This window comes from Lepus europaeus, chromosome 4 (genome assembly GCF_033115175.1).
Source record: "Lepus europaeus isolate LE1 chromosome 4, mLepTim1.pri, whole genome shotgun sequence".
NCBI lineage: Eukaryota > Metazoa > Chordata > Mammalia > Lagomorpha > Leporidae > Lepus > Lepus europaeus.
Genome location: NC_084830.1, coordinates 80220892 through 80292980, shown reverse-complemented (window position 1 = coordinate 80292980; position 72089 = coordinate 80220892). Strand labels below are relative to the sequence as shown.

General features: G+C 40.7%; 2 protein-coding genes and 1 pseudogene across 3 annotated transcripts in view; all 3 read right to left on the bottom strand.

Annotated features, from left to right (window-relative positions):
- Window positions 1-720, bottom strand: part of GGH (gamma-glutamyl hydrolase) — a 26065-nt gene extending 25345 nt beyond the window's left edge. Inside the window, exon 1 of the mRNA XM_062188442.1 lies at window positions 540-720. Within this exon, the coding sequence (XP_062044426.1) occupies window positions 540-648 (109 nt within the window). The 5' untranslated portion in view covers window positions 649-720. The remainder of the gene's footprint in view (window positions 1-539) is intronic.
- Window positions 721-17291: 16571 nt separating this feature from the next.
- On the bottom strand, window positions 17292-18850 carry LOC133757719 (serine protease inhibitor Kazal-type 2-like; annotated as a pseudogene).
- On the bottom strand, window positions 18844-52183 carry TTPA (alpha tocopherol transfer protein). Of its 2 annotated transcripts, XM_062188440.1 has the most exons (6): window positions 51953-52183; window positions 38280-38433; window positions 24092-24285; window positions 22030-22140; window positions 20184-20403; window positions 18844-18932 (listed from the first exon to the last, which is right to left on the bottom strand). In XM_062188440.1, the coding sequence occupies exons 1-5, from the start codon at window positions 52154-52156 to the stop codon at window positions 20230-20232; spliced, it is 837 nt and encodes a 278-aa protein (XP_062044424.1). In that variant the 5' UTR covers window positions 52157-52183; the 3' UTR covers window positions 18844-18932; window positions 20184-20229. The 2 variants fall into 2 exon arrangements, with proteins under 2 accessions (XP_062044424.1, XP_062044425.1); XM_062188441.1 differs by lacking the exons at window positions 18844-18932; window positions 22030-22140; window positions 24092-24285 and having other exon boundaries at window positions 20324-20403.
- Window positions 52184-72089: the final 19906 nt, after the last annotated feature.

Below are 72089 nucleotides of genomic sequence, written 5' to 3'. Positions count from 1 at the left end.
ATGCTCTCCTTTAACACCAAACAGAAGTGACACTAGGATCATCCTAGTTGCTGCTGGCTGTCCTCTGATACTGAAGATGACAAAGTCCAAGACAGAACCTTAATCTCCTGATTCAAGGACATTCAATTTTTTATATGCGTAATACATGGTAACTTAAAATTCGCCAGCAACCAAGGAAATTTAAATAAATAGAATGCATGTGCAGAATCCATAGGCGCCAGTTAGAAATTACAAGCTGCATGCAAAAAAGAAAATGTTTCTTTCAGTACAAATGCCCAGTTATGCACCAGAAAGCAAAATCCCGCAGGAGTTCTCACCGTGCACTCTCCCCCTTGGCAGTTTTTGACAGCCTCGGGAGTGCAAGGAAATCAATCAGGCTTCTGCTCCATTGCAGTGAGAGCCTAAAGGTGTCGGGCATGGCTTCTTACTAGTACAAGAAGCGCTCTCGCACAGTAACCCTCTACCTGGGGTTCTCCAAGGAGTCTAGTGCCTGGGGGCGCCAACCGCCACACGCAAGCCCCCAGCCCCATCCTTCTTACCAATGATGGGCTTCTTGTCGGCGGAGCCGTGAGGTCTGCACAGCCCAAGACTCGCCGCCCAGAAGAAGAGTAGACCCTGCACGCACAGCAGGCGACCCAGGCTCGCCATCCCGCCGGCCGCCTCCCGCCTCCCGCCGCCTTTCAAAGGCTCCGCCGGCGCGCCTGGACTGCGGCGGCAGCAGCAGCCTCCCGCCGGATCACACGCCAGGGGCGCGGGAGGCGCAGCGCCGCGCGGGCCTATGGGAAATGCAGTCCTGGCGCGCGTGCTCGGCGGCCGCGGGGCGGGGGCGAGCGGCTCAGGGAGCGCGGACGGCGCGCCCGCCCCATCGCTCGGCCCGCGCTCCCCGACCGCGGCCCCGGCTGTGGAGACCCCCGGGTTCGCCTGGGGCGGGCCCCGGGTGGTTTCCGCGTCCTCGGGACCGGAATCGTCCCTTTCAGCTGTTTTGTCGATGGGACCTTAGGTCACCGCGGCGAAGCCTGGGCGGCCAGCCCGGGTCTTCGAGGGGAAAGCGCTGGGTTCCGCCTGGCGGAGTGTGGTAACCAAGCAGCCGGCGAGGCTGAGGAGAAGTTCTAGAAGTCCACGGAGAACTTTGCGCCATCCGTAGCTCCGGTTTAAAAGGTCAGGGCCCCCCTGTAGGGATGCAGGCAGCAGCGTTTGACACTCCAGCGTTCCATGTAAGGACAGCCGGAGACTTGGGAGGTGATTTTCACACTTTGTGGGGGGTGGTCCAGGTGTCCCGGGGGTCCTGAGGTAGAGGAGCAGACACCGGACTTGAACCTACTCGCAGGCGCAGCGCCTCACCGCAGAACTGGGTCAAGGAGGGGCCTACTCGCCGCGCCTTCTGGCAAAGAGCAGGTGCAGGCCACACCCGCCAACGATGTCTCCTGATAAACGATGTTGTGCTAACTACTGACAACCATAAATTCTCCAATAACCAGACACAAGTGATGAGTGTAGGTCCAAAGCGTTTTGAGGGTTCCTAAATAAATGGAAATACTCGTACAGCTTGTAACAGGTGTATTCCTTTGTATAAAGGCCAAGTTAAATTAAGAATAAGGTTGAGTATTGGAAAACCTAGTTGAGTAGTATTGCTGACGACAAGATGAATTGGACAATGTTCTTTTCACAAGAGGTTTACAATTTGACAAGGGATAAATAATAGGAAGTTTGGAAATATGAAAAAGAAAATGAATCAGAGGAAAGTTTGGGTGCTTTTCAAGGAGAGTAAGTGCAGTAAGTCTGGTTTAACAAGAAAATAATATTACTGTAAAAGGGTGTGGTGAGAGATAAGCCCCAAAGGATGTGATTAGAGATGCTGCAAAAGTGGTTTTGCGCATAATTGAGTAGACAAAGGATCCTTTGTAATATGAATTTGAGGTGTAGGAGCAATTGACTATCCACAAAGGAAAAATTAAATTTTTACCTGGCATTACACACAAAAATGAACTCCAGATGTAGTAAAAAGGTCAATGTGAAAGGCAGAATATTATATACTCTCATAAGAAGGTATAGGAGTATGTGTGTTCACAACTTTTGTGGTCAGTAGAATTAATGAAAATATTAATGGGAAAAAATGAATTTGGTAATGCTAGCATTTTAAAACTTTATATACAGTTTGAAAAATTAAAGAGAACATAGATTTGGAAAACATCTATAAAATACAGAATTTTAAAAGTAGTTCTAGAGACCACTGCTGTGGCACAGCAGGTTCAGCTGCCGCCTGCCATGCCATATGGACCCATTTGAGTCCCTGCTGATCCACTTCCGATCCAGCTCTCTGCTAATGCTCCTGTGAAAACAGCAGAAGATGGCCCAAGTGTTTGGGCCCCGACACCTACAGGGAATACCTGGGTGGAGTTCCAGGCTCCTAACCCCAGCCTCAACTCTGCCTTTCAAATAAATAAATAATGTTTTTAAAAAAATATTATTAGAACATACAAAACAATAAAACTAGAGATAAATAGTAAAAGAATATGAAAAGTAAACCAAACTTTCAATGTTAATCAGAGAAATACAAATTAGGACAAGACAAAATTCAAATTTATTTGGTTGACAAAAAAGTAAGCCACTGACATTAACAAGTGCATAATGTAGTAAAATAAGAATTCTCAGCACTGCTAGTTACTATAACTACTTTTGAGAGCAGTTAGGCAATGTCTGGTAAAGGTGAAGATTCGTGTATTCTGTAGTTCCATACTTCTCAGATGTAAGTATATACCCTAGAGATACAAATGCGCATTTGAATAAAGAAATATATTCAAAAATTTTCCTTGCAGCATGTTTTAAATAGTAAATATTAAATGCAAACCAAATGACCATGGGTAGCAGAATGAGTAAATAAATTGTACAATTAATAGATTTTAATCAGGAAATAATTGAATTGGAGCTACTTATTAACAGATAAGTCTATTAATAAGAGATAACAGAGATAAGTTATACATGGTCTAGAGGATAATTTCAACTACCTGAACCAGAATCTTTCATACATATTCTCCAAGAAAACATGAGATATACAAGAAGCACAAATAAAACTACTCAGGATCCAGGCCTTCTCCAAAACTGGTGAAAAAGAATACCACAAACTTTAAATTAACAGAAAACTGGTAAGTACCAAATTCCAACTGAGCTTCCTTCACTGCTATAAGACTTAGGGTGCAGAGTGGGAGAGGCAATGCTTCATAAAATGGTTGAAAAAGAAAATGAAGATTATAGAATCCTGAAAGAAAATCTCAAACAGTAAGTACCAAAACACTAAACAAGACTGGGTCTTCATAGGTTACAGCACTGACTACAGGCAACAGACAAGAAAATGAGACCAAAGATTGCAGCTTCAAATAGGCATTAGGAGGGATCAGTTATATTAGCAGCAGATAATACCCCTTAAAGACACGGCAGTAAAGGGTAAGAAAGTAGTGAGGGGGAAAATTAAAGATTCTGTAGAAACGAAAGAGAAGTCATGCTTATACTGCACTGCCACCACTACCACATGTTATCTATTTAAAGAATTGCACTTCATTATACAGACAGAAGAAAATACCTTTCAACTAGGAATGAGTCCACAACAGTACTACTGGAAAAAAAAATAGAATACTTTTAAAAAGCAATACAGTGCAAATCTACTTTTGGAAGAAATAGAAAAGTTGAATTAGAACATTTCCTAATGAAAAGTCTTCCTCACACATACACCAATGAAAAACAAAAGGAAAAAAAAAACCCTAAGATCAAGCTCCAAACAGATTTAATATCTTCAAACAACTATTAGATTTTGTATGTATGTGTGAAATTTAGAATCAGAAATTACAGTTTAACACTTAAGAATAGAAATGGACAAAAAAGGAAGGATTTCACAAACCAGTGAAAATAGAAGGAAATGACTATATGTCTAGAAATGAAGACTAGATTATCACAGTCTGTCCAAGACAGAAAAACTTCAAAGTTGAATAATAAAGATCAGTAAACAGACAGGAGTAAACTAAGGCAGTTTAAATGACATAAAGAAGTAGAAGCAGATCGCAAGGAAACTGCTAAGGTGAAGAAGACCAACATATGTAACATGGGAATTCTGAAAGCAGCAGAAAATGAAGCAACAGAACAGGACTATTTTATAAATAGGATCCAAGAAAACAACAACAAAAAAATGACAATTGGTAAAACTGACCTGGAATAATCAACTCTGAAATTTATCTTACTAAAATTATAGCACATTAAGGAAAAAATTATCAAGGCCACCAGGCAAAATAATCAATTTATAATGTAAGAATATTAAGATTTTCTTGCACTTGTCAAGAGCAATATAAAAATCAAAGCAACAATGAAACACCACTGTAAAAATCATAAATTATTAGTTCTGTAATTCAACCAAGCTCTAACCGTGGGGGCTTTAGAGACACATATTTTAACATGTTATAACAGAGAATAGTTTAATCTTGAGTCATTAGTGGAAGCACTACTAGAAGATGAACTTTATCCAAAAAAAAAAAAAAGATAGAGAAAATTTTCCAAATTAACTGACAGCATTTAATATACTTAATGGCAGAGCTAATTCTAAAATAAGAATGGTGACATGAATCTAAGAATAGAATGTGACTATCATATTGTGCCAAGTAGAAAGAATACAACTATGTAAATGTAAGCAAAGGGAGAGGGGAAGAAAAGAAAAAGTAAAATGCTATAGTTTGGATGTGATTTGTCTCCCAAAGATTCATGTGTTGAAGTGTGGTTCCAATGTGGCAGTGTTCAGAGAATGGTAGGACCTAGAAAAGGTTGGCCATAGTAGAAAGTTGTTGCTGGCTCCTTGCCTCTGGCTGTCTTACTATGTGACACATCTCTCACGGTCAGGTGTGGTGGCACCGTGATAGCATACCATCTGCTATGAGATTCTAGCACCATGTCCTTGAATATCTAAAACTGTGAGCTATATAAACCTCTTTTCTTTGTAAAGTACCAGTCTCAAGAATTTTGTTATAGTAAGAGAAAACAGACTAATATGTAAATAAGATCATTGTGTATAGATAAGAGTTAGAAGTCAAAAAGTGCCGTTCAAAACTAACCATCTAAATGAAACACATTAGGAGGGATCAAAGACAATAAAAGTTATAAATATTTGTACCTATAGATACCTATAGATAGATGATTAATTGGATTGTAGATTAAATACAGAAATATATCCTAGGTCAAGAAGACATACTACTGGGAAAAAGACAAATCAGTGCATTTTTTTAGTTATATAGGAGTGGGAAAAAAGATAATAGAGAAAAGCATGAGTAAATTTTCCCATGGGTGTTGAGTTCTGGGATGGTAACAGGATAGAGCAGGAAAGACCAGCGAAACCTTTACTTGTAAGGCTTTGGAGGCAATGTACTAGTAGGAGGGGTGTGCAAGAAACACACAGGGCTATAAAACACTTACCAGATTTTAACTTGCAAAGGGTAAGAAGTAAGTTTAAAACCTGAAAAAGGAAGAAGATTAAAGGTTGAGAACAAAAAGGTTGAGGATGGCAAAAGCCCTAGAAATGTACTGAGCCTTATTAGATCTGCAACCGAGCTCAAAGCCTGATTAGATGACTTACCTCTTACCATATCTGACAAAAGACAAGAACTACCACTGGTAGAAAATATTACTGAGGAGGTGGGGTTTGGTGGGAGGGGGCATTGTGGCACAGCAGGTTCAGTCACATCTTGATGTTTGAGGCCCAGGAACTGTGCTTCTGAACCAGCCTCCTCCTAATGCATCTGATAAGCAGCAGAATATGGCCCAATTGCATGAGCCCCTGCCACCCATGTGGAAGACCAGGATGGAGTTCTGTTGCAGCTATTTGAGAAGTGGACCAGCAGATGGAAAACATCTCTCTCTTTCTATTCTTTCTCTCTCTCTCTCTCTCTCTCTCTCTCTCTCTCTCTCTCTCTCTTGCTCTCTCTCTCTGCCTTTGAAATAATTTTTTTTAATTTTTTTTAAAAAAGAAAATATTACCAGGAGCCTCAATAGTTAAACACAAAGTCCAATATATAGTAAAAGATTACTAAAAATATCAAGAGAAAAAATATTTAATAGTAACCTAAAAATAAAAATAAATGAAAGATCCATAAATGATCCTGATAATGAAGTTAGAGTTATTTTAAAATGTGATTAATTTTAAATAAAATAGAGAAAAAGATGGACAAAATGGACAAAGAGATTTTCAGAGAAATGGAATTTTTTTTTTTTTTTTTTTGACAGGCAGAGTGGACAGTGAGAGAGAGACAGAGAGAAAGGTCTTCCTTTTGCCGTTGGTTCACCCTCCAATGGCCGCCGCGGTAGGCGTGCTGCAGCCAGCGCACCGCGCTGATCCGATGGCAGGAGCCAGGTGCTTCTCCTGGTCTCCCATGTGGGTGCAGGGCCCAAGCACTTGGGCCATCCTCCACTGCACTCCCTGGCCACAGCAGAGAGCTGGCCTGGAAGAGGGGCAACCGGGACAGAATCCGGCGCCCCGACCGGGACTAGAACCCGGTGTGCCGGTGCCGCAAGGCGGAGGATTAGCCTAGTGAGCCGCGGCGCCGGCCCAGAGAAATGGAATTTATACAAAAAGAATTTTTAAAATTCTCTCTAATTTACCTTAAAATCAAGTCTCTAGGGCCTTGTCTCACAGGGGTTAAGCCATTGCTTTGCAATGGCAGCATCTCATTTTAGAGTTCTGGTTTCAGTCCCAGCTACTCTATTTCCAAGCCAGCAGCTTCTTGCTGATGCACCTGGAAAGGCAATGGAAGATGACCTAAGTACTTCTGTTCCTGCCACCCATGTGGGAGATCCAGATTGAGCTCCAGGATCCTGGCTTCAGCCTGGCCAAGACCTGGCCATTTGGGGAGTGAACCATAAATGGAAAATCTCTCTCTCTCTTTCTGCCTTTCAAATAAATAGGTAGATGATAGATAGATAGATAGATAGATAGATAGATAGATAGATAATAAATCTTTTTTTAGAATAATAATGTTTCCTTGTTATATCTAGTGATTTTAACTGGACGATATGACATAAGAGGATCCCATTTTACTGGCACTCTTGCTTCTATGACTGTGAGGACTATTAGTTAACAAAAACAGGTAAACAAAAACCTGAGCAAGTTTAACAAAGTGTCATGCTAAACAAAAACCAAAAGTGGGTACTGAAGTCTTTGTTTATGACCCTCACGTCCCATATCAGAGTGCCTGATTCAAGTCCTGACTCTCCCATTTCTAATCCAGCTTTCTGCTAATGTGTTTCCTGAGAGGCAGCAGATGATGGCTCAGGTACTTGTGTCCCTGGAAGACCTGATTGAGCTCTGGTCTACTTCAGCCTGGCCCAGCTCTGGCTGTTCCAGCAAAAACTTCTCACTAGGCCCCACCTCTTCTGCTATATTGGAACACTGCCATATTGGGACCACATTTCCAACAAATAAACCTTTGGGAACAAATCGCATGCAAACTACAACATTTTACTCTTACTTTTCTTCCCCTCTTACTTTGCTTTGCTTTCATTTCCTTAGTTACATTCTTTCTATTTGGCAGAATATGATGTGCACATTCTGTTCTAAGACTCATGTCCCCATTCTTATTTTTAGTATTAGCTGTACCATTAAATACATTAATGCTGTCAGTTACTTTGTTAAATTTTCGCAATCATCTTTTATTTGGATAAAAGTCATCTTTTGGCTGGCTTCCCATTGACAGCACAAGAGTACGTCATTTTTCTGTTACAAAATGTTAAAATCTATGTCTCTAAAGCCCTCACACTTAGAGCCTGGCAGACATGCACAGCAAATGTGTACAGAATTTCTCCTCTTTTACCTCCTATGAAAGTGTACTCTGACATTCGAAATCCAGTGATTCTTCACTGAAGTCAGGAAGGGACATGTCTTTGTAAATCCTTCACTCATTAGGACATCCTTTTATGGCATGAAAATTAGTGTGGCTTGTTTAAACTCCCGTAGGACTATATGTAAAGGCACAATAGTTTAAAAAGTGGTTGAAGAAGGAAAAACAATGAAAAACTGAATTTGAAATTATATAGATTTATTATGTACAAATAAAAGGAATAAAAATAAGTATTAAAATTGCCTAATCTGTCAGCAAAAGTATAGAATTAACACTCAAAAAGAAAAACAGGTGACACATAGTTACTACTAATCCACCCCATTCTATTTCCATACTTTGTAAAGAGTGCAAATCTTTTGTTTTGGGAAGGTAGTTATGGATGTAGAGCAACACCACAGGAAACCCCTGAGCAGGAGATAATGAGATAGAGAAGGGAGAAGAAGAAGGGAGAAGAGAGCAGAGATATTTGGATAAGTGAATCGGCAAATACAAAATCTCTTTTTCTCTCCCTCCCTCTCCTCCCTCCCTCCCTCTCTCTGCCTTTCAAATAAAAATAAACACTTTATTCTTCTTTAATTTTCATTTTAATTAGTTTTTAACAGATTCAATGTGATTTGACATACATTTCTAAGAACATAATGATGTCCCCTTCCTCCCTCTCCCCTCTCCCTCCCACATCCCTTCTCCATTTCTCTCTGTTTTTTGTTTAAGTTTTTGAGATAGCATATTTCAAATTTGAATTACAGTAAAAAGTCTCAATATTTCACCACTTAAAAAGTTTAACAAGTAAGAAGCAAAAAGATCCTAATTTAGTGGGAATACAGACAATGGCTATAAACAATAATTGGACCGGCGCCGTGGCTTAACAGCCTAATCCTCTGCCTTGCAAGTGCTGGCACACCGGGTTCTAGTCCCGGTTGGGGCACCGGATTCTATCCCGGTTGCCCCTCTTCCAGGCCAGCTCTCTGCTGTGGCCCGGGAAGGCAGTGGAGGATGGCCCAAGTGCTTGGGCCCTGCACCCGCATGGGAGATCAGGAGAAGCACCTGGCTCCTGGCTTCGGATCAGCGCGATGAGCTGGCCGCAGCGGCCATTGGAGGGTGAACCAACGGCAAAAGGAAGACCTTTATCTCTGTCTCTCTCTCTCACTATCCACTCTGCCTTTCAAAAAAAAAAATAATAATTGAATGGAAAAATGACCATTTCACCCATATACAGTAAATTTTAAAGTAATCACACATCATTAACATTATAGTAGTATAGCATCCTTAACCATTGGTTTGACCAAAGTATAAAACAAAGTTTTGTAAAACTTATAAAGCTATATTTGCAACAATATTGATATACAAACATTTCTTTGTTTTTTCCTTTTTGTTTTTTTAAATTTTAGCTCCCACATATAAGGGAAAACATCTGGTAGTTGTCTTTCTGGGTCAGGCTTATTTTACTCAATATGATGTCCTTCAGTTGTGTCCATTTTGCTGCAAAAGGTAGAATTTCATTCTTTGTCATAGCTGAATAATATTCCATTGTGTGTGTATACATATATATTATATATACATTTATATATTTTTTTCTATATATTTTCTTTATCAACTCATCTGATAATGAACACTTTGGTTGGTTCCAAATTTTGGCTATTGTGAACAATTCTGCTATAAACAGGGTAGTGCAGATATTTCTTTGATACATTGTGTTCAAGCCTTTTGGGTATATACCCAGTAGTGGGATTGCTGTATCATATGGTGAGTCTATTTCTAGTTTTTTAAGACATTGTCATACTATATTCCACAGTGGCTACACTAATGTACATTCCCACCAATAGTGTATAAGTATTCCCCTTTCCCCACATCCTCATAAGCATTTGCTATTCTCTGTTTTGGGTTTTAGCCATTCTGACAGGGGTAAGATAGTATCTCATTGTGGTTTTGATTTGCATTTCCCTGATGGCTTGTGATGCTGAGCATTTTTCATATATTTGTTGATGACTTGTATTCTTTCTTTCGAGAACTGTCGAAGTACTTTGCCCATTTATCAACTGGATTGTTTGGTTTTTGTTGAGTTTTTTACAGTGCTGATATATTTGGGCTATTAATCCTTTATTGGATAGGTGGTGTGCAAACATTTTCCCCATCCTGTTGGATGTCTCTTCTTGCTATTGATCGTTTCCTTTGCTGTGCAAAAGCTTCTGAGTTTTATATAGTCCAATTTGTTTGGTTTTGCTTTTGTTGCCTATACTTTGGGGGTCTTGTTCAAGAAGTCATCCCCTACACCAGTGTCCTGGAGTGTTTCCTCTGTGTTTTATTCCAACAGCTTCACAGTCTCAGGTCTTAAATTTAGGTCTTTGATCCACCTTGAGTTGATCTTTGGATATGGTGAGAGGTATAGATCTAATTTCATCCTTCTACATATATAAATCCAGTTTTGCCAGAACCATTTGTTGAAGAGACTATCCTCGCTCCACTGTATGGTCTGAGCACTTTTGTCAAAAATCAGTTGGCTGATGTATGTGGATTAATTTCTGGCTGTCTACTCTGTTCCGTTGACCTATGTATCAGCTTTTATGCCAGTATCATGCTGTTTTAATTACTGTAGGTTTGTATGTGCTTTGAAGTCAGGTATTGTGATGCCTCCAGCTTGATTTTTCTTGTTCAGAATCACTTGGGGATTCTGGGTCTTTTTTGATTCCATATGAATTTTAGGATTGCTTTTTCTAGTTCTTTAAAGATGTCATTAGTATTCTGATAAGGATTGCATTGAATCTGTAGATTGCTTTAGGTAGTATAGACATTTTAACGATATTGAGTCTTCCACTCCATTAACAAAGACTATCTTTACATTTTTTGGGTGTCCTTGATGATTTTTTATCAAAGTTTGATCATTTTCATCATAGAGATCTTTCACTTTTTTTTTTAAAGATTGATTTGTTTATTTGAAAGTTAGAGTTACACAGAGAGAAAGGAGAGGCAGAGAGAGAGAGGTATTCCATCCACTGGGTCACTCCCCAGATGGCCGCAATGGCTGATCTGAAGCCAGGAGCCAGAATCTTCCTATGGGTCTCTCATGTGGGTACAGTGGCCCAAGGACTTGGGCCATCTTCCATTGCTTTCCCAGGCCATAGCAGAGAGCTGGATCAGTAGTGGAGAGCAACCAAGACTTGAACTGGCATCCATATGGGATTCCGGCACTGCAGGCAGCAGCCTTACCCGCTATGCCACAGCACTAGCCCCAGTCTTTCACTTCTTTAGAGAACAAAAAAGATAAAAGTTTAAAAGAGATAGAATTTTTGTTGAAAGAGACAAAAGTTTTGCTAGATGAGCTGCAATTTACCCCTTTTCCATTTCTGCATGAAAGCTTTAGTAGAAGCCCATATTATTATTAATATTTTATAGTGGTGGGTATGTGTTTACTAGGTATGAAATGTCTAGACATCATGGCGAGTGAGGACAGAATTATTTAAAAGAGGCCCAGTTGCGTTTGGTGTCTGCATAAAAGTTGCATATAGCAGAGGCTGAATAAAAATGAGGTAAGATTATACTCCACAACCCTCCCTAGAATTCCTGCATTGATTCCAGACAGACTACCTGCCAAACTGCAAAGAATATCTGGGTGGCTTCTGTCAAAGACAAAAGCTGGATAAGTAAAGAAACTGTCTTTGTTCTGGCAATTGAAACATGAATATAAATATCAGAGTATCTTAGGATTGTTTTGCCTTAGATTTTCATGGAAAGAAGTAAACACATGGCAAATTGGAGATTTACACTAGGGGTGGTTTTATAAGCAGGAAATGTCTCAGTAAGATAATTCAACACAAAATGTTGGGGGTTCTTTTGTATGTTGTTAGCAAGTTTTTGGGGGGCAAACAGTTCATATTTCAGCAAATCAATCATAAAACAAAGCAGGAAGTTTGAGAAGACTGTGTCTGACCTTGTAAGTTGGTGCAGACAGGAGGAAGGTCTCTGATCTTATATTCAAGACAAACATCATTGTCTTAGAATAATCTCAGGAATTAGATCAGTTTCTGTGAGGTTTGGTCAAGTTTCAGTGAAATAATCGATAGAGTCATCATTTCTTGTTAGTGCTATTATGGTTATGGGAAAGACAGTTAAACCATCTATTGTGCTCTGATGGTGGTCTAGAACTGAGAACCCTTCTAGAATTAGCCATTAAATTAGAAGGATGCTTATAAGAATAAGAAGAAAAATAAGCCAAACCTTAGAGCTGAACAGCTACCAGTTTAGTGAATTCCAGGAAATTCCATGTGAAGATTCTTTGATGATGGAGTTCGGACTACAGTGGCAACAGGAGAAATTTCACTGGCAACTTGAATATGCTTGCTTATGAAATAGAAGTCAAAGAAGTTTGGGGAGCAAATCACAGCAGTTTCTTCCAAACAAAGCACGTATCTCTCCTCTGGATGCCAAGATAATACTGAATGCCAGTCCACTGTGGAGCACCGTATGTTGAGTCTTTGGAAGTTTGTAGGTGAAAAGAGCAAAGTTCTTTGTCCTGTTCTTTTCAGTGATGATTATCTCTTGTATTAGGGCATTGAAAATGTGAGCTTCTTCTTATTCATTTTTTTAAGATTTGTATTTTATTCATTTGAAAGACAGAGCTACAGAGAGAGGTAGAGACAAAGAGTGAAGACTTCCATCTGCTGGTTTCACTCTCCAGATGGCTGCAATGGCCGGAGCTGAGCCAATCTGAAGCCAGGAGCCAGGAGCCTCTGCCGGGTCTCCCACGTGGGTGCAGAGGCCCAGGGACTTCTGCCATCCTCCACTGCTTCCCCAGATGCATTAGCAGGGAGCTAATTGGAAGCAGTGCCCATATGGGATGCCAGCGCTGTAGCCCGGGGTTTTAACCCACCAAGCCACAGCTTGAGTATACCAAACTGCAGCTACTCTGGGAACCCAGATGTCTCAAATGTGATCAGAAGTAGCAATATCTTTGATAACTCCTTCCAATCTCAGCTTCCTTTTCAAGGGTGTGGTCAGATCTGGCAATGAAAGGAAGAATACACTGATATTTGGTGTTAGCCTCCTCATTTTCAGGAAACACTATTACTAGTGTACTTTCAAGACCAACCATTGGCAATAAAAAAGGGAAATGGGGATTTTAAATAGTTTAAGAAGGCAATTGAATTACATATATGATCAGAACTAACAAGATTATCTAGGTAACATGAGCCTGTCCAGTTGACAGGAGATACCAATAGTATCCTTTTCCACAAATGAAAGAAGTGTTTCTTGGGGCTAATCATGTGGAATGGGTCAATCCTTTCCCATAGGGTTATCCTTTCTACCATGTAAGGTTGAAAAAAGGATTATGGCTGAAAAGGGAATGTCCTAATCAAAACTCTTCTATATATAAAACTTTAATATTCCCAGATGGCAGTGCTCCATATAAAAAGTTGCATTTTCTGGGGGAAATGTTTAGTAGTCGAAAATACTATCATCTCAGTCATCAGAGTAAATTATATTTAGGCAAAACTGGAGCCTAAAAACTATTGCCCATAAAATTGCAAGAGAAATAGACATGACTTTATCTAAAAGATTAGAGTAGGGTATTTGTTTTACTGATATATAATATAGGAAGTATTTCCTATTGTTGTTGAGGAGGAAGCTAAATTAATATCTGTGAATATTTTACAGATGAGAAGAGGAATTTAGGAAAAGATGGTTGAATCAAGAGAGGAAAGGGTAGTAAAAGCAACAGTTTTAAGAAAGATTTTAAAATTGAGTCATCAATTCACCAAACACCATTCAAAAGTTTTGGGGATCCTGAATGTAATCTGTATATATAGATTTTTTTTGGACAGGCAGAGTGGACAGTGAGAGAGAGAGACAGAGAGAAAGGTCTTCCTTTGCCGTTGGTTCACCCTCCAATGGCCGCCACGGCCGGCACACCACACTGATCCGAAGGCAGGAGCCAGGTGCTTCTCCTGGTTTCCCATGGGGTTCAGGGCCCAAGGATTTGGGCCATCCTCCACTGCACTGCTGGGCCACAGCAGAGAGCTGGACTGGAAGAAGGGCAACCGGGACAGACTCCGGCGTCCCGACCGGGACTAGAACCCAGTGTGCCGGCGCTGCAAGGCAGAGGATTAGCCTATTGAGCCGCAGTGCCGGCCGTAATCTGTATATTTTTAAAAGTTGGTGGCAATTGAATTAAAAGGTGAATTTAATTTGCAATGACATATATTGAAGTTGATGCACAGTTTTCTCTTAATATGTGTTTTCCATGAACTTTTTTGTAAGTAAATGAGGAGTAGAGATGAAGGAAATGTTAGAAGGGGCACAAAAAGGAAATGAGAAGAGATACTTTCTCCATCTGGAGAAATAGCATGTCCTGGGAACCTGAGAGTTATTAATTGTATTTTGTATTTAGAGATATTATGTCCGTTGTTGACAAAGGCTTGGAGTAAATATTGAGATTGGCTGTCATTGATAGCTTAAAAAGAAAGACATCTACCCACTCAACCTACCAAGGTTCAATATTTTCAGAGTGACTGATGGACTGAATTCCTCAAAAGAGGTGTACCTGACTTATAATGGATGAGACTGAGCCACAGGGAAGGAAGCTGACCATTTCCCATCACAGACCATCCCCAAGCACATGGTCCTCTGAGAAAGAACGGGCTCTGCTATGGGAAACCTTCCACAAGAGCTTGACATAGCAGCTGTAGGTGTTTTCATTTTGGCTGGAGAGCAGGCTATGTGTAAGAGCCAAATTATGGTGGGCTTTTATTTAGCATTGATTAATGATTCTCCTGAACAACTCCATAGGAGCCAATCTGAATGTATATGAAATTAAAAGAATTGGAATTTAAAATCAATTAAAAATTGACATTAATATATTTAAAACAGAGAAACCAGAGGGAAGTTGAGTCAAAAATAAAGCCTAATGTATAAGAACTGACCATTATAAGACAGCTAACATTTACAGTGAGATAAAAGGTGGAAGGAGGTCAACTCTGAGGGTTGTAAGGAGTGGGCAGAGGTCAGCCCACTTCCATGTAGACAATATTCTAGTTAACACAGTGCAGGGCTTCAACATGCCACAAAGACCCTGGGGGAGCTATCTCCATGAGGGTTGTCACCCAGCTTTGAATTAAGAAACTTCTCTTGATCAGTTCTGCCTCTGAAAATTTACCCTATGCTAGACATGGTTAGATACTGGTTACACAAGGATGAAAAAGACAATGTCTGCATTTAAGAAGACTTTCTGGAAGAGACATATGTGGGTAAGCACCTATACATTCATTCAGAGAAACACACAAGCGGGAACAAAGAAGTCTTACTGGACAGGCAAAGACTGTGAAGATAAGCAGACACTGAACAAAAGAAACAACAGGAACAAAAGTTCAGAGTATGAAATATAGCTCACGTCCCTTCTGCCTTGTGTGGAAGGAGTGATGTTTCCAAAGTAGTGAGGCTAGTGTGCCTGAAGTATGGGTGGAGTCAGAAGTCCTGCAGTATGAGGATGGAAAAACAGGTTAGGCCTGGGTGTGAACAGCCTTGGGTACCAATTTGCAATTTACTTGCATGCAGTGCTGCTTTCTTAAAGATCAGAGAAGACAATCTTGCACAAAGATAATTCTGACAACATGGAATGGTTGGGTAAAAGCAGGAACAATGGGAAGCTCAGTCTAAGAGGGAGCTATTGCAACAGACTGGATGAGAGATTGTTAGACTCAGAAATAGGTCAGGGCTGGACACTTCCAGTAGGACTGATAGAATCTGGTAGCCTCTGATTGCCATGGGCTGCAGAGTCAGGTCTAACAGGAGCACTGGGGTTGTGCTGGAATGTGTGTACTTCACAGGCCGCATGAGTTCATTCTGGTTCTGTCATTTACTGGCTCTGATTCTGAGCAAAGGATGTAAAAACAGGCATAATGCCACCTAACTCTTTGTTTTCTTCTTTGGAAAAAATTAAATGATGCAAAGTGTATTAATCTAATATAGTACCTGGTACAAAATAATTAATCCATACGGTTAGTGCCTTTCTGCTGGTATTCAAAGTGTCCCATAATTTGACATACATGAATCTTTCTTATCAGATGGTCCACGTCTCTGTAAAAATACAGGACTATTCACTTTTTCTCAAATATGCCCTATTCTTTCTTATCTCTAACTTTGCTCATGCTATTTCTTGTCTTGGAATGTACATCCTCGACTCAGTTTTCATTGCTACTGAAGAAGGTTAATTCTCATAAAAGGCTTTGCTTCAAACTGTACCTCCTCTAAGAAGGCATCCTCAGTTACACCACATGGCACTCATCTTTCCTCCTAATAAACTCCAAAAGCACTTTACTGGAATCACTCTAATGGCCTTTAAAATATACTACTCTTGGCCGGCGCCCTGGCTCAACAGGCTAATCCTCCGCCTGTGGCGCCGGCACACGGGGTTCTAGTCCCGGTTGGGGCGCCGGATTCTGTCCTGGTTGCCCCTCTTCCAGGCCAGCTTTCTGCTGTGGCCCGGGAGTGCAGTGGAGGATGGCCCAAGTGCTTGGGCCCTGCACCCCATGGGAGACCAGGATAAGCATCTGGCTCCTGCCTACCGATGAGCGCGGTGCACCGGCCGTGGCGGCCATTGGAGGGTGAACCAATGGCAAAAAAAGGAAGACCTTTCTCTCTGTCTCTCTCTCTCTCACTGTCCACTCTGCCTGTCAAAAATTAAAATATATATATATGTATATATATGTATATATATACGTATATATATATATACTACTCTTGATCTGGAGTCAATGGTACTTTTATTTTCCTCATTTCTAGTTCCATCTTTGTAATTCATAGTTCTTCAACAGCATCTAAGAGTGGTAAAATCCAACAAAGAGGGCATGGAAGGAGGGTTTAAACAACACCATCTTACTAGTTGGCTGAGTTTTTTGTTGTTGTTGTTGTATGTTAACCTGTTTTATGATCTATGGAGCTTAATTTAGATGACTAGCAAATATAATACTTGCAATAGGACTTCAGGGCTATTTTTGTAAGAAAAATCTAGTTTGACAAATTAAATGATGTGTAGTAAAAACAGATTGTTTCAAAATTGTCTGTCTTGCACCTTATACTCAATTTTCCTATGAACCTAAAACTTCTCAAAAAAACAAAGTCTATTAAAGAAAATCAAATTATCTGATTGAGTGGCACTCTATGGCTTTTTTGCTTAGAAGTTTTAACTTCTTAAATATGTATGATTTAGCTTGATGAAATTATTTTGTGGTCCCTTTATGTAAAGCAGTTGGAGAAAAAGTTGGTGAACTAAGCAACATGGAAAACCAGTCTGCAGTTAAAACTTACAGAGAAAAAAACTGACTTTTGTGTAATGGACAATTAGTTGTGATACATTTTCTTAAATTTTCAGTAAGGAAAAAGCAGGTTTTGAAAAAGAATGTTTAATCACATTTTAAAAGAGAAAAAACTGCATACTATGGTTTATGCGAAAGAAGTTTATTTCTTACTGAATAATATTAAATAAATTATTGTGCAGTTCAATAACACAATGAGTACATAATAGAGTTAACCTTTTAGGCACTTCTGGTATGGTAAAGTAATACAGACAATCAGTTATTTACCATGGCATCTTGCCTGATCATTTCACATTCTTTTTTAATGCTCTTCAGGGAGTTGCTTTATTTATAAAAACTTCAAAACCCATCACAAAAAAAATTGACTAACACTTTAATTCCATTTACTGTTAGCCACATCACCAATGAATTATAGACATTTTAAAATGTTACCCTTTACTTGTATGCTAAATTAATCATTCATTTATGGTTGATTAATTCATAAGAAATTGTCTTAAATAGCCAAATGTAAATGAAGTGCAATTGTGATATCTCCTTCTAGGAATAAAATTTGGATAAGCCAGAGACTTTTTGTTGTTGATGTTTATTCTTTTTAAATTTTTTTGTTCCATTACCTTTAATTACACAGTTTAAAACTGTTAAATTTTATAAAGGCAGTATTTTTTAAGAAAAACAGAGCATCTGATTTTTTTAATAAAAATTATAATGTAAAGTTAGCTTCCCAAAGCTAAATCATAATCAAATATGTTCTCTAAAGAACATTCACAATTACTCTCAATGTTATCAGACATTTATGTACAGAGAATCACAAGAATCAGCTCACCTGATTATACTAATTTTCTTATAAAGAAAAATATTCTTCTCATATCCTTGCATAAAGATAGTATTATATAATTCAAGGTGAAACTCAACTGGCTGGACAAACACTCCATGTTCTTTCATGTTCAAGTTTAAAACAAAATTAATTATCAAATACTATCAAATGTACATCATGAATAGAAAGCATATCATGAAGTGAAAGCCACAATGAATATAGTCTTTTTCAATAAACGAAATACCCTTTGACATAAACTGCAGAGCAAACAGCATTTAACTATTGCTTTGGTTTAAATAAACATGATTAATTGTGAGATCTGCTTTATTCTGATAATAGAAATGCAAAAGTTATTTATTTATTTATTTATTTTTTGAATTCGATGGTGACTTTATTACAAGGAAAGAAAGCAATGCACGGGTCACCTAGGTGATAAGTTCAACTACAGGGGCAAAGGATCTTTTTTTTAATTCTCCATCACTACACATGGCTCTCGCCCACGTCTCCTCTCAGAACACGTGGGTTAACAATCTCAAAGGGGGAGGTGGGGGATTGAAGTCCATCTGGCGGGCAGGGAAGGTGGTGCCTCCCCCTTCTCTTCTGGACGCGGCCCTCAGCACGGTTCACTTCGGATGATTTTGATATCATGGCCGTCCTCCCTGATTTTCATGCAGAGTGCATTCGTTGGGGTAAGTGGACATGTCGCTTCCACACACGGGGTTGAAGTCCCTGGGGCAGCCCGGTAACTTATACTGAGCGCAGTTTGGTGTCCTGTACTCCGAAGGCTGCCGGAACTGCGAGTCCGCAGAGGCTGTCAGGGCCCCGGCCAAGAGCAACAGCACCAAGCGCAACTCCGCGAGCGCCATCCTCCCCGCGTCGTGGGCCGCGCCACGCGCACCGGGCGCTCTGGGCTGGGGGCGGGGCCGCAAAAGTTATTTTTTGTACAACCTGGAAATACCACACAAAATTGAGAATGATTTAAAATTGTAAACAATTCCTTTCTATTGTATAATTTTGTTATTATTCAACTAAAAATAGTCCATGTATAAAACAATTAAATATTGTTCTCTCTCTAAAACTCTGTAATATCATAAGAATAACCATAGACAAACGTCAAAATTATATTCTTGATTTGTCTGAAAATATAAAATATTACTGAGAAACCAGCAACTGGGCCTGAAATACTTTGTGAAGTATTTGTTAATCAATTCTATCAATATATATGATTCATTTCAGAGACCATGGATGCTATATACAATATGGCATAAACATTCTTTAATCAAAAGTTTCTATTGTGCAAATTGTGCTAATATAGAATTTCTCTGGGATGAACTATCTTGCTGGCCCACAGAAGTAACTATAAACTGTATTAGATTTTAGTGTGAGGGGCCATTGCTGTGGCATAGTGGGTAAAGCTGCCACCTGCAGTGCCAACATCCCATATGGGCACCAGTTCCAGACCCAGCTGCTGCACTTTCGCTCCAGCTCTCTGCTATGGCCTGGGAAAGCAGTAGAAGATGGCTCAAGTCCTTGGGCCCCTGCACCTGCATGGGAGACCTGGAATAAACTCCTGGATCCTGGCTTCAGATCAGCTCAGCTCCGGCCATTGCGGCCAACTGGGGAGTGAACCAGCGGATGAAAGACCTCTTTCTCTCTCTCTCTGTTCTCTCTCTCTCTCTCTCTCTCTGCCTCTCCTTCTATTTCTGTGTGACTCTGACTTTCAAGTAATATAAAGAAATCTTTTTTTAAAAAAAAAGATTTTAATGTGAATTATAATCTAATCTGACATCCACCCAAAATGAGTGTTAACAGTTTTTTTATCATTAGTTAACTTGTGCTAATATCTCTTTTTAGTGGGCTATTTATAAATATATTACTAAACAGATGTGATCACAGAACTTGTTTAAAACGAAATATTCCAGAAACAAAGATATACATGAACAGCTACTTTAGAAATAACTTGCTATATTGTCTCTTCAAATGTGAAACTGGTTATCTCTCTGTGGTTTAAAAATGTACTGATCTATATATTACCTCAAAAGCTTTTTTAAAAAAAGCATTTAAAAAATAAAAAGCCTTCCCAAATACCCATGTCACTCATTTCAGAAAATGTATTTTAAATGATCAGATAAGTAGTAATTAGTTTAAAAGTTTTGCTCTTTTTCTTTCATACATATAACCAGGTAGATAGGATCTCACTCATATATTTTTAATCAGGAATCCATTCAAACAAAGTGATTTTCTCTCAATGAATGGGCTCAGAAATGCTGCTGAGATAATCTTCAGACTTCATTATAAAATTTGTCCACTCCTGACAGATATCCTCCATGGAAAATTCTTCACCACCATATTCCAGAGGAAGAATGTCTGGGAAATGCTGCAGTAAGCTTTGTTTGTAACTGTTCCCATGCATATGAATCTGAAATAACCAAAATATTTTATAAGGTATTCCTTCTGTTCTAACTGTATTCCCTGCACTTCTGGTTGAAAATCAACATCATAAAACAGGGTACTGTAATAACTTCCAAGACAGGAAAGCAGGTATAGATAGTGCATTCTCGATTCTATTTATGAACCTAAGAATTTACTTACGTTTAGAACATTCTACTGTGAATCTAATAATCTTACTATTTTCTTTGTGTTCTTATAACTGTACAACATTTATAAAAAGGTTATATGTACTACCTTACACATTAATACCTTAAGAAATGTATAAATTCTTATTAAACAGAAGCATATCTCTGAGCACACAATTAGATATATGAGGAATATTTTCTGTGGCATAAGTACAATAATCAAGTGAAAAGATGCTCAAGTTCATTCTATAAATTTTAAAGGAGTCACAAAATCATTGAAACTATAGTGGTAGAGCCGGCGCCGTGGCTCAATAGGCTAATCCTCCACCTGCGGGCGCTGGCACACCGGGTTCGGTTGCCTCTTTTCCAGGCCAGCTCTCTGCTGTGGCTTGGGAGTGCAGTGGAGGATGGCCCAAGTGCTTGGGCCCTGCACCCGCATGGGAGACCAGGAGAAGCACCTGGCTCCTGGCTTTGGATCAGCACAATGCGCCGGCCGCAGCGCGCCGGCCGCGGTGGCCATTGGAGGGTGAACCAACGGCAAAAGGAAGACCTTTCTCTCTGTCTCTCCCTCTCTCACTGTCCACTCTGCCTATCAAAAAAAAAAAAAAAGAAAAAGTTGATTGAAAATAGATATTTGCTTAAAATAAGAATGGGAATAGTAGAGAGAGGAGGGAGGGTAGGGTGGGAAGAATCATTATGTTCCTAAATTTGTATATATGGAATGCATGAAGTTTTATACCTTAAATAAAAGGTTTTTAAATTCACATAAAGAAAATGGTCACAGAGAAATCCAAACAAGTGAAAAGATACACAGTGAGATGTCTTACTCCCAACCCTGTCCTCCTCTATGCCACCCAGTCCAGTTTTTTTTTTTATGTAGCTACTTACATAAGTATTATTTTCTTGCATATTTTAATTAATACACAAAGTAAGTAGACATTCTGATTTCTCTCTTTTTATGCAAAAGGTAGTATACCATAAACACTTCTCTGCATTTTGCTACTTTGCTTTATAATACATTCTATAAATATCCATTATATCCATTGTGTGAATATATATTATGCTTTATCTAACTAGTTCCCTAATGATGAACAGTTGGTGGTGTCCAGTCATTTACTGCAGTGAAACTTCTTATACATGTAATTTTCTTTATGTATGGAAAATTCCCAGAAGAGCAAGGTTATGATTTTGATAACTATTGCCACACTGCCCTCTATAGGGCATATACCATTTTGTACTCCAGTCAGCTTTTAGGACCAGCCCAGTTTCCTCAGGGCTTATAACCAACATTCCTAACATTTTTAACTAAAAATAAGTTTTAACTTATAAAAGTAGCTGATTTGTGAAAAAAAAATTTCAAAATTTTTGGGTATGAGTGAGTGTATATGAAGAAAATAATGAAGCAATCCTAAATGGGAAAAGGTTAAAATGTTTGGCATAGAGGAACTTGAGTTGAATGTTTTACTCACCCGCTCCTTAATTTTTTCAGTTAAGAATGGTTTAATCATGGAAAAGACAGCATGGAAAATGGCTGGTTCATTTATCAAGTGGATGCCACGAACTTTCAATGGAAAGGAATCCTTTTGAAAATAAAGAAAAAACATCTTAATAACAAAACATAGTTATTGCAATTATATTGGACAAGTCTCTTCCTTGAATACTGTCTAACCTACAGAAATACATAAAGTATGATTTATTTTCAAAATATTCATTCCAGCAACACAAAGCCTGGCTTACAGTTCTGTCACTAGATTGAGAAAAGAGTTCTAACAGGTAGATTTCCTTGCAGCTTAGGAAAAGTATTTTAAGAAACAGTTGCACATTTTCACCAGAAAATACCTCCCCCAATTACATACAAATGTTCTTTTGAGCAGTGAGTCCTATTGAATTTTTTTCCCAACTTTTTTAGAAAAAATCAAACTCATAAAATTTGAAAATATAATACAATACACACACATTTGACATTATTGTAAGCCTTTAGCATAAAAGTACTATAGGCTTAATATTAATTTTAAAAGTTAATAGTTAATAGTTGAAAGAAAAAAAATTTAATGGAGAACTTTCTCTACCCAAAAGTTGTATAGTTAGTACAGACTTATTCTTCCAAAGTCCTTCCATGCAAAAGTCTTTTTTTTCCTATGCATAACTTTTAAAGAAATGTTATTAGTTCAGGGTTTTTCCCTCCAGATTCTTTCAACTTATGATTTTATTTTAAGCATAACTATTAATATGCTCTTTAAATAGTTTGCATCTTGTTTTGGCCCACTGATATAATGCAGGTTTTGTAAACATCATGAGTTTTAATATTGTTTCAATTACCTATCAAATGAATGCACCATAATTTAAGTAATAATTTTCCTATTTCTGAACAAATAAGTTGCTTCTAGTTTTCTTCTATTAAAAGTGATGATGCAGGCCGGCGCCGTGGCTCAACAGGCTAATCCTCCGCCTTGCGGCGCCGGCACACCGGGTTCTAGTCCCGGTCGGGGCACCGATCCTGTCCCGGTTGCCCCTCTTCCAGGCCAGCTCTCTGCTGTGGCCAGGGAGTGCAGTGGAGGATGGCCCAAGTGCTTGGGCCCTGCACCCCATGGGAGACCAGGAGAAGCACCTGGCTCCTGCCACCGGAACAGCGCGGTGCGCTGGCCGCAGCGCGCTACCGCGGCGGCCATTGGAGGGTGAACCAACGGCAAAAGGAAGACCTTTCTCTCTGTCTCTCTCTCTCACTGTCCACTCTGCCTGTCAAAAAAAAAAAAAATTAAAAAAAAAAAAAATTAAAAGTGATGATGCAGTAACCATCAACATGCAAAGGAAGAGTGGTGGTTATAAACACGGTTTTTACATTCAGAAGAGTTGGACTGGAATTAATACTTCACTACTAACAAACTGTATGTGCCTGAGCATCGCTATATCAACTCTCTAACATAGGTTTGTTTTTTTTTTTTTGTAAAATGGGAAAAATAATGATCATATAGCATAGGTTCAGTGTGCCACTAAATGCTAATGCATTGGAAATACTTAGTAAAGCATGTGGCACATAGTGAGCTATTATTACTACATAAAAAGTATTTACCATATTTACAATTAATTATTCCAGAGGTAGATTCCCAGAAGTAGAATTCCTAGGTCACAAATGATGGCCATTTTAAAAATCTTTTGATTTCTGAAAAGGGCTGTATCAATTTATACCTACCAAGACTTATATGTCATTTCATTATACCACTGCTGTGGTATTTTTTAATGTGGAAAGAAAATTTTAATGTCATGAAGATAAAGTTACCACATTATTGTTTAAATGTATACATTCTATGGCTGAATATATTCTAATTTTGAATATATTTTGGCAGCTTGTTAAACATTTTTTCTCTTATAAATTGATATTTTACTTTCTCTTAGTTTTACTGAATTCTATGTATCATTTCTTTTTTATTTAGGTTTCTAATAAAGCTACTGTCACTTCTCTGTTTATCCTATGACAACATTAAAAGCTATTAATTGGAAGTATGACACCTAACTTTAAAAATATACACTTACTGTAAGTACAGCAGCAATCTTCTTGGCAACAGATGGAGTAATTTGAAAAGCATGTGAAAACTGCCAGCCTTCCAGATCAAAGATAGCCTTGATCCCATTCCGTTGAGTTTCTACTTCCTGTACAATAAGCTCAGATGTGATTAGACTTACACGAAATACATCATAAGCTGTAAAAACTTTTGGGTCCCAGTGTGCTAAAAAAAAAAAGAAAGAAAAAAAAAGCATATCATATCTCAGCTTTGCATGAAGACTTACAAAGGAAAACTAATTCTTTTTGTACTCAAAGAATCAGGGGAAATAAAAACATGTATCAGGATCATAAAGTGAACAAGAGATCAAACTGAGGTCCAAGAACATGTGCCTGTTTCTCTTCCCTCTCTTAGATCCCTAGTGAAAGCCAGCTTTTTAAGAGCACCAGGAAGAAAAGAATTGAAACAGGCTGGATTCCATTGCCAGCTGAAACCACAACCTCATATACTGGAAAAGGCTGCAGGTAAAGATGGCAATGTTTCTGGGTATGCTGCAAACGCAGAGGTGCTGAAATGGGAAAAGCAAGGGCAAGCTGGATTATAAGGAACAACTAGGGCCTTGTAGTGACCAAAGAAGTTGCTACAGGAAATGCATGAGAAGTAGACCAACAGGTTGAACCTCAGACAGCCCTGGGTAACAATCAGCACACAGCAGTCATGTACCTACAGGCTAGAACAGTAAGTGTGGGCTTGAGAGAAAAAGAGCTGGGGGAAGCATTCAGATAACTGCCCACACCCAGGAAAACAGGAAGTACTTGGCTAAAAGAGGAGATACTGACATTCTTGTCCACACTTATCACCCTTCCCTGACATCCCCGGGACAGAGTGTGGCAGGCAGGAATGGTAGAACAGCAGGTAATCTCCAAAAAATTTTGCATCCATTAAAAATTACGTTAAACGCACACATACAAAGAACTGAGAAACCAAATTCAATTGATATAGGCACGAAAATTCAAGGAAATATTCTAAAAATAAAGAAACACTAAAACAAAAGTAAAATATTTTCAACAGAGGGAAAAGGGACACTGTAGGCTACTATTATAAGAATGTTCTAGGGTCAGCATTGTGGCGCAGCAGGGAAAGCAGTCACTGCCTGAGACTCTCACATCCCTCATGAGCAACGGTTCGAGTCCCAGCTGCTCCACTTCTGCTCTACCTCTCTGTTAATGTGCAACCTGGGAGGCAGCAGATGAAGGTTTAAGTAGTTAGATCCTCTGCTGCCCACCTGGGGTCTCAGATGGATTTCCTGGCACCTGGTCCAGCCCCTGGTACTGTGGGTATTTGGGGGAGGGGGTGAACCAGTGGATGGAAGATCTCTTACTCCCTCCTTTCTTTCCTTCCTCTTCCTCTCCTTCTCAAATAAAATGTAAACAAAGAAATAAAATGCTCAATTCAGATTTAGGAAATAAAAAGATGATAAAAAAAAAAACTCAGTTGATGGGACAAATGACAGAAAAGACATAGCCAACAAGTAAATAGTGGTTTGGAAGATCACATTGAGGAATTCTTTCAAACTCAGCAAAAAAAGAGCCAAGAGTTCCTATGTATGATTTAAAAATTAAGAAATGTGTGGCTAGATCCATATGTTTGAACAGCTATATGGCAGTAACAAATAACAGGGAACAAAGGAAAAAAGAGTAACAAAAACATTTTCCAAAGCTACAAAAAGGGTAAATCTTCAGATGGGAGGTTCCATGGAGTTCCTAACAGGATGAACAAAGGGGAAAAAAATATTCTAACTAAATAATGCTAACAAAAAAAAAAAAAAAAAGCTTTTGACTTGGGCAACCAGGTATGGTGGTACCATTTCAATAATTGAGATAGGACAAGCGTTTTAAGTGGAGAGACAGTGTGCTTGGACATGTTAGAATGGTGACTGTGAAAGACCTGGGACCAGGAGCAGGGTGCTTGGATATGGATCCTGAAGGAGAAGATACAAATCTGGGGGTTGTCTGTCCTTATATGACAATCTACGATAGGAACTGTCTTAGATCCATGTGTTTCTCTGTTATGGTAGAGTGATAATGTGGCATGAGAGGATCCTGAGACCAATGTCCTAAGGAATCACATAGAATTTGAAGGCCAAGTAAAACAGGCCATGTCAGCCAAAGCATTGAAGAAAGAGCAGCCAGTTAAGTCAGAAGAAAATACCAAGACAGTGCGTCACCAAAGAAGCCAAGGGTGGGGGGTGTCTCGAGAAAGAGGAAGTGGCTTACTGGTTTGGGGGTCAAGTAACAGAACTATTGGCTGACATCATTTCAGTAGAGGTACAAATGAAACCATACCACGATGGGCTGAGGAGGAATTGTGAGAAAGTGTGGATGGCCAACATCCACTAATTTAAGTTTAGCTGAGAGCAGGAGGAGTGGAGTGATAACAAGGCAGGGGGTAGGGGTAGAAGATGGAGGGTTTTGTGGGGTGATGAGTTTTTGTTTTCTTTTGGTGCTGACCCTTTAGATTTAAATGTTAGCTGGAATATCTAGCAGCAAGGTAAAAGTTGGAGATCCAGAAAGGTTCATCAGAAGTTTTCCTAGGAAGGCACAATGGGACTTCCCTGCTTTGTAAAAGCTTCAGAATCCTGGAAAGAATTTGAAATAACCAGTCCACAGATAACCCAACTAAAAATGTTACACAGCTACAGACATTGGATGAATACTATAATGATGAAAAATGTGAGCAGGACGATTGAAATTTGCTGATTAGAAAAAAGACCTTACCATCGGCCGGCGCCGCCGCTCACTAGGCTAATCCTCCGCCTTGCAGCGCCGGCACACCGGGTTCTAGTCCCGGTCGGGGCACCGGATTCTGTCCTGGTTGCCCCTCTTCCAGGCCAGCTCTCTGCTGTGGCCAGGGAGTGCAGTGGAGGATGGCCCAAGTCCTTGGGCCCTGCACCCCATGGGAGACCAGGAGAAGCACCTGGCTCCTGCCATAGGAACAGCGCGGTGCGCCGGCCGCAGCGCGCCAGCCGCAGTGGCCATTGGAGGGTGAACCAATGGCAAAAAAAGGAAGACCTTTCTCTCTGTCTCTCTCTATCATTGTCCACTCTGCCTGTCAAAAAGTAAAAAAAAAAAAAAAAAAAAAAAAAAAAAAATCTTACCTAAATTTCTGAGCCAACCAACGTGATTATCTGCATTGTACTGTCCAATATAGTAACTATTAGCCACATCAGCTATTCTAATTTAAATTAAAAATTCAGCTTCTTCATTGCAATAGTCACATTTCAAGAGTTCAGTAGCCACATGTGGCTAGTAGCTGCCATAGAACAATGTCATTATCACTGAAAGCTCTACTGTATAGTGCTGGCTAGACCTTAAATTCCATTAAGGTAGGCCGGTGCCACGGCTCACTTGGCTAATCCTCTGCCTGCAGCACCGGCACCCCAGGTCTAGTCCCAGTTGGGGTACCAGTTCTGTCCCGGTTGCCCCTCTTCCAGGCCAGCTCTCTGCTGTGGCCTGGAAGTGCAGTGGAGGATGGCCCAAGTGCTTGGGCCCTGCACCCCATGGGAGACCAGGAGAAGTACCTGGCTCCTGGCTTCGGATCAGTGCGCACTGGCCGCAGCACACCAGCCATAGCAGCCATTTTGTGGGTGAACCAACGGAAAAGGAAGCTTTCTCTCTCTCTCTCTCTCTCTCTCTCTCTCACTGTCTAACTCTGCCTGTCCAAAAAAAAAAAAAAATCCATTAAGGTAAAAAAAAAAAAGTAAATTTTAAATCCTTCTCTAGCAACTACCTAACATTTAATGAGTGCTTGGAAAGCCAAGACACTCTGGAAAAAAAAAAAAAAAGAAGAAGACCTAAATGAAAGATCTCTGTTAGTGAGATCCCAGTGGAAAGAACAGGGCCATCAAAGAAGGAGGTACCTTTCTCTGAAGGGAGGAGAGAACTTCCACTTTGACTATGACCCTGTCGGAATAAGATAGAGGTCGGCGAACCCTAAAGGCTTCCATAGCCTTGGCAACTCATGACTAGAGCCTAGGGAGATTACTGATGCCATAAACAAGAGTGTCAAATTGTTAAATCAACAACAGGAGTCACTGTGTATTTACGTCTCATGTGGGATCTGTCCTTAATGTGTTGTCCAATGTGAAGTAATGCTATAACTAGTACTGAAACAGTATTTTTACACCTTGTGTTTCTGTGTGGGTGCAAACTGATGAAATCTTTACTTAGTATATACTGAATTGATCTTCTGTATATAAAGATAATTGAAAATGAAAAAAAAACTTGGTGTTAAATTGGAAATTGCATAGAAAATTAATCAATTTAAAAAAAAAATCATGTAGGATCTCTGTCCTTAATATGCTGTACATTGTGATTTAATGCTATAACTAGCACTCAAACAGTATTTTTCACTTTGTGTTGCTATGTGAGGGCAAACTGTTGAAATCTTTACTTAATATATACTAAACTGATCTTCCGTATATAAAGAGAATTGAAAATGAATCTTGATGTGAATGGAAGGGGAGAGGGAGTGGGAAAGGGGAGGGTTGTGGGTGGGAGGGAAGTTATGGGGGGGGAAGCCATTGTAATCCATAAGCTGTACTTTGGAAATTTATATTCATTAAATAAAAGTTTAAAAAAAAACATTTAATGAGTGCTTATTGTATACTAGGTAAACACACACACACGATTTAATGCTCACATTATTTGTAAATGGTAGATTTTTATTATGCCCATTTCACAGAAAATGGAGTTAGAGCTACACAGCTTTTCACACAGCTAAAATGTGACAGAGCTAATATTCCAGTCCAGGTAACATGCTTCACAACCTGTATTTATAAGGACTAAGCCATAGGCAAAGATTAACATGCACTATTACATTTTGCTTTTGGTGCTGTAGTACATTAGCAGGTCTCAAGAGGCATAAACTCACACCCTTTGGCATGAAGCTGACAAAGGCGAACACTTGGTTTTACTGTGGGCTGCTCTGCAGCATGGAGGAAAAGGCTTTGCCCATTTTCTCACTGCTTTTACTGCCCCACAAATAGTACCCAAGGGAGGTCATTTCAATGAGGTTCTTCAAAAGATCTACTCCCTGATTTCCTTCCACAGTATAATTAAATTAAAAAATATTATGTCTTTATCCTATCTTTTCATTTTACTCATAAGATACCCTGAGAGTCTTCTTTATATCTTAGAAAAACATAACATATAGGAGATTAGCTATGTTCTGACTAGCACTAAAGCTACATATTTCCTTGATTTTTGAAACTTCTTTGATTTAGGCAACACATTTATAAAGTAATATACTCAAAGACAATGGTCCAGTTGGTTCAGCATTTTTTATTGCCAAAGTAGCACATTTGCTTTCTCACTACCAAGGTGCCATTTTTACTCCTTCAGCTACTCCCCCAGTAAATTTATGAACAAATTAGGAAATATAAAAAATCCAGGGGCCAACACTGTGGCGCAGCAAGTTAACGCCATGGCCTGAAGCACCGGCATCCCATATGGGCGCCGGTTCAACACCTGGCTGCTCCACTTCCGATCCAGTTCTCTGCTATGGCCTGGAAAAGCAGTGGAGGATGGCCCAAGTTTTTGGGCACCTGCACCCACATGGGAGACCTGGAAGAAGCTCCAGCTATTGAGGCCAATTGGGGAATGAACCAACAGATGGAAGACCTTTCTCTCTCTCCCTGCCTCTTCTCTCTCTGTGTAACTTTAACTTGCAAATAAATAAATAAATCTTAAAAAAAAAAAAATCCAGCCAGACACTATAGAGCCTAGGCACTTTCAGAAAGAATCAGCTGCAGGTTTCAGTTTTGTGTCTCTAGAATCTATGAATACATTGCCTGACAAAATATAAGTTCGCCAGTTAAAGTTGGATTTCAGATAAACAAGATATAATTTTAGCATATGTATGCCCCGTACTAAAAGAAGTATTTGCAGAGCTGATGTTGTGACGCAGCAGGTTAGGTTGCTGCCTGCGATACCAGCATCCCATGTCAGAGTGCTGATTGAATTCCTAGCTGATCCAGCTCCCTGGTAATGCACCTGGGAAGGCAACAGAAAATGGCCCAAGTGTTTAGGGCCCTGCCCGTCATGTGGGAGACCTAGATGGATTTGCTAGCTCCTGGTTTCAATCTGGCCCAGTACCAGTTACCGCAGCAATCTGAGGAGTGAACTAGCAGACAGGATTCTCTCTCTCTCTCTCTCTTTCTCTCTCTCTCTTTGTGCTTTTCAAATAAATAAAATTAATCTTAAAAAGACCACAGCAAAGAAGTTGCCTTCTAAGTTCTAAAAAAAAAAAAAGAATTATTTATTGGTAATTTGAAAGTGAAATGTAACTCGGCATGCATATTAGTCAGCTTCTCATTACTACAAGCAAAATGTCTGAGAGAAACTACTTAGGTAATTATGTTCATTTGTTAAATATGGCACAGTTTTGGAGGTTCACATTCAAAGATCAGCTAGCACCATTAGTCTGATGAGAGCAATGGACTACAGAACAGGCATGGAGGGAAGATCATATGGGGGTGGGCCAGGATGCAGAGAGATGTGGAGCACACTCATCCTATGTCTATAGTATCTCCTTGTGAGGCCACCATGAGTTAATTACAGGAGCTCCACTCCAACAACCCACTCCAATCTAAATACTTTCCAAGGCTTTATCTTTAGACACCATAATTGGATTAAGTTCTAGCCTTCATTTGTTAATTTCTAAGACTCTGGAGATCAACACATAATATTTAGGAGACACCAAAGCTATCATCTAAACCATAACTGTATCGTATATTTTTTTTAACTTTTATTTAATGAATATAAATTTCCACTGTACAGCTTGTGGATTACAATGGCTTCCCCCCCCCCATAACTTCCCTCCCACCAGCAACCCTCCCCTCTCCCACTCCCTCTCCCCTTCCATTTGCATCAAAATTCATTTTCAATTCTCTTTATATACAGAAGATCAATTTAGTATAAAGATTTCAACAGTTTGCCCCCACATAGCAACACAAAGTGAAACATACTGTTTGAGTACTAGTTATAGCATTAAATCAAAATGTACAGCACATTAAGGACAGAGATCCCACATGAGGAGCAAGTACACAGTGGCTCCTGTTGTTGACCCAACAAATTGACACTCTAGTTTATGGTGCCAGTAACCACCCTAGGCTGTCGTCATGAGTTGCCAAGGCTATGGAAGCCTTCCAAGTTTGCCGACTCTGATCATATTTAGACAAGGTCATAAAAGACAGAGTGAGGATAGTAACCAATGATGCTAAGAGTGGCATTTACCAGGTTTGAACAATTATACAGCATTAAGTGGGGAAGAGGACCATCAGTACACACAGGTTGGGAGTAGAGCCATTGGTGGTAGAGTAGAGGTTATGATTACAAAGGAATGAGGCCCAAGTACGCTAGACAGGGTCTAGAACAAAGGACAGAGTCATTATTAGAGGAGCTAAGAAAGGTGCTGTCTAAGCTACAATTAAGTTTTCTGATTGAGAGGCAAATAGAACCTGATAGAAGGGGCTTGATAATAATCTGGTGGGCTTTAGGCCTTGTAAATTCAGAGGCCCAGGCCTATCTATCTCTTCACATGGGGTATATCCTAAGGGAGGTGTGAACCTCCTAGGAGAAGGCACTCTGTTGACTTTCATTACTTGGCTGGCCTGGGAGGAGAGCTGGCCAGGTAAAGGTAGGGGGCATCTCTAACAAGAAATTTACAGTTCTGCCTGCAATGTTGCTGACCCTACTTGACCATCCCCTCAGCTGCAGGGGTCACTTTGGAAGTTGGGCTGAGTGAAGGGCTTTTCAGCTTAGAGCCAATAAGATCTGTGGCTCTGACCCTGGCATCCTTCAACTCCAGGGCAGGTCCATTTCCAGTGATCCAACTCACAACTCTTGGCAGAGCTGCCAGGGCTCTTCACAAGCTGACTTCTGCTGAAGCCCAGGCTTACCACATTGAAAGCCACTGCAGTGGACTGGCCTGTTGGGTCTCCTTGAGGGCAGATCACTGCACAGATCAGCCAGTAATAGGCCTGCCACCCATTGCTTCTGATGCCGAGCTTTCTTTTCCTCCTGGTTTGTGTTCAAGCAGACCAGAGGATGCAAGTCAAGGGAGTGCCCAAGTCCCATCTCTAATCTTCGGTGGCCTGAACTACAAGTCTATAGTCACAGGCATGTTCTGTAGTAGTTTTTCTAAGGTAGACAATGCCCATGAGAAAAATTATATTCTCACTTTAAAACTTTCTTTCCCTTTGGTCTGAAAGGGAGGTTTTTTCTACTTACTGCTTACTTCGCTGATGGCGAAGTGAATCTAGCTATGAGATTATTATTTAAGTTCTTATTTTGGCTATGCTATTACAGAAAAATGTTAGCCATCTCTTTTATAAGGTCTAAAGATTAAATTGTGCGTCCTACAGATTCCTTCATGATAGAATTAGTTTCCTACCTTGAAGAGAATAGAGAAATGAAAGAACAAGTTGGGCTTAGAATAGAGAAATGAGGGAGCAAGTCCTAGATCGCTTGCTGACAATAGCAATATTACATGAATACTTAGCAAACCGTTTCAACCATTAGATAACAACTTAAGAAAACATTTACCAGAAGGTCCAATGCCTTCTATAAATTTTAAGAATCATGTATTTGAAAACACCTCTTAAATATCTAACATGGTGTAGTTTGTTTAACCAGTAAACTTAAGCCCAACCATATAAAATGTTTTTAGTTTCTTTCTACCAACAAGTTGAAAACATATGATACACAGATTCAGGACACACAAATTAAAATGTATCTTTGATTGATTTTAGCACCTTAAATTTATGGACAATCTTACCTATAAGCCATTTAAAATAAAACTCTTAATAAAATTTCCCCATGTGGACATACAATATGTACACACATATAACATAGCATAATAGACTAATATAGCAATTTTAATAATAGCTTTTAAAATCTTGAACTCTTTTTGTAGATTGCCAATTGATTTGCATTGCTTTTTGCTTTCAGTAACCTCAGTTAACCATACTTTCTCTCTGTTGGTACTGTTAATACATTATTGGCTTCATCTGTTTACAGAGCCATCCCAAGTACTGAATACAATAGAAATGCCTGGAAAAAGTCCATAGGAACCTATAGGAGGACAGCTAAACACAGAACCAACAACGCTTTTTTTTATAAGCAGCAAATCATATATAACTGTGGATGACAAAAGACTTTAAGTTGCCATGTTTAAAATTATAAACTCATCAACCAACAAGAGGCACTTGCTTACTTCACAGTATTTTTGAAAGCACCTGTAGGATTTTACAAGTATTTAACCCTTTAAGCCTCTGGGGCTTTCTCATTAAGATAACTATCATGTCTAGTAACACAAGATCATTAGACTTTTTAATTCTCAAACATTTGTATTAATAGCATTTTCCATTATAGAAACTTAAAGTCTGGTACCACATCACATCTGGACAGTCCTTCTAATATAATCCAAATAGCCTGATTAGTTGGTGTCTCTATAAGATGAGAGACATAGGTCCTTCAATTTTTTCAGTTGGGCCCAAACTGGAAAAACCAAAGTCCAGGATTTACTGGAAATTTTAGAGACCAGATTGTTTGAAACTTTGATTTTTTGAATGCCTGTCAAGAATGCCAAGAAGGCTCAAAATCCAAAATATCTGGTTGAAATAAGATTCCTTAAAATCATGACATAACATAGACCAAATTTGATCATTGTTACAAGGTGATTATTCAAATCTTTGAAAATAAGCACATATTTAAATAACCCATAGCTCTTAATGAAAATGCAGCTGTTTTTGAACAATTAGAATTTAACAGACATCAAGAGAACATAATAGATTACTGTAACACATTGCTTTAACAGAGCATCAGAGTTTAATTCTATGTCAAAGAGAAATTGAGCTTCCTGTGATCTTTTGCTGTGAGGTTTCCTTCCTTTACCTTCTTTCATATTGATGGCCATGTTTCTGTGTTTCTGTGTGTAGCACATCTTTAAGCATCTTTTGCAGGGCAGGATGAGTGGCAACAAATTCTTTCAGTTTCGTTTGCTATGAAAAGTCTTAATTTCACCTTCATTCACAAATGAGAGCTTTGCAGGATATAATATTCTGGGCTGGCAGTTTTTCTCTCTTAGTACCTGGGCTATATCTCGCCATTCCCTTCTAGCCAGTAGGGTTTCTGATGAGAAGTCTGCTGTGAGTCTAATTGGAGATCCTCTGAGAGTAATCTGACATTTCTCTCTTGCACATTTTAGGATCTTTTCTTTATGTTTCACTGTGGTGAATTTAATTACAACGTGTTGTGGTGAGGATCTCTTTTGGTCATGTTTATTAGGGGTTCTATAAGCTTCCTGTACTAAGATGCCTCTGTCCTTCTCCAAACCTGGGAAATTTTCTGCTAGTATCTCACTGAAAATGCCTTCTAATCCTTTCTCCCTCTCCATGCCTTCAGGAACTCCTAGAACCCGAATGTAGGGTTTTTTAATAGTATCCTGTAGATTCCCGACCATATTTTTTAGATTTCTCATTTCTTCTTCTTTTCTTAGGTTTGCCTGTTTCCTTTCCTGTTCTCTGTCTTCTAAGTCTGATATTCTCTCCTCTGCTTCACCCATTCTGTTTTTAAGGCTCTCTAATGTGTTTTAAGGCTCTCTAATGTCATTTGATCTATTGAATTCTTCATTTCATTATGATTTCTCGTCACTATCACAGTTTCTTGTTCCACTAGTTGTTTCATTTCATTTTGATTCCTCCTTCATATTTCATTTTCAGGAGAGAGATTTTCTATCTTGTCCATTAAGGATTTCTGTAGTTCAAGAATTTGTTTTTGAGAACTTCTTAATGTTCTTATCAATTTTTTGAGATCCGCTTCTTGCATTTCTTCTATCTCCTCATCTTCATAATCTTGAATTGGGGTGTCTTTTTCATTTGGGGGCGTCATAGTGTCTTCCTTGTTCTTGTTACCTCGGTTTTTGCGTTTGTTGTTTGGCATGTTGGAGATATTTTGTTTCTTCACTGTGGTGTTTTTTCTTGTTACACTATGGCTCTATATTAAGTGGACTGTCTGCTTTCGGTGGAGCCTTAGAGGCTTGAAATGAGTGTGGCCTGAGAGCTGTGTTTAGTTCCTCAGGGTTGAGGGTGTGTCAAAGATGACACTCCCAGGTTAGGTGTGGTAAATCTCTCTTTCTTTCTTTGATTCAAAAGGGAAGTAATTCCGCACAGCTGAACGTAATTGGAGGTAGTTAGCAGGCAAATGATATACCCACAGGAGCCAGAGATTGGAAGCTCTTTCCCAAGGACCACACAGGGAATCTCTGCTGCCCTCAGTGTGGGCTCCAATTCTCCTGCAGTCTCCCACTGGGTTGCCAAGTTAGATGCTAATCTGCTGTTATTTCACCCCTCCCCCCAGAGTCAGGTTTTTCTGCTAGGCTCAGGGCCAGTGCAGACCTGAGGTCGCCCTGCTTATGACGTATGTCAAAATGGCGCCTGCTCTTTGTCTTGCTCGCCTTTGAGAGGTGAGTGAAGAGAGAGAAACTTGTGTCCGTATCAGTCACTTTTTTTTTTCCTCTCTCTCTCTTCTAGTTAGCCTGGTGAACTTTTCCCCACAGAGTTTCAAGCCTCGTTCCCTCTAGTCTCCTCTTTCTGCTTGCCTGCTGGTGTCTTGGGCTATTGCGGTTCGGCTCACCTCGCGTTCCAGTGCTGGTGTGTTGAGTCTGCCGCTGGTGTCCCGAACTTGGGCTCCCACGCTCTCCACGCAGGTCCACTGTGAATCACTAGTTATGGAAGAGTTTCCTCTGCTGTTTCTTCCCCTACTCTTCCTTGACCCTGCAGTATCTCCACTTTTATTAAACTGTCTCTCCCCCGGACTAATAGTGTGCTCCCTTCCTATTCCACCATCTTGCCACTCTCTTGTATTGTATATATTTGTAACACATAGGTTCATTTGTTAAATATGGGTAAAACATAATTACAGCTAAATCTGACAATCATACTCCTAAGTTCCTCAAGGAACTTGATTGCTATGAGCTCATTCCACTTCCTTTGTCACTGGTAGAACAAAAAAAGAATGGAAAGGACATTATGTTACCTGTTTTATAGACAATAATTTCATGATTAACAGAATTATTTGACATATAAACTAGGGCGAAATACAGAATAATTCTATTCAATCTTCTGAGATCTTTTCAATAACTAAATACAGTGTCTCCTTGTAAGGTAGCAACCAGCCAAATTTTAGGTCTGTATCTAGAAGGAGGTAAGAAATGGAAATGTGGGCCGGCACCGGGGCTCAACAGGCTAATCCTCTGCCTAGCGGCACTGGGACACCAGGTTCTAGTCCCGGTCATGGCGCCGGATTCTGTCCTGGTTGCCCCTCTTCCAGGCCAGCTCTCTGCTGTGGCCAGGGAGTGCAGTGGAGGATGGCCCAAGTGGTTGGGTCCTGCACCCCATGGGAGACCAGGATAATCAACTGGCTCATGCCTTCGGATCAGTGCAGTGTGCCGGCCGCAGCGCGCCAGCCACGGCGGCCATTGGAGGGTGAACCAATGGCAAAAGGAAGACCTTTCTCTCTGTCTCTGTCTATCATTGTCCACTCTGCCTGTCAAAAATTAAAAAAAAAAAGAAATGGAAATGTGTAAATATTTTAGATCTTTAAAGATATATGAATTTCTGTAATACCATAATTCACAAGATTGTGTTATCATATGTTGGTTATCTTTGTCCTTTCCACTGGCCATGAGAGGTGCTGGGAACAGGGCAAGTCTCCTTTACCTGTCATTTTTAACCACACACTGTTCTAAGGAAGAAGCAAAAGCTATCAGTCATCAGTTGCTGTGGTCTGGATTAGTCTGAATGTTTGTGTCCCTCCAGAATTGATATTCTGAATCTTAATTCCCAAGATGATAATATTAGAAAGTCAGACCTTTAGGTGATTAGATTATGACAGTAGGGCCCTCATGCATGGGATTAGTGCATTGTAAAAGAGATAGAGAGATTCCCTTTCCCTATTACAGTTATATGTCTATCTGTGAACCAGAAAACAGCCTCAACAGATAATCAATCTGCCGGCACCTTGATCTTGGATTTCTCAACCTCCAGCACTATGAGAAATAAAGGTCTGTTTTTCCTTTTCTTAAAAGATGTATTTCTTTATTTGAAAATCATAGTTACAAAGATAGGGAGATACAGACAGAGATCTTCCATTTGTTGGTTTACTCCCCAGATGGTCAAAATGGCCAGCTTTGGAGCAGGCCAAAGTCAGGAGCCAAGAGCTTCTTTCTGGACTCTCACAAGTGTAATAGCGGCCCAAGCACTTGGACCATCTTCTGCTGCTTTTCCCAGGCCATTAGTAGGGAGCTGGATCAGAAGTCGTGCAGCGGGACATGAACTGACACCCATACGGGATGCTGGCATTGCAGGCGATGGCTTACACCACTGCACTGGCCCCAAAGTTCCGTTTTTATAAGCCACCAGGGTATGGCATTTTGTTACAGCATACAAAGAAAGATCAATTCACAAGAAACACTAGGAACACCTATGTGGGAAATGGAAGCAGTAAAAAGAAAGAGGAGCTAATGAAATAAAGTGTGTGCAACAATTCCCAGGAATGCTACATTCCTACTGTACCCTCTGCCCTCCAGGGGAATGAACCCTTTGTTCTCAGCCTAGAGCACTGTTGAATTAGTCATTTAATTGCTCATTCTTCAAATGTTTATTGAGTACCCACCATTACCTGACCTTGTTACAGTGCCTGGGATTCATCAGTGAACAGAACAAACAAAATCCATGATCCCATGGAGCTTTTATCACTAGAATTCAAAATTCTTAATTGTATTTCTTACTAAGCACTTTTGAAACACTTTACATGATCTCTTTGTCCGTTCTCCTACCTTTCTCTTTTCTGTTTTCCTTTTCTCTTATTTTAAACAATAGACTGTTGAAGAACGGAAGTAGAATTTTCACCGCTTTCTGTTCGTTTTCTCACAACTGCAAAAGTTTCATTGTATTGGGGGAATGTTAAGATTCAGAGTAAAACTAACTCAAAACCCAAGAGTTTAAATTCTTAAAGATGGACTCATTTGGAATTCTGTATATAGCAGCCAAGGAAATATGGAAAGAGAAGAGGCGAGAAGGAGAAGGGTGGAAGAGAGACTGGGACAGGAGTGGGGGGAGGGTTTGTGTGTGTGAAGAAGAGCTGTGTGTGACTTACCAATTCTATAAATAAGAACTCTGCTGCCAGTAGGATCCCTTGCTCTCAAGACTCCATGGTAGCCAGCCTTCAGAAGGCCAAGAATACTTCTAGGGTGTAGATCTGCACTTATTTCTGGACATTCTGCTCTCCATTTATAGTAGTTTTTTAATAACTGAAAAATAAAAATGAAATTTTCCACAGATAGCAGACATGGTAAGCATTTTACAAAAAAAAAAAATAGTAAGATAGCCTTGGCATTGTGTATGAAACTTCCCATCTACTACATTAGGATTCTAGTAATGTTATGTCTTCTTGGCTATGGAAAAAAAAAGTTCCCTTAATGAAAAATCTTAGATGATAGGAGCTAATCACAAATCCAAATGAGTAATTTTCACTTGCCTCCTTTGGTAGATAGTCTCCAAATATAGCTGTCAACAATTCTTCCCTCCTGGCATATACATGTCATTCCTCCCATCAATTCCCTCTCCTTTAATCTGGGCTGGCTTCGTGCTTTGTTTTTGCCAATAGAATGTGGCAAGCGTGACAATGCACCCAGTTTTAGGAAGTCTTTTACCTTCCAGATTTGCTTTTTGAGATCTAGATACCACATAAGGTTACTGAATGACAACAGTTCATGCAGAAATCAGCCCTGTAGGATGCAAGACATTCCTGGATAGCCTGACCTCAGCTGAGTTCCCATCTGATACCATATGGAGCAGAGAGGAACCATCCCCACTGAGTCTTCTCCAAACTGAAGAATCACAGAAAAATAGTAGTTTTTGAACACATTAAGTTTTGGAGTCATTTGTTATTTAACAAAAGATAACTGAAACATCACCTTTAGAGTTTTTGAATAGAAATCAATTAAATGATTTTGGAGTGCACAAGGAACAGTAAGTGCACCTGGATATTAGATTTTGACAAAACATAGTTTGAAGCAATCCTATTTTCTTTTCTTCCAAAAGAACTACCAGAAATGGCTAACCAAACTATGCAAACCATACAAATATTGCTAACATAGCATGAATCACAATTAAGCAAATTGTGCTCTTACGGATTATATTTTAATTTTCAGCATCCATTTTTCTAAAATGACAACATATTGTTTTGAGTTCAAAGAGATCTATCAGGAAAGTGCCATTCAGATCCAAGAAAAGGATAATTTCTTAAAAAATATATTTTTATTTATTTGGAAGGCAGAGTTACAAAGAGAAAGGGAGAGTGAGAGAGAGAGATCGTCCATCTGCTGATTCACTCCTCAAATGACCACAATAGCCAGAGCTAGGCCAGAACAAAGCCAGGAGTTTCATTTGATCGCCCATTTGGGGAGCAGGGACCCAAGCACATGGGCCATCTTTCAAAGCTTTCCCAGGCGCGTTAGCAGGGAGTCAGATAGGAAAAGGACCATCTGGGACTTGAACCAGTGCTCATATGAGATGCCAGCATTGCAGGCAGCAACTTAACCCTTTATGCCACAACCTCAGCTAAGAAAAGAACAATTCTATACTTGAGAATCGTTGAAATAAATAAGGTAATTGTAACCATAAAAAATGCTAATGATCCAGAGGAAAATACACATAACAAAGAAAGTTTGTACAGGATGAAATTCTTCACCTTGAAAAATGTTTGTCCAGGAAAGTATACAGTCAAACCAAAGAAAAGAAGAGGAAATTAAAAATCTAAAAAATATGGTCGGGAATCTACAGAATACTATTAAAAAACCCAACATTCGGGTTCTAGGAGTTCCTGAAGGCATGGAGAGGGAGAAAGGATTAGAAGGCATTTTCAGTGAGATACTAGCAGAAAATTTCCCAGGTTTGGAGAAGGACAGAGACATCTTAGTACAGGAAGCTCTTAGAACCCCTAATAAACATGACCAAAAGAGATCCTCACCACAACACGTTGTAATCAAACTCACCACAGTGAAACATAAAGAAAAGATCCTAAAATGTGCAAGAGAGAAACATCAGATTACTCTTAGAGGATCTCCAATTAGACTCACAGCAGACTTCTCATCAGAAACCCTACTGGCTAGAAGGGAATGGCGAGATATAGCCCAGGTACTAAGAGAGAAAAACTGCCAGCCCAGAATATTATATCCTGCAAAGCTCTCATTTGTGAATGAAGGTGAAATTAAGACTTTTCATAGCAAACAGAAATTGAAAGAATTTGTCACCACTCGTCCAGCCCTGCAAAAAATACTTAAAGATGTGCTACACACAGAAACACAGAAACATGGCCATCAATATGAAAGAAGGTAAAGAAAGAAAACCTACCAGTAAAAGATCATAGAAAGCTCAAAGCATATACTAGAAAATATCTTTGGGAAAATGGCAGGGCAAAGTCACTACTTATCAATAGTCACATTGAACATTAATGGACTCAACTCTCCAGTTAAAAGGCACAGACTGGCTGAATGGATTAAGGAACAAAACCCATCTATTTGCTGCTTACAAGAAACACATAGTTCCAACAAAGATGCATACAGACTAAACGTTAAAGGCTGGAAAAAGATATTCCATGCCAACGGAAACCAAAAAAAAAGCAGGTGTAGCCATATTAATATCAGATAAAATAAACTTTAACACAAAAACTGTTAAGAGAGACAAAGAGGGACACTATATAATGATTAAGGGTTCAATTCAATAGGAAGATGTAACTATTATAAATGTATATGCACCTAATTACAGGGCAAGGGTTTATTTAAAGATATGTTAAGGGACTTAAAGGGAGACTTAGATTCCAATACAATAGTACTGGGGGACTTCAATATTCCACTCTCAGAAATAGACAGATCATCTGGAAAGAAGATCAACAAGGGGGCCAGTGCCGCGGCTCAATAGGCTAATCCTCCACCTTGCGGCGCCGGCACACCGGGTTCTAGTCCCGGTTGGGGCGCCGGATTCTATCCCAGTTGCCCCTCTTCCAGGCCAGCTCTCTGCTGTGGCCCGGGAAGGCAGTGGAGGATGGCCCAAGTGCTTGGGCCCTGCACCCGCATGGGAGACCAGGAGAAGCATCTGGCTCCTGGCTTCGGATCAGTGACATGCGCCGGCCGCAGTGGCCATTGGAGGGTGAACCAGTGGCAAAAAGGAAGACCTTTCTCTCTCTCTCTCTCTCTCTCACTATCCACTATGCCTGTAAAAAAAAAAAAAATCAACAAGGAAACAGCAGATTTAATCGACACTATTGCCCAAATGGATCTAACAGATATCTACATTTAAATCCTACATTTAAAGATTTTACATTCTTCTCAGCAGTGCATGGAACCTTCTCTAGGATTGAACACATACTAGGCCATAAAGCAAGTCTCAGCAAATTCAAAAGAATTAGAATCATACCATGCAGCTTCTCAGACCACAGCAGAATGAAGGTGGAAATTAGCAACTCATGAATCCTTAGAGAGTAGGCAAACACATGGAGATTGAACAACAAGCTTCTGAATGAACACTAGGTCATAGAAGAAATCAAAAGAGAAATAAAAAACTTTCTGGAAGTAAATGAGGATAACAACACATCAAAACTTATGGGATATGGCAAAAGCAGTGTTGAGAGGAAAGTTTATAGCAATAGGTGCCTACATCAAGAAATTGGAAAGGCACCAAATAAATGAGCTTTCAACGCATCTCAGGGATCTAGAAAAACTGCAGCAAACCAGACCCAAATCTAGTAGGAGAAGAGAAATAATTAAAATCAGAGAAGAAATCAACAGGATTGAATAAAAAAAAATTTCACAAAAAATCAGACAAGCGAAGAGCTGGTTTTTTGAAAAAATGAATAAAATTGACACAACATTGGCTCAACTAACTAAAAAAGAAAAGACCCAAATCAATAAAATCAGAGATGAAAAAGGAAATGTAATAACAGACACCACAGAAATAAAAAGAATCTTCAGATATTACTACAAAGAGTTGTATACCAGCAAACAGGGAAATCTATCAGAAATGGATAGATTCCTGGACACATGCAACCTACCGAAATTGAACCAGGAAGATACAGAGAACCTAAACAGACCCATAACTGAGAAAGAAATTGAAACAGTAATAAAGGCCCTCCCAACAAAGAAAAGCCCAGGACCAGATGGATTCACTGCTGAATTCTACCAGACATTTAAAGAAGAACTAACTCCATTTCTTCTCAAACTATTCAGAATAATCAAAAAAGATGGAATCCTCCCAAATTCTTTCTATGAAACCAGCATCTCCTTAATTCCTAAGCCAGAGAAAGATGCAGCATTGAAAGAAAATTACAGGCCAATATCCCTGATGAACATAGATGCAAAAATCCTCAATAAAATTCTGGCCAATAGAATGCAACAACACATCAGAAAAATTATCCACCCAGACCAAGTGGGATTTATCCCTGGTATGCAGGGATGGCTCAATGTTTGCAAATCAATCAATGTGATACACCACATCAACAGTCTGCATAAGAAAACCCATATGATTATCTCAATAGATGCAGAGAAAGCATTCGATAAAATTCAACAACCTTTCATGATGAAAACCCTAGCAAAATGGGTATAGAAGGAAATTCCTCAATACAATCAAAGCAATTTATGAAAAACCCACAGCCAGCATCCTATTGAATCGGGAAAAGTTGGAAGCATTTCCACTGAGATCTGGTACCAGACTGGGATGCCCACTCTCACCACTCCTATTCAACATAGTTCTGGAAGATTTAGCCAGAGCCATTAGGCAAGAAAAAGAAATTAAAGGTGTACAAATTGGGAAGGAAGAAGTCAAACTATCCGTCTTTGCAGATGACATGATTCTTTATTTAGGGGATCCAAAGCACTCTACTAAGAGACTATTAGAATTCATAGAAGATTTTGGAAAAGTAGCAGGATATAAAATCAATGCACAAAAATCAACAGCCTTTGTATACACAGGCAATGCCACGGCTGAGGAAGAACTTCTAAGATCAATCCCATTCACAATAGCTACAAAAACAATCAAATACCTTGGAATAAACTTAACCAAGGATGTTAAAGATCTCTACGATGAGAATTACAAAATCTTAAAGAAAGAAATAGAAGAGGATACCAAAATATGGGAAAATCTTCCATGCTCCTGGATGGGAAGAATCAACATCATCAAAATGTCCATTCTCCCAAAAGCCATTTATAGATTCAATGCGATACCAATCAAAATACCAAACACTTCTTCTCAGATCTAGAAAAAATGATGCTGAAATTCATATGGAGACACAGAAGACCTCAAATAGCTAAAGCAATTTGTTTTTTTTTGTTTTGTTTTGTTTTGTTTTGTTTTGTTTTGTTTTTGACAGGCAGAGTGGATAGTGAGAGAGAGAGAGAGAGAGACAGAAAGAAAGGTCTTCCTTTTTGCCACTGGTTCACCCTCCAATGGCCACTGCGGCTGACTCATCGTGCTGATCTGAAGCCAGGAGCCAGGTGCTTCTCCTGGTCTCCCATGCGGGTGCAGGTCCCAAGCACTTGGGCCATCCTCCACTGCCTTCCCGGGCCATAGCAGAGAGCTGGCCTGGAAGAGGGGCAACTGGGATAGAATCTGGTGCCCCAAATGGGACTAGAACCTGGTGTGCCGGCGCCGCAAGGTGGAGGATTAGCCTGTTAAGTCACGGTGCTGACCAGCTAAAGCAATTTGTACAAAAAAAAAAACAAAGCTGTAGACATCACAATACCAGATTTCAGGACATACTACAGGGCAGTAGTTATCAAAACAGCATGGTACTGGTACAGAAACAGAAGGATAGACCAATGGAACAGAATAGAAACACCAGAAATCAATCCAAACATCTACAGTCAACTTATATTTGATCAAGGATCTAAAACCAATCCCTGGAACAAGGACAGTCTATTCAATAAATGATGCTGGGAAAACTGGATTTCCACATGCAGAAGCATGAAGCAAGACCCCTATCTTACACCTTACACAAAAATCCTCTCAACATGGATTAAAGACCTAAATCTAGGACCCAACACCATCAAATTATCAGAGAACATTGGAGAAACCCTGCAAGATATTGCCACCAGCAAAGACTTCCTGGAAAAGACCCCAGAGGCACAGGCAGTCAAAGCCAAAATTAATTATTGGGATTGCATCAAATTGAGAAGTTTCTGCACTGCAAAAGAAACAGTCAGGAGAGTGAAGACGCAACTGACAGAATGGGAAAAAATATTTGCAAACTATGCTACAGATATAAGGGTTAATAACCAGAATCTACAAAGAAATCAAGAAAATCCACAACAACAAAACAAACAACCTACTTAAGAGATGGGCTAGGACCTCAAAAGACATTTTTCAAAAGAGGAAATCCAAATGGCCAACAGGCACATGAAAAAATGTTCAAGATCACTAGCAATCAGGGAAATGCAAATCAAAACCACAATGAGGTTTCACCTCACCCCAGTGAGAATGGCTCACATTCAGAAATCCACCAACAGCAGATGCTGGCAAGGATGTGGGGAAAAAGGAACACTAACCCACTGTTGGTGGGAATGAAAACTGGTTAAGCCACTATGAAAGTCAGTCTGGAGATTCCTCAGAAACCTGAATATAACCCTACCATACAACCCAGCCATCCCACTCCTTGGAATTTACCCAAAGGAAATTAACTTGGCAAATAAAAAGCCATCTGCTCATTAATGTTTATTGCTGCTCAATTCACAATAGCTAAGACCTGGAATCAACCTAAATGCCCATCAACTGTAGACTGGATAAAGAAATTATGGGATATGTACTCTATAGAATACTATACAGCAGTAAAAAACAATGAAATCCGGTCATTTACAACAAAATGGAGGAATCTGGAAAACATTATACTGAGTGAAATAAGCCAGTCCCAAAGGGACAAATATCATGTGTTCTCCCTGATCAGTGACAACTAACCGAGCATCAAAAAGGAAACCTGTTAAAGTGAAATGGACACTATGAGAAGCAGTGACTTGATCAGCCCTTTTCCTGACTGTTGATGAACAACTTAATACGTTATCCCTCTTAGTATTTTTTTTGTCTGTTCTACTTAATACTATTGGTTTAATTCTGTAATTAATACTCAGTTATTCTTAAGTGTTGAAACTTAACTGAAAAGTGATCACTGTTAAATATAAGAGTGGGAATAAGAGAGGGAAGAGATGTACAATTTGGGACATGCTCAAGCTGACTTGCCCCAAACGGTAGAGTTAGAAACATACCAGAGGATTCCAATTCAATCCCATCAAGGTGGCATATACCAATGCCATCTCACTAGTCCATTTGATCAATTTCTGTTCACAACTGATCATAATGATAGGACTAAGAATCAAAGGGTTCACATAAACAAGACTGGTGTCTGAAAATACTAACTGATAGAACAAAAAAGGGAGAGAACGATCCAACATGGGAAGTGGGATACACAGCAGACTCATAGAATGGCAGATGTCCTAAACAGCACTCTGGCCTCAGAATCAGCCCTTAAGGCATTCGGATCTGGCTGAAAAGCCCATGAGAGTATTTCAGGCATGGAAAGCCAAGACACTCTGGCAAAAAAAAAAAAAAAAAAAAAAAAAAAACCTAAATGAAAGATCTCTGTTAGTGAGATCCCAGTGGAAAGAACGGGGCCATCAAAGAAGGAGGTACCTTTCTCTGAAGGGAGGAGAGAACTTCCACTTTGACTATGACCCTGTTGGAATAAGATCGAAGTCAGCAAACTCAAAAGGCTTCCATAACCTTGGCAACTGATGACTAGAGCCTAGGGAGATTACTGATGCCATAAACAAGAGTGTCAAATTGTTAAGTCAACAACAGGAGTCACTGTGCACTTACTCCTCATGTATGATCTCTGTCCTTTATGTGCTGTACATTGTGATTTAATGCTATAACTAGTACTCAAACAGTATTTTTCACTTTGTGTTTCTGTGTGGGTGCAAACTGTTGAAATCTTTACTTAATATATACTAAATTGATCTTGTGTATATAAAGAGAATTGAAAATGAATCTTGATATGAATGGAAGGGGAGAGGGAGTGGGAAAGGGGAGGGTTGTGGGTGGGAGGGATGTTATGGGGTGGAAAGCCATTGTAATCCATAAGCTATACTTTGGAAATTTATATGCATTAAATAAAAGTTAAAAAAAAGAAAAATGTTTGTCTGGAATAGACTGAGGAAATAAAGAAGCTGGTTGAACTGACAGAGCCAGTATCACGGTGTATGGAAGAGAGGAAAAAGTGAGCTATGTTGCTCTGCCCTCTCCCAGCCCCAACCCCCACCCTCTCTGGCTTTTGTCTGCCTCTTTCTTTAGGTGTCTCTCTCTCTCTCTCCCTCTCTCATTTCTGCATTTAATAAACTTTTCATAAGTTTAAAAAACAAGAAGATATTGCTAAGAGTTAAATGCAACAGAAAAGTAAGAAAGAATACCAACCAAAAAAAAAAAAAAGCCATTCAGTTTGCTAACAAAGAAATAATTGGTGACCTACATAGCACTTTCCAAAGGCAATAAGAACAACAGACACATTGTAGATTCTGCTATACTCATTCTATTCTATAAGATAAACTTCTCTTCCTCTTCTGGGTCTCAGGGGACATTAACATAAGAGTTAATCACATTTTACAAATCTCATTACCTTTCTGATAGCTTCCTCATACATAAAAACAGTCTTTTTAATGCTGATTGAAGTAAAATGCCAGAAACAGCATATTAATAACTATACAGAAGTAATTGTTTTATTTTCCTGTGGAATGATAAAGTTTGTGCCTTCATCAGAAGGGATCTTTAGGTGCTAGATGCAAGGTGTCAGCTTATTCATCTCAGCAGATTGCTAGGCTCGCAAGAGATAGAAATATGTTGAATGAAAGAATAACTCAGTGCAAAAGTAAATTAGCTGAATCCTCACACCTGAAAAAAATTTCAAGCACTCACAAATCACTTTTATGTCTCTGACACTTCACTTTTGCAGATTGAAAAATCTAAACATGAATCTTTGATAATTTTTAATTTTTTAAATTGATTTTGTTTATTTGAAATGCAGAGGGACACACTTAGACAGAGAAAGAGAGGGAGAGAGTCTTCCCATTTTCTGGTTCAATCCCCAAATGCCCTCAGCAGCCTGGCCTGAGATAGGCTGAAGCTGGGAGCCAGTTCAGTCCAGGTCTCCCACATGAATGGCAGCAGCCCAACTACCTGAGCCACACTCCTGTCTCCAAAGGTGCACATTAGCAGTAAGCTAGAATTGGGAGTAGACCGAGGACGTGAGCCCACGCATTTCCCCGTATCATATGTGGGCAACCCAAATGGTGTCTTAGCTGTTAGGCCAGTAACCAGCTCCCGATCATTACTTTCCCATTAATAAATTCACAAGTATGGCTGACATGAATACATTACGTAAATGATGTGAACTGCTATGAGTAATTCTAAAACAATTCTAAAGTATTCTATTTCCACCAAAAGAGAATTGGGTGTAAATGAATATTCATTATTGGGAGGTGCCTATTTTGTACAAAAATTATAAGAAATAGTTAAATGTTATAACTTTACTTTGTAATAAAGTAGTTTTGCATTACTAATGTGCTTTTTAAATTTTTTTATTTACTTTTTATTTTCAAGGCAGAATGACACACAGAGACAGAAACAGAAAAAAAAAAATCTCCCATCTGCTAGTTGACTCCCCACAAAAGGCTGCAGTGGCCAGGGCTGGATCCAGTCAAAGCCAAGAGCCTAGCACTCTACCTGGGTTTCCCGTGTGGGTGGCAGGTGCCCCAGTACTTGAGCCACCTTTCGCTGGTTTCCCAGGTAGAGAGCTGAACTGAAAATGGACCATCCAGGACTCAAATGGTAGTATGGTAGATAGTAGCTTAAACCTCTGCACCACAATTATGGCCCCACTTTTTAGAAAGATTTATTTTATTTATTTGAAAGGCACAGTGACAGAGATGAAGGGAGAGGCAGATACAGAAAGACAGAGAGACCTTCCATCTGCATGTTCAGTGTCCACATTGCCACAACGGCCAAGCGTAGGCCAGGCCAAAGCCAGGAACCAGGAACTCATCCAGATACCCCACATGAGTGACAGGAGCTCAAATAGTCAGCCATCTTCCCCGCTTTCGTGTGCTTTCAAACAAAATAACAGCAATGTCTGTGCCACTTTTATGGGTTTAATGGCATCATTTCAATTCTTCTTCACAAGTACCCTGAGAGATAACTACTATTACCCTCTTACACGGATAAAAATGCAAAACTCTGAGAAACTGCACATCTGTTCAAGGGCAATAACTAGCAGAGGCAGAATGGAGACTGAAGTTGACATGTCATAAATTTATAAAAAGCATCCTCATTTAGAGAGAAATTAGCAGGGAGAGTCCATGAAATTTGGAAAACTTCAAAGTCTTTGGAAAAACCATACAGATAATTAAAGGATATCACATGGAAGAAAAATATAAGGAACTGAGCTATTCATTCGCTAAAGGCAAGAACTCATAAGAATATGTAGGACAGAGAAACTCAGGGTTTTTTAAACATTCATTTAAAATCAAGAGAACAGTGCAATGTACTTGAGATCAAACAACTTCCAATCCCTGCTGCACCACTTAGTAGCTATGTGACTACAGCCAACTTACTCTTTATATCTCAGTTTCTGCTAAAATCAGAAAATGAGATAATCTATGCAAACCCTATTTACCAAAGTACCTGGCATTGCATAAGCTATTAACTGTTAGGATTTTAAAAGCTTATTAACATGTTACAATTTTCATTAATAATGAAAAATTTGAATACAACTGAGACACTAAGCAAGTTTGCTTCACACAAAATCTATAGAGCTTTTCTATTAAAAATAAGGGATTTTGAGGTGAGTTAACTACTATTACGGAGGGAAATGAAAAGATAGTTTTACATTCTCATCCTTACCCATTCCTCTCCAGTTGGCAGGTGAAGTAAGGCAAAGAGGTCACAGCCAGAAACCTGGTTTCTAGCCAGTGGGTTTACACACTCTCCTGCTAGTCAATTCCTGGCAAAGAGGTCACAGCCAGAAACCTGGTTTCTAGCCAGTGGGTTTACACACTCTCCTGCTAGTCAATTCCTCAAGGGCATGGTGCAAAGAAAACAATTCAGTAAAAGAAAGACTATAGAAAACAAAACCATATATGTGTGCATGTGTGTATATATGTGTCACAGGGGCTGGAGTGAATTTTACTTATTTGTCTAGGTAAATGTTATTTTAAAAGCAGTGAAAATGAAATCAGTAAGTCAAATATTTCACAATATTAGCTATCTCTATACATAGATTTATATATGTGTTTGATCTCTCATTTAAACCATACTTCCTAGGACTCGAGATTATGTCATTGTGTTCAGTAGCCGTCAAGTGCATGTTAGACTAGTACTCAATGATGCTGGGACACTTCTGTGGCCATCTGACATTTTGCCCCAGGAGGCATCAGGTGAGGTTATGGCTCAAGCAGCTGCATCCCTGCCACCCACACGAAAGACCTGGATTTAGTTTCAGGCTCCTGGCCTCAGCCCAAACCAGCCCTGGCTGTTGCAAGCTTTTGGAAATGATTTAGTCTCTCTCTCTCTCTTTTTCCTCTCTCTCTCTCTCTCTCTCTCTCTCTCTCTGCCTTTCAAATAAAATGAAAATAAATTAAAAATCTAAGAGGCAACATATTAGGACAAAGGCCTATTTTCTTTTATACATAAAGGTATTTTAGGAATAGATAAAACATAAAAATGATTTATAAATGGCAAAAACAGGCAGTTAACTGGAAAATAATTTTAAAATTTTAGGTGAACAAATGAGGATTAACCTTATTTATAACTAACTAAATGCATATTATAACAACAGTGAATGACTATTTTTCACCTAGCAAGTTTACACACAAGTCATGGTGTTTAATCATACAGTGTATGTGATAATATGGAGAGAAAAAACAACCATTATATAAATCAGAATGATAGAATTAGTGCAAAATCTTTAGAGGGGAGTCAGTATAGTGGCATAGAGGGTAAAGCCTCTGCCTATAATGCAGGCATCCCATATAGGTGCTGGTTCATGTCCCTGCTGCTCCATTTCTGATCTAGCTCCCTGCTTGTGGCCTTGGAAAAACAGTGGAAGATGGCCCAAGTGTTTGGGCCCTGCCAATCACCTGGGAGACCTGGAAGAACCTCCTGGCTCCTGGCTTCGGCCTAGCCCAACTCTGGCTGTTGCAGAGTTGGGAGTGAACCAGCACATGGAAGATCTCTGTATTCCTCTCTCTCTGTAACTCTTTCAAATAAACAAATCTTAAAAAAAAAAAAAAATGGAGGACAGTTTGTTACATTCCTCAACACTGAAAAATGCACAGCTCCCTTCATCCAAAAATGTCATAGGTTGAATTTATTCTCTAGGGACATAATCCTGTTTATGCACAAAGATGAAGCTATGCTCAGTGACAGAAGAGACCACAGTCTCTTATTTACTGCATCTTGTACACAACCATGCAAGCTACAGGAGCTGCTAAAGCCATCACTGAATGAGGAAATGAACTGTGGTGCATGGCAGCCCTGGTACAATGTTCAATAAGAGGAGAATGCTTAGATAAAACGTTCACATAGCCATCCAGTGGGATGACAGCAGTCCAGGAAGGAGCAAGCTGTATGCCTAGATGCTGATATGGTTGGACCCCCCAGGTAAGAAAGGCAGATGTAAAATGCACACCTTCTTGTATTAGCATAAACTCTGGAAGAAAGGGAAACTGTTACAGGCTTTGAGTACATGACTGCAAAGTTTGCAGTAGGGAACTTTTTTTCCTTTAGAGGGGTTACTTTCAGAAATGTATTTTGCGCTTTTTACTCTGCTGTATTATTTGGATTATTCCATCCTCATTACTTTTTCAATACGAATTAGTTTCAAACAATTTTAAAAGCCCTCGTCCTAAGATATGGTGGACTTCTTTTACCTTCCCTGACACCCAGCTTGCAGAGCCAACACTGACCGAGCAAGGCACTTTGCAGACAAGGCTGCACCCTGGCTGGTGGCTGAGTGCTCACCAGGCACTGCGCCCTGGGCTGGGTGGCGTGTCTTGTTCTAACGGGCCAACTGGGCAATGTTCTTCTCACCAGATAACAGATAAGACGCTGAGCCTCAAGTGACAGAAATCAAGGTCGCAGCTCTCTTTCCCAGTCCTGTCTCTCCAGCAGCCCTTCAAGCAGCAGTAACATACCTGGAAACACAGAAGCACCGGCCCATGTCGCCCCTAACTGTCCCCAGACGCACAATACACATCAGAATGCTTTCCTGCTTGACACCCAAGCATTGCTGTTAATAAGCCTATTTCCTTACGCTGGGGCTACAGGCTGTCGATTTTACCGGGAAGTTCATTTCCCCGGCGTAAGTAGAGTTATCTGCCCAGGTGCTATCAGTCTGCGCTTCCTGCTTGTCACCTGTTACTTTGTTCTTCCAAGGAGAGGAAGGCATTTCCCCAAAGTACATAAGCTCGGCACACTGGTTCTAGGGCAGCTTCCAGTGATTAGGATCGGCCGTACCACCACATTGAGGACTGCAGCACTTTCCAAGTTTTCCGTTCCAAGACCTAGAGAAAGGACCAGCGCGGGCTCTCCCGGAACACCCGAAGCCCCAGGGCCCGAGCCTGATGCCCGGCGACGCGAAGTCAGCTAGGCCAGCCGGGATGCAGCAGGTGCTCCGGGCAAAGGCGCAGTTACCCGGCCCGGCCGGCAGGGCGGAGCGCGGCGGGCACCAGCGCTTACCCGCCAGGCCAGCTCCAGGTCGAAGTCCCGGGCACGCAGGAAGCGCAGCAGGAAGGCGTCGGTGAGCGGCAGTGGCTCGGACGGCGCGCCCGCCTCCTGGGCCCGGCGCCGCAGCTCCGCCAGGCCTGGCTGCAGCAGCGGCGAGTGGTCCGGCAGCGCGTTGAGCTGCGGCGCCGCCGCGGGCCCGGGCCACGTCTCTGCCATGCCGGCCGCCGCCGCCGCCGCAGCCCTGGCAACCCGCACCAGAGCGAACCCCGCGCCACCCTCACCTCGCCCCTCCTCCCGTGGCTCGCTTGCCCGGCCTGTGGGGCGGGGAGGAGAGCTGCCTCCTAAAAGGAGCCGGGTGGTATTCCCATGGGTGCTCTTCACGTCTGCAGTGGCTTTGGGTGGGATACCCAGAGCGGTTCTCCGGTGAAAGAGGTCACCGCTGGTTCAGTGCTGAGGAGCCGGTGGCAAAAAGTTACTTGGGATGGTTAAAAAAAAAATCATCGGCGAAGAAATCTTTTTGTTTCCTCCTTCCTTTCTTCCTAGAGTCTTGGAGTTGGCAGCAGGCTTGGCAAAAAAAAACAAAACAAAAACTCTGATGGCCCTGTGGCTGCTGAGCCCTTGCCCGCTCCTTCATTCCCTAAGGTCCCAGTCTCTAACTAATGCAGGGACAGATTGGAAAGCACTCCTTCCATAATGCCACCTTAACAAGCTCACGGCTCCTCCCCTGCAGTTCTTGGCACCTGGTCCCATTAAGGACATAACTATAAATGTCTAGTAAGCGCCAAAATTTAAAAAGAAAAAAGTTTTTAAACACCATATAAGCTCAGTGGGCTCCCCTGGCACCACTTTGAACCGTGCCCCTGTCTAGTTTCTCAGCGAATAGTCCAAAGCCCTTGGAGGATGGCTTCCATGGGGTCCTGGGTAATGGAAATAATGCGGGGAAATGGTGTGGAGACCTGGAAGGCTATTGAACTGGCCGCCTCTTGATTTCTACGGGTTGAAACTATGCTAGAATTCACCTCTCTCCCTAAGGGAGAATTCGGGAAACAAATTCCACTAAATGTATACTATGTGTCAGGTAAAGACTGAACTCCTGGCGGAGGGTGGGGTGGGGTGGGTAGGGATAAGTCATGATGCCAAATCCTTGCCTTTAAGGAGCTCAGAAGGTGTGGAGAGAGACTGCAGAGTCCTTCATTAATAAAAGAGTTGTTGGGGCAGGCATCTGACCTAGTGCTTCATTTGCCTAAGATGCCCACACCTCACATCAGGGGACTGACTGGATTCTATCATTCTGTATTCCAACTTCAAGCTAAGGCACACCTTGTGAGGCAGCAGGTGATGGCTCAAGCAGTTGGGTCCCTGCCAGGCCTATGGGGAGTGAACCAACAGAGAGAGCACTCTCTTCCTACCCCTCACTCAAATTAATAAAGAAAGCACAGGCTTTGTGGCATGCAACATGCAGCAAGTTAATCCTCAGCTTGTCACACCTACATCTCCTATCAGACTTGTGATTAGAATCTCAGCTGCTCTACTTCCAATCCAGCTTCCTGCTAATGCACCTAGGAAGGCAGCAGCTGATGCTCAAGTACTTGGGTCCCCACTGCCCATGTGACAGACCCAGATGGAGTTCCAGGCTTCTGGTTTCGACCTGGCCTAGCCCTTGCTGTTGCATTTGACTAATAAGCCTGTGGATGGAAGCTTCTCTCTCTCTGTCTCTGCTTCTCCTTGTCTCTCTGTCACCCTGTAATTCAAATAAATAAAAATCTTTTAAATTAATAAACGAAAGAACTCTTTAAAAGGTCATTGTTTACCTTGTCCAGAACCTCAGAGCATTCCTGTGAGTAATTTTCATTCTTAGGAGTATGTAGGGGGGGTATGTGTGTGTGTGTATACACAATAAACAAGATAAACGGGTAGGAGCCAGCACTGTGGCATAGTGGGTAAAGCTTCCGCCTGCAGTGCTGGCATCCCATATGGGCGTCGGTTCAAGTCCCAGCTGCTCCACTTCTGACCCAGCTCTCTGCTATGGTCTGGGAAAGCAGTGTAAGATGGCCCAAGTCCTTGGGCCCCTGCACCCACGTGGGAGACCTGGAAGAAGCTTCTGGCTCCAGCTGTTTTCTGCCATCCGGGGAGTGAAGCAGCAGATGGAAGACCTCTCTCTCTCTCTCTCTCTCTCTCGCTCTCACTCTCTCTCTCTCTCTCCTGCTGCCTCTCTGTAACTCTGCCTTTCAAATAAATAATTAAATCTTTTAAAAAATGATAAATGGGTAAATATAGTGTAAGTGCTATGGGGAAACAAATAAAACAGAGTCTAGTGCCTACAATGACATTAGAATAAACAGCACACAGAGTTGAGGGCGCATGCTCAAGAATATCCAGGATTAGGCCAGCGCCATGGCTCAATAGGCTAATCCTCCGCCTTGTGGCGCCAGCACACCGGGTTCTAGTCCCAGTCAGAGCGCCAGTTCTGTCCCGGTTGCCCCTCTTCCAGGCCAGCTCTCTGCTGTGGCCCAGGAGTGCAGTGGAGGATGGCCCAAGTGCTTGGGCCCTGCACCCGCATGGGAGACCAGGAGAAGCACCTGGCTCCTGCCTTTGGATCAGCACGGTGCGCTAGCCGCAGCGCACTGGCCGTGGCAGCCATTGGAGGGTGAACCAATGGCAAAGGAAGACCTTCCTCTCTATCTCTCTCTCTCACTGTCCACTCTGCCTGTCAAAAAAAAAAGGCCGGCGCCACGGCTCAACAGGCTAATCCTTCGCCTAGCGGTGCCGGCACACCAGGTTCTAGTCCCGGTCGGGACGCCGGATTCTGTCCCGGTTGCCCCTCTTCCAGACCAGCTCTCTGCTGTGGCCCAGGAGTGCAATGGAGGATGGCCCAAGTGCTTGGGCCCTGCACCCCATGGGAGACCAGGAGAAGCACCTGGCTCCTGGCTTCGGATCAGCGTGGTGTGCCGGCTTGCAGCGCGCCAGAGGGTGAACCAACTGCAAAAGGAAGACCTTTCTCTCTGTCTCTCTCTCTCTCACTGTCCACTCTGTCAGAAAAAAAAAAAAGAAAAAAAAAAGAATATCCAGAATTAGAGGTTTTAGACATTGACTTCTATTCCAGTGTGTGTGTGTGTGTGTGTGTGTGTGTGAGAGAGAGAGAGAGAGAGAGAGAGAGAGAGAGAAGCCCTTAAAGTAAATAATCAATTAGAAAGCAATGAGGAACATAATACAGATGAGGGCTAGTGATTCCAAGCTTTCTACTTGGAGTGAGATGGAAAGCTGCTGGAGTAGAGCTGTGTAAGTCTACATAAAATATACAAAAGATCTAGAGATACCTACCTCTGAGCTGAGAGAACTGTGTAGGAGACTGCACAGGGCAAAGAGGCCCTGGGCTTGGCCTTAGCAGTTGCACTGAGAACCTCTTCCAGGTGAAGGAGAGAGGGGGAGGGAAAGGACTAATAGGGAGGTGTTGGAGCTGGTGCTGTGGCACAGTGGGTTAAAGCCCTGGCCTGAAGCGCCAGCATCCCATATGGGCGCAGGTTTTAGTCCTGGCTGCTCCTCTTCTGATCCAGCTCTCTGCTATGGCTTGGGACAGCAGTAGAAGATAGCTCAAGTCCTTGGGCCCCTGCACCCATGTGGGACACCCAGAAGAAGCTGCTGGCTCCTGGCTTTGATAGGCGCAGCTCCGGTCATTGCAGCCATCTGGGGAGTGAACCAGCGTGTGGAAGTCCTCTATCTCTGTCTCTACCTCTCTCTGTAACTCTGTCTTTCAAATAAATAAAATAAATCTAAAAAAAAGTTTTAAAATATATAAATAAAAGAGATGTTGACTGTGCAATGCCTTTCTTAGAACGCTGAATAATTAAAAAGGGAAGCCAATCTTTTCAAGCAATTTTAAGTGTCTATATAGGATGTTTTCTTCTCATTCAAAAAATTTTTAGTGGACACACTCTCCTGCTGGTTCTTAGTAATTCGCTTCTGCTTTCTTGAAATGGAACAGAAGTTCAGGGAATGTTCAAGGACATTATCTAGCCAGAACCATGTATCCCTTTCTGGACATGAGCTACATATGTGTCAATGTAGGGCCCAGATTTGTTAGTTCTGCATTTGTGAAGCTCTTCCAAGAAACAGTAATTACTGTCTTCTAAGACAAAATAATGTTGACTGATTGATTCCCAATAAACTGGATGAAAATGGAGCTAAATGAAGCCCAGCTGGTCATGAGTGGTGGCTCCTAAATACCAGGACAAGAGGCAGCAGTGGAAGTGGTGGATGGTCTACGACTGGAATGGGAGGCAATTCCAATACATGTAGTCAGTCCAGTGATAGAAAAGCACATGCCATTGAGAGAGGAAAAACAAAACAGGTGAGAGAAGTGGTGGTGTAGACATAGGAGGAATCTTCAAAAAGTTCATGGAAATGCATATTATTAAAAAAAAAACTATCCACAGATTTCAAAGATGTTTGCACCAAAATAAATTTACCTTTTAATTCCATTTTCCATTTTATTACAGATTTATTTTATTTATTTGAAAGGCAGAGTCACAGAGACAGGAAGAATGAGAGAGAGAGAGAGAGAGAGAGAGAGAGATTCCATCCTCTGGTTTAATCCGCAAATGGCTGCAGCGACCAAGGCTGGGCCAGGCTGAAGCTAGGAGCAGGGAGCCAGGAGCCTCTTCCAAGTCTCCCAAGTGGGTGGCATGGGCCCAAGCACTTGGGTCAACTTCCACTGCTTTCCCAGGCCCATCAGCAGAGAGTTGGGTCAGAAGTGGAGCAGCCAGGACTGGAACCACTGCCCATATGGGATGCCAGCATCACAGGCAGAGATTTTACCTACTACACACCAAGGCTAGCCCCATGCCAAGAATTTTGAAGTATCCTCACATAAGGTGAGACTCCAGCACAAAAACTTGGTTGTTTTTGGCCGGCGCCGCGGCTCAGTAGGCTAATCCTCCGCCTTGCGGCGCCGGCACACCGGGTTCTAGTCCCGGTCGGGGCACCGATCCTGTCCCGGTTGCCCCTCTTCCAGGCCAGCTCTCTGCTGTGGCCAGGGAGTGCAGTGGAGGATGGCCCAAGTGCTTGGGCCCTGCACCCCATGGGAGACCAGGAGAAGCACCTGGCTCCTGCCATTGGATCAGTGTGGTGCGCCGGCCGCAGCGTGCTACCGCGGCGGCCATTGGAGGGTGAACCAACGGCAAAAGGAAGACCTTTCTCTCTGTCTCTCTCTCACTGTCCACTCTGCCTGTCAAAAATAAAAAAATAAATAAAAAAATAAAAAATAAATAAAACTTGGTTGTTTTTGGCAAAGAATGCAGATATGCTTGCATCTTTTATCAGTGTAACTTGGATCTGCACAAACACTATAGAATTCTAGCACAACTTTTCAAGGATTTCAACTGTGGTTTTGAAGTATTTTCACATTTGCTCTACCCATATTTTACTTTGATGAGGTCTTGTGCTTACTAAAAATCCATCCAAGTTTCTGATATAAAGATTGCAGAGAGTTTTCTAGAACTAATGCTATCAGGAAATAAAAACATAAATTTAAGAAAAATTTAGTTAATATTTATACAAGAAGCTTCAATGTACTCTGAAATTATTTAACAATTATTCACTAACACATAATATTCATAAGGATATAAGTTAATTTATTTTACTTTCAGCTTCCAAGAAAAGGCAAATAATATTTATCACTGTTAAAAGATAACATGATCCAGGGGCCAGCACCGTGGCTCACTTGGTTAATTCTCCATCTGCAGTGCTGGCATCCCGTATGGGCACCGGTACTAGTCCCGGATGCTCTTCTTCCAGTCCCGTTCTCTACTGTGGCCTAGGATAGTGGTGGAGGATGGCCCAAGTGCTTGGGCCCCTGCACCCGCGTGGGAGACGAGGAGGAAGCTCCTGGCTCCTGGCTTCGGATCGGCGCAGCTCCAGCCATTGTGACCATTTGGAAAGTGAACCAACGGAGGGAGGACCTTTCTCTCTGCCTCTCTCTCTCTCTCTCTCACTGTCTGTAACTCTACCTGTCAAATAAATAAAGTCTTTTAAAAAAAATATGATCCAAAAAAGGTAAACTTATGACTCTTATTCATATATAAACATGAACATGTGTTAAAGATTTTATTCAACATGTAAGGACAGCACGAAGCAGATGTTATAACTGCTTTTGACTTCAAAAGGAAGTCAAAAAAGCATGCATTTAGATATATATAAAGTAATGCTGAAATGAATGTGTGAGTGGAGGCAAAACTAACTTCTTCCACAGTACAGGAAGGAGGATAATTGAAACTCTACCAGGCAGGATAATATTTGGAATTCATACACAAGAATTATGGGCCACTGCTCTAGGTTAGCTGTGAGTTGTGAAATAGCTTTGAATGAATCGGAATCTGGTCAACCAGGATCTGTCATTTACAGTCTGCACAATACACAACTTTTCGCTGAAGTACAAATTTTATCCTACATCACTTAGAAAATCCCCAAGATGACAGGAAGACTATAACGGTCATTCACCTTAGAATTTCATTGCAAAGAGCTCAGATTCTGAGTTCTAAGTGTATCTGTAAATACCAGACACTAAGTCAAGAGAGGAGGGAATTTGTGTGACTCTGGGTGAGATTTTATTTACATACCAAAGGCCTAGAAGTAAGTATGGAGATTTTTTTTTTCTGGGGGGAAGGGAAGGGGTAATAGCTGTTTCTTTCTCCTTTGATAAGCAGAGAAAAATCTGAGAATTCAGGAAAAACCCTCTCAAATAGAGGTGTTTGGCCACTTACCCAGGAAAATTTCCCTTTGGCTCACATCAAGTCATCTGGAGCACAAGAATAAATAAGTTAGGAGGTACTTACCCACTAATTATTAAAAATAAACATGCAGTAAGAACATTTTCTCTGACCCAGAACACAGTCCATGCACATTCAGAATAAACTAACAATAATGAATACTAAATATCCAATAATATCTTATTAGGGATACATGCAGGACCTTCAAGAAGTGGGTGGAATAATGGAATTCCAAGAATCTATTTAGGTGCTAATTTTTTTTAACTTTTATTTAATAAATCTAAATTTCCAAAATACAACTTTTGGATTATAGCGTTTTTTTCCCCCCATAACCTCCCTCCCACCCTCAATCCTCCCATCTCCCACTCCCTCTCCCATCCCATTCACATCAAGATTCATTTTCAATTATCTTTATATACAGAAGATCAATTTAGTATATACTAAGTAAAGATTTCAACATTTAGGTGCAAATATTTTAAAAACCCATGTACTAGGCCGGCGCCGTGGCTCAACAGGGTAATCCTCCACCTAGCGGCGCCGGCACACACCAGGTTCTAGTCCCAGTCAGGGTGCCGGATTCTGTCCCAGTTGCCCCTCTTCCAGGCCAGCTCTCTGCTGTGGCCAGGGAGTGCAGTGGAGGATGGCCCAAGTGCTTGGGCCCTGCACCCCATGGGAGACCAGGAGAAGCACCTGGCTCCTGGCTTCGGATCAGCGCGGTGCACCAGCCGCAGCGGCCATTGGAAGGTGAACCAACGGCAAAGGAAGACCTTTCTCTCTGTCTCTCTCTCTCACTGTCCACTCTCCCTGTCAAAAAAAAATTTTTTTTTAATTTAAAAAATTTTTAAAAACCCATGTACTGTTTTTCATAATACAAACTTTCCATTAACTTTTTGAAGAACCCACCTATAGGCAAAATTTAAATTTACTAAAAAAGAAATGCTTTTCTCTGTAGTCCTGCAACAGATTTGGCACACAGGGACATTTGCTTCCCCCTTCTTTTTTTTCAATCTAGTTTTAAGGAATTAGCTTCTTTTTACTTTTAATTTTAAAACATTAACTGATTCCAGAATAAAAAAATATAAATGAAGGTATTCAGAGGAATTATACTGTCATATCTACCCCCTCCAATCTGTATTGGTTAATACTTCTATTCTCTTTTTGAAAATAAAGTTAATTACATATATTTAGTTATAGTCTTTTTTACACAAAAGGTAGCAATACATATACTTTTCATAACTTTTTTTCTCTTAACAGTATCGGAGAGACTGTATCTGATAAGGTTTCAGCGGGAATCTGAGGACACACTCTGAAGGAATAGTTGACATGAATTCACAGAAGTGAAGGATTTAACAGATTTGAGCAGAGAAACCAGCATGAGAAGGTGATACATACCAGAGTCAACTACGCTGAAAGAATAAGGGCAAGTGAGATTTATGGAACCAATGAAACTGGAAGCTTGAGGAGAGAGCTGTCTCCAGTTATGGCCTGTGTTCTTTATTCCACCCTGTATCCTGCCTTTTGGTACATAAGCTTAAAGTATTTCCTATGAAAGAGGCGAGGTCCTTATCCTCCACCCTTGAACCTGAGCTGGTGAATGGAAAAGAGCAGCCTCAATGCAGTGCCAGTTCTCAGCATAGGTCTCAAAATGCCTGCAGACTTTCCATGTGCTCGTTTGCATTTCTGCCATTGCTCATGCCAGTCTGTTGGAGGAGCAGCAATATCTGCGGCACAGCAGAGTCCCCCATCAGCCTACCTGAGTGTCTCACAGATCAGCCAAGAGTCCAGGGATCTTCAGACATGGGAGTGAGTGCAGCCAAGACCAGCCATGTGAGGACCATGTGAGAACAAAGGAATCAATCTCAAGCAATCCTAGATATGTGAGCACTAAGCATTGTTGTAGTTACTTATTTGCAATATCATTTTGGCAATAGATCATGTATTCACTGTTCATCTGTCCTCATTTTGTTTTCACAGCCACTTTTGTCCACTACCTAGTCCATAGCCTTTGTATTTTCTGCCAGTGGAATACAATTCCCCTGATGGGGTGAATCAAAATTTCACTTCTAGACCAAGACCTCCTGGCCCTGACTTTAGTGGGTTGACAGAATTTTCACTGGTTATTACCACAGAACAAAGAGCTCCTGGGTGAATTCCCTAGGTTACACACATAGTCCTTCTTCTTCTTGTGTGGCCGAAACTCAAATTCCCCTTGATAATTTAGATAAATGACTTTGGCCAGTACCATGACCCCATTCCCTTTTTGATGGTCAATTTAGAAGCAAAAGAAGCCCCAAGTGGCTATGGGTATAAATTCACTTTCTAATTTATTGGAATGATAATGATATTCTCTAATGATCAAATTCTCTTGGACACTAGGACCTCCAAATCTTACACTAAAGCTTTTGTGTATGGTAAGCAAACCATTTTTAAAGTAGTTTATTATATATAATAGTGGATATAATACTTAGATATAATATGGAGGCTGATGCTATGGCACAGTGGGTTAAAGCCCCTGCATGCAATGCCAGAATCCTATATGGGCACCGAATTGAGTCCTGGCTACTCCACTTCTGATCCAGCTCCCTGATAATGCTCTTGGGAAAGCAGCGGAGGATGGCCCAAGTTCTTGGACCCCTGTACCCATGTGGGAGACCCAGAAGAAGCTTCTGTCTCTTGGCTTTGGATCAGCTCAGCTCCAGATGTTGTAGCCTTTTGGGGAGTGAACCAGATGTCTCTACCTCTCTCTGTAACTCTGTGTTTCAAATACATAAAATAAATCTTTAAAAAAAAAGAAATTGGAAAATCATCAAATAAATAATCTACCATGCATCTCAAGGACCTAGAAATACCACAAACCAAACTGCTAAAAAATTTTAAAAAAAAAATCATGGTCACTTCCACCCCCTTGTTTTCTGTGACTTTGGATTATGGCAACAGTGTTGATGCACCATATATTGACCACATGTTCAAGGTATATCTGTGTGCTCTAGAACATGTCACAAATCTTCCACAATGTTGCTTCCCAGGTGACAACATAACTGAATCTTACATTGGTTCCTTACCAACCTTTAGTTGAATTTGATTTGGTCACCTGCTTCTCAATGATGGGGAACAAGGCAAAACACTGGATTCTGTTAGAATGAGCCCTTTGCTGCACTTCCTATACCATAAAATAAATTCTGTGTTCAGAGCCAATGATAGGTAGGATAACTCAATAAAGTTAAGACATCAGTATATCCACCCATTCTGTGATGTTTCTGAAGCTACTTTGGAAACTAGAGCAAATCTAAACCAGAAGTAAGTAACTTTTCCATGAGGACACATAACTATTTCTACCTGATGTAATCAATGGATATTGGCTGAATTGTCTCCCTGGAGAATGATGCCATATGAGGGCTTAGTATTGTCCTATATTGCTGCCAAATTGAGAAAAAGCTAGATCAGGCTTCCTGAAAGGAAGTCTAAGCTTTTTAGTCCATACAGACTGCATTCCTGCCATCATTGCCACTGTAGGAGGCAATGCTAGTAGGAGGATGTCTAGAAACAAAGAATCAGAATCACCCCGCAGGATGAATCATCTTATATTAATTATTGTCACTAAAGGGTATTTATCTCAAGAGATACATCCACGCATTTCCACCCATCTGCCTGACTGCCACTTCTTTAGTACTGATTTTTCCAAATCCCTTATTCTGACATCCCATTAACTGCCACCTAGAAAAAAGAGTAGATACATATTTCAGGCCTTCTCTCCCCCAACCCAACATGAAGTAGATAGTCCAACATACCATGAGAGTTTCTGCCCACTGCAAGATATCCCTTCACCAATGTCTTTCAGGGATAAATCTAAGTGGGACTGTCTTATAGCAGTTGTCCATATCCAGTTGGTGTCATCATAGTGTAGGCATGTTCACAAATTGGGTCATGCTCTTCCCTTCTCTATTAACTGGCTATGTATTGCCCTATTCATAAGATCTGGATGTGAGTTACAGAAGAGTGAGCAACAGAACAGTGAGCAACGCAGGTGATATGGGGATTTGAGTTACACGTTGGGGCTCAGTTTTGTATATATTCTTTCCATTTAACAACAGAATGCCACTGCTCATACTCAATTTTATGATTCAGTAGATTAGAAAACACAATTCAAGCTGTGTAGTTTCTTGATGTCCATGGTCGGGTGTTCAATCTCTACTAGGGCCTAACAGAAAGCAAGGAACTTCTTTTTGAATGAAAAAAGTGTTGTGGGCCAAACAGGACATACAAGTCTTTAATCAAGACAATACTAGAAATCTGCACAGTGGTTCTTCTAATGTCAGAGACATTTCTTGCACCACTGAGTGAGTCATAAGTCCCAAAAAGCAGGGTAGTTGATGCTGCATCCTGACCTACTGCTAAGCCTTTTCTTATCTTTTTATTTCTCTTAATTTTTATTTACTTAGTTCAAAGGCAGAGAAACAGAGATCTTCTTTCCCTGGTTCAATCTCCAAATACTGGCAACATTCAGACTTTGGCCAGGCCAGAGCCAGGAGCAGGGATTCAAGCTGGGTCTACCATATAGGAGGCAGGGACCAAGCTACTTGAGCAATCATTTTCTGCCTCACAGGATGAGCGTTAGCAGAAAACTGGAATCAGGAGCAGAGCCCAGCCTGGAACCTGGGCACTCTGATATGGGATACAGGCATCCCAAATACTCCCTTTTCTTACCTTGTGCCCCATTCAGGACTGACAATCTGGTAGACGAATGATAAATATGTTGGGACGGTATGCTCAAATGTAGTACATGTTGACAATCCCTTATCTGAAATACTTGAAACTAGAAGTGTTTTGGAATCATTTTTTTGGGGGGTTTTGAAATATTTGTGTGTATGTGATGTGCACATACACATATAAAAATGTCGGGGTGGGGGTAGGGTGGGGTGGGACAGTGCTATGGCACAGTGGGTTAACGCCCTGGCCTGAAGCGCCTGCATCCCATATGGGCGCCAGTTTGAGTCCTGGCTGTTCTACTTCCCATCCAGCTCTCTGCTAAGGCCTGGGAAAGCAGTAGAAGATGGCCCAATTCCTTGCGCCCCTTCACCCATGTGGGAGACTGGAAGAAGCTCCTGGCTCCTGGCTTCAGATCGGAGCAGCTCTGGCCCCATTGTGGCCAATTGGGGAGTGAACCAGCGGATGAAAGACCTCTCTCTCTCTCTGCCTCTCTTCAATCTGTGTAACTCTGACTTTAAAGTAAATAATTGTGGCCAATTGGGGAGTAAAAAAAGAAAAAGATATCTGGGGAAGGGAACCCAAGTCTAAACATGGAATTCATTTATGTTTCATATACACCTTACTTGTACACATTGTCTGAAGATAATTTTATACATCTTTGACTGCAACCTGTCACATGAAGTCAGTGTGGAATTTTCCACATGTGACACCTGCCAAAGGGTTTACATTTTGAAGCATTTCAGATTTTGGATTTTCAGATCAGAGATGCTCAACCTCTAGTATGTTGCCTTCAAAATCCAATGAGCCAGTTAAGTGCAGGATTCTTCCCATGTCCCAGACTAGAAATGTCATTGATGTGGTAGCACCAGAACTAATGTGGGGTTTGTCTCTCCTTGTGTGCAGTGTCTTACTAAAGCTCCTTGTGTGGTGGCTATGTCCTGTTCTCAGGCTCAACTAACATGTAATAAGGTGACAGTCCAGTACACAGAGTGTTTTCCATTTTCACCTCAGATGCACCCTCTACCCTCACTATTCTCTGTTTGCCTAAAGGCCAACCTTTATTGACCAATATTCACTCTGTCCTTTGGATTTCAGTTGTGTTTGACTGTTGAGAGGCACTGTCTGGAGATGGGAGGATTTGTATATGAGGATCTTATTCCCTTGGCTCCCTCCGTCCTTGCCAGCAATCCTGGCATTCCTTGTCTTGCAGCTGTACCACTCCAGTCGCTACTTCCAATGTCATGTAGTATTTTTCCTGTGTATCTGTGTCTCCATTTTCCCTTCTTATAAGGAGACCAGTTGTGTAGGAGTACATCCTACCCTAATCAAGTATGACCTCATCTTAACTTGATTACATCTACAAAGACCATGGTTCCAAATAAGGTCATACTCTGAAGTCCTGAGAAGGACATGAGCTTGGGGAGGACACTATTTGACCCAGATCAAGTGTATTTCATAGCTCTTCACAGTTGTAAATAGTCTCTTTGTCAAGTCACACTAATTATACAATTTGAGAATGCCCTTTGTTTTGAGCCAGAACTCTGACTGGTTGGTGTGGGCTCATCATTAAGATGATCCTGGTCTCACTGGATTCTACTGGACTAGAAAGCAGGAGAGCTTTCAGAGCCCTGAAGTCAGATCACAGTCTCTTCCACATGAAAGCAAACTTTTTTAACATCTCTTTCTTAAACTTACTTAAATACAACATTTTCCTTTTTCATGTAGTCCTAGGAGCAATATGATATGAGAAAAATTTCTGTCTAAAAGAGCTCTTTTGAGACCCATATGTTTGGCAAAGCAGTTAAGACACCCACGATCCACAGAGTACTGAATTTTAGGCGCAGCTCCATTCTCAATTTGAACTTCTTGTTTCAGTGCATCCTGAGAGGCAGCAGTGATGGCTCAAGTAGTTGGGCTTCTGCCAATCACACGAGAGATCTCGCTTAAGTTTCCAACTCACAACTTTGGCCCCAACCCAGCTCCAGTCCTAACAGGTATTCGGGCAGCGAACCAGCAAGTGGGTACTCTCCTAGAATAATTTACTTGGTGTTTTGTTACAAAAGTTTCTAGTTATTAATCAAATCTCTAAGGAAGAAATCTAGAAATCTGAGTTGTTTTTTTTTTTCCATCTTACCTCCCATTTTATTTTCTTTTTTAATTTTTTTATTAAACTTTTATTTAATGAATATAAATTTCCAAAGTACAGCTTATGGGTTACAATGGCTTCCCCCTCCCAAAACTTCCCTCCCACCCACAACCCTCCCCTTTCCCGCTCCCTCTCCCCTTCCAATCACATCATGATTCATTTTCAATTCTCTTTATATACAAAAGATCAGTTTAGTATATATTAGGTAACGATTTCAACAGTTTGCCCCCATATAGCAACACAAAGTGAAAAAAAAAATACTGTTGGAGTACTAGTTATAGCATTAAATAAGAGTGTACAGCACATTAAAGGCAGAGATCCTACATAATATTTTTTTAAAAATTAATTAATTTTCTATGCCATTTCCAATTTAACACCAGGTTTGTTTGTTTGTTTTTTTTCATTTCCAATTATCTTTATATACAGAAGATCGATTCAGTATATAATTAGTAAAGATCTCATCAGTTTGCACCCACGCAGAAACACAAAGTGTAAAAATACTGTTTCAGTACTAGTTATAGCATCACTGCACATTAGACAACACATTAAGGACAGATCCCACATGGGATGTAAGTACACAGTGACTCCTGTTGCTGACTTAACAATCTGACACTCCTGTTCATGGCGTCAGTAATCTCCCTAGGCTCTAGTCATGAGTTGCCAGGGCTATGGAAGCCTTTAGGGTTCGCTGACTTTGATCTTATTCCGATAGGGTCACAGTCAAAGTGGAAGTTCTCTCCTCCCTTCAGAGAAAGGTACCTCCTTCTTTGATGGCCCCGTTCTTTCCACTGGGATCTCACTAACAGAGATCTTTCATTTAGGTCTTCTTCTTTTTTTCTTTTCCATGGTATCTTGGCTTTCCATGCCTACAATACTCTCATGGGCTCTTCAGCCAGATCCGAATGCCTTAAGGGCTGATTCTGAGGCCAGAGTGTTGTTTAGGACATCTGCCATTCTATGAGTCTGCTGTGTATCCCACTTCCCATGCTGGCTCTTTCTCTCCCTTTTTGATTCTATCAGTTAGTATTAGCAGACACTTGTCTTGTTTGTGTGATCCCTTTGTTTCTTAGACCTATCCAAGCCATCGAATGTGAACTGAAATTGATCACTTGGACTAGTGAGATGGCATTGGTACATGCCACCTTGATGGGATTGTATTGGAATCCCCTGGCACATTTCTAACTCCATCATTTGGGGCAAGACTGATTGTGCATGTCCCAAATTGTGCATCTCCCCCCTCTCTTTTTCCACTCTGAAATTTAACAGGGATCACTTTTCAGTTAAAATTTAAACACCTAAGAATAATTGTGTGTTAATTACAGAGTTCAACCACTAGTACTAGAACAACAACAACAACAGCAAATACTAAAAAGGATAAAGTATTACATTGTACATCTAGAGTCAGGACAAAAGCTGATCAGGTCATTGTAGAAATCTGAGTTTTTAACAGGTATCCAGGGGATTTTTTGTATTAGGGAATTTGAGAGCTTAAGATAGTCTAGTTTATCTTGCTCACCTATATACTTTGTAACTGTGAAGTTGGAATGGCACCTTCCTTTTCTCTTGATGAGTCTTTCATGTGGATCAAAGAGATATCATGGAACTATCTGAACTGTTTAAAACAGATTTGCATATAATCACAATGGAATACAATTTAGCTGTTAAAAGGGATGAAATCTTGGAGGAAATTCTATTAAGTGAAATAAATCAAGCACAAAAAGACATGATCTCATTTAAGTGTGGAATTTTAGAAAGCTGACCCCACAAAATTAGGGGTAAAATTATGTTTACCAAAGGATGGACAGAATAAGGGAAGAGGGGAAAGGAGAGGTTGGTCAATGGGTTCAATGTTACAGTTAAATTGAAGGAATGAATTTCAATGTACTATTCCACAGAAAGGTGAATGTAGTAAACAGTAATACATTATATATCTCAAAATAGCTAGGAGAGATGGTATTAGGTGTATTCATTATAAAGAAATATAAAAAATTTAAGGCTAAAGATATTTGATCATTATACAATATATATAGCAGTTGAAACATCATAGTGTACCCCATAAATATGCACATTATGGATCAATCAAATATTAATAGTAAGTAATAGGCTAGTGCCATGGCTCACTAGGGTAATCCTCTGCCTGCAGCACCGGCACACCGGGTTCTAGTCCCGGTTGGGGTGCCGGATTCTGTCCCAGTTGCCCCTCTTCCAGTCCAGCTCTCTGCTATGGCCCGGGAGTGCAGTGGAGGATGGCCCAAGTGCTTGGGCCCTGCACCCGCATGGGAGACCAGGAGAAGCACCTGGCTCCTGGCTTCGGATCAGCTCAATGCGCCGGCTGCAGCGCGCCGGCCGCGCCGGCCATTGGAGGGTGAACCAACGGCAAAGGAAGACCTTTCTCTCTGTCTCTCTCTCTCACTGTCCACTCTGCCTGTCCAAAAAAAAAAAAGAAAGAAAGAAAGAAATAGTAATAATGTAAAGAGATTTGTCTAATAATCTCTTCTTTAAAAAAAGAAAATTCAGATTTTTTTTTTATTTGACAGGAAGAGTTATAGACAGTGAGAGAGAGACAGAGAGAAAGGTTTTCCTTCTGTTGGTTCACTCCCCTAATGGCTGCTACAGCCGGTGCTGTGCTGATTCGAAGCCAGGAGCCAGGTACTTCTTCCTGGTCTCCCACGCGGGTGCAGGTGCCCAAACACTTGGACCATCTTCCACTGCTTTCCCGGGCCACAGCAGAGAGCTAGACTGGAAGAGGAGCAACCGGGACAGAATCTGGTGCCCCAACCAGGACTAGAACCCAGGGTGCCAGAGCCGCAGGTGGAGGATTAGCCAAGTGTGCCACGGCGCCGGCCAAAATTTAGATTTTCTGAATTCCACTTAGCTTAGATCTAGGAATTCATATTCTCAGTAAGTAGGTTTTAATTCTGTGCCGATAAAATATACCTTAGTTAAGGAGGAAGTTTTTTTTTTCATTTATTAAACTTTTATTTAATGAATACAAATTTCCAAAGTACAGCTTATGGGTTACAATGGCTTCCCCCCTCCCATAACTTCCCTCCCACTCACAACCCTCCCCTTTCCCGCTCCCTCTCCCATAAGGAGGAAGTTTTTAAACAACAATCTTTTTATGTCCTGAATTTTGTTTATGTAGGCACATAGGTCTCTTTTGTAAAACTTTAGATATATTAATATTATTGCCTGGTAAGACCATGGTCACCCTAAACCTCATTCATCAAAGAAATCCATAGGAAATATTTACAAACTACAATGGATTGAAGGAATTATCAACTCTTCTGTGATACATAACGTTGGCCCACATGGCTATGTTTCTTTGCAAGTTACTAATTTCAGATGTAATTATAAATAGGAGAGATTATAATGGAGTGGCTAATGCTGTCATCCTAACTTCTGTCAATCTACACTTCTAGAAGCCATATTCAATACTATTGGAATGCAGAATAGATGATAGCCATGTAACTTAGGACTCACTGAATGTTGAAGCAAGGAATGGTATTTCACATTATGTGCATCCATACTCACTATGTGTAAACTCATTTATCTTGTTTCATAGGTCAATGTCAACATGCAACTTTCCTGTTCCATGCAAATCATTTCAATGGATTCCCATATTCTGGAAGTACCATTAAGAGTCTGAAGGCAAAGCATTCAGAAGGAAGGCAGCATCTGTCTCTGTTTATTCAGTGGTGGCCTTTAGTACAGTGCTCAGTGTGGTAAACATCCACGGACCGATTCTGGCACGTGTTTACTTAGCCTTGCCCTTTGAGTCAGTTCTGGAGATCAGTTATACAAATTAACGTTTGTTCAATGTAACTCAAAGTAGTTTGAAGTACATAAAATTGGTGCTTTCATGAATGAAAAAATCCAGAATGCATTTCTATAAAACTGTATCCATGCACTTTTAAGATTCTTTTGTTGATTATAATCAAAGACATACAACAGTAAAATATTGTTATATTTATATATTTACAAATAAATATTTATAAAATATTTTTATAAAACATAAAGTTATATGTTGACATTGACCTATGAAACAAGATAAATTAGTTTATAGTGTTAATATGACACTACATAGTGACTGCGGTACAGGAAGTGGCTTCTCTCATATAAAACTCCTTTCTTACTTTCACTCTTTCAGCTTGCAATTGTTTAAAAGAAAGTTTGTGACTCTTGATAAGAGTGTTAGGAAACCTATCCTCTCATATACAGCTGATGAGAGTGTAAACTGGTACAGCGTTTCCAGGTTTGCCCATCTGAGTTCCAATGTTCTAAGAACAGTGCTCATAGTTAGACCTAGAGATTTTATCCTAGGGAAATAATCGAGCAAGAATACAAAGGTCTACGTACAAGGATGTTCATTGCAGGGGTGATGAACTCAGAGATTTCTCACTAAACAGTTAAAAGTTAAGCATTAAAATCCCTCTGTGGGATTCCCCCTAACTGAATGTAGTAACAAGCAGGAAGGGAGACTCCATCCTGGCTCCAGCTCCAGGATTGCTGTGTCATCCATGAGAAGGTTAGGACTGCGACCAGGAACAATGTGCACACATTTCCGGGGGCGGGGGGGGGGGCAGCCAAGGCACAGTGCTTGAGAGCAGTAGGAGAGTCTGCTTGAAGGAGCGGATCCAGCTCTGACAGCAGCAGCCCCGGATCTGTAAGGGTGGCTAATGCATACCTGTGGCTTCCTAGGGATTGCTGAGGGTCAGGGAGAAACTTTTCGAGGGACTGGAAGATTCTGGTAATTAGATGATAGAGCCTAGGAAAGAAGATGGGATTTGAGTAGTTTCTTCTGTCCCTGCCTCCCTCTTCCTTCAGAAAGAAGGGACTCTGGGTTTTTCCTCTGTTAACTGATCAATGACAGGGTCTTCTGAGAACATTCCAAGCAGCACCGTCCTGTGGCCTGTATGGCTAACATCTCAAGGCCTGTATGTTGTTGGTTTTGACTGGATAGTTCATGTATTTTTTTTTAAAGATTTAATTATTTATTTGAAAGGCAGAGTTACAGAGAGGCAGAAGTAGAGAGACAGAGGTCTTCCATCTGCTGGTTCCCTCCCAAGTGGCTGCAATGGCCAGAGCTGTGCCAATCTGAAGCCAAGAGCCAGAGGCTTCATCGGTGTCTCCCATGTGGGTGCAGGGGCTCAAGGACTTGGGCCATCTTCTACTGCTTTCCCAGACCATAGCAGAGAGCTGGATCGGAAATGGAGCAGCTGGGACTTGAACCGGAGCCCATATGGGATGCTGGCACTGCAGGCGGCAGCTTTACCTGCTAAGCCACAGCGCCGGTTCCACTCATATAGTCTTTTTAAAGAGATGAGTGATAGAGCTAACCATTATATGTACATTTTGATTTTATATTGATTAATCTCATGAACAAAACTGATTCTTCCGACTTTTTTTTTTTTTTTTTTGCATTGGGGGCTTATAGAAGAAAGCAATGTTTTATCATTCTTTTTGCTTCAGTGACTTCAGCACAAATTAAAAGCTGTAAACTCTGAAGGAAAAGAAAAGAAGAACGATAAAATAACCTAATATGTACCTACTATCATCAGGGGATATTGGGGATATGGGGGTTGTATATACATTGTAGGCTTTTCAGTACTTAACTGGCAATCACAGATGTAACATTTTTGGATTTAGCTATTTCTTTTATTTAGCAAACCTATGGAACAACTACTACAGTCCTACTACTATTACCACCACTATGCTAGGAAATATTCTACTATGTTCTACTATGCTAGGAAATATTACACATACTAGGCTCATACATGTTGTAGTCTACTATTCTATCTTTGGAACTCAATGCTTAAAAGCAAATTAAATCACATTTTTTGTTGGTTTTTATATAGATCACATTGCCTAGTTTTGAAATTCAAGCTCACAGAAACAATAACTTAAAAATTCCAGATATTGCCTAATATTATATTTGGAAAAAAAGCCATATAATTTATTCAAGAGATTTTATTTTCCCTGTAGAAATTTTTAATATATATCTTGAACTTTAGAAAATAGTATAAGGGGCTGGAATTGTGGTGTAATGCGTAAAGCTGCTATTTGCAAAGCCAGCATCCCATATGGGTGCCAGTTCATGTCCCCGCAGCTCCATTTCTGATCCAGCTCACTGCTAAAGGCCTAGGAAAACAGTAGATGGCCCAAGTACTTAGAACCCTGCGGCCCACATGGAGACCCTAAAGAGACACCTGGTTCCTGGCTGCAGCCTGACCAGTGCTGGTCATTGTGGCCATCCAGATAGTGAACCAACAGATGGAAGATCTCTCTCTCCCTCCTCTTCTCTTTGTAACTATGACTTTCAAAATAAATAAATAAATCTTTTTAAAAATAGTATAAAATAACCAAATAGTCCAAGAAATTGATAACTTTGTGAAGCTAAAATTCTTATGACGAGAATGGAGCAGAAACAAGCTTATGAATTATTCTAATGTTTACTATATGTAAACATTTAATACAATTAATTTAATACAATTAATGATGCTTGTGATTCATTTCAGGACAAAGCTTATTT

What these genes read in the sequence shown, in the direction of transcription:
- TTPA (XM_062188440.1), bottom strand. Translation starts at nt 52,156, where the DNA reads ATGGCAGAGACGTGGCCCGGGCCCGCGGCGGCGCCGCAGCTCAACGCG. An exon ending in ACCTGGAGCTGGCCTGGCGG is followed by an intron (nt 38,434 to 51,952) that starts GTAAGCGCTGGT and finishes TTTATTTTTCAG; the next exon opens with TTATTAAAAAACTACTATAA. An exon ending in AGTTCTTATTTATAGAATTG is followed by an intron (nt 24,286 to 38,279) that starts GTAAGTCACACA and finishes TTTTTTTTTTAG; the next exon opens with CACACTGGGACCCAAAAGTT.